The sequence below is a fragment of the Passer montanus genome, unplaced genomic scaffold (genome assembly GCF_014805655.1).
Source record: "Passer montanus isolate IOZ18808 unplaced genomic scaffold, ASM1480565v1 scaffold41, whole genome shotgun sequence".
Taxonomy (NCBI): Eukaryota; Metazoa; Chordata; class Aves; order Passeriformes; family Passeridae; genus Passer; species Passer montanus.
The window spans coordinates 2,545,506-2,617,227 of NW_024368930.1; the positions used below are offsets into that span (position 1 = coordinate 2,545,506).

Below are 71,722 nucleotides of genomic sequence, written 5' to 3' on the forward strand. Positions count from 1 at the left end.
TACCTGTGGGAATCCATTGGTGCCTGAAGGCAGCATTTCTGTGGCAGGGAAAATGTCAGGTGACTTCCAAGGTGCTTGGAATAACTCTGCTGACCCTGGTGGAAAGACCAGGGCCAAAAGGTGGAAGGACCTGATGCACCTCAGGCTGCTCTGACAAAGATTGGATCACAGCCCGTGTAAATAAAGGTCAGCACAGCTGGAAATTCTGCACAAATTTGAGCAGTTTGGGCAGATATTGCTCCAGCTCTGAGACAGGAGTGCCTGGGGAGGCTGGGACAGCCAGGACCACTCAGCTTCCCAAGGAAGATCCAAAGCCAGCACCTCCCTGGAGGCAAGGAGAGCTCTTTAAATGCAATTAGGACTTGGGTTACAGGCTGGCTTTGCCGTGTAATTATCAGCATTACCTCAGCATTATCAGCCCCGGGTTTCACTGCTGATCCCCAGGATAATCCTCACCCGTGTGACAGCAGAGGCTGCTGCTCCTCCCCAGCTCAGCCACCCCCTCCCACCCCACTGGTGTTTGCTGTGTGCTGAATTTTCTGCCTTGGTGGGCACAGGGTGTGAGAATGGGCAGAAGAGGAGCCCCTCAGTTCAGCCCCACCAGGGTAGAAGAATACTAGCAAAAATTAGCCAAAAATATTTGTCTTTCCTGCCAATCCCTCTCAGTGATTTTTTTTCTTTTTCCTCTTTTTCTCCCTCCAAGTTTCACACAAAGCTCTGTCTTTAGGATTAGCTGTCTACAGGCAGCTCTTTGTATTCAGCTGAATTTAAGATTATGGCTGAGCCATAAAAGGGGAGAAAGGTGACACTGGAGAGTTTTCTGCAGCTGTAAATCCTGAAATATTCAGGCCCATGACATTTTTGTAGCTGGCAAATGCTGAGTGAGGCATATCTGGTCAACACTGGGGCCCAAAACTGGCTGGATTTCACAGAAGAACCTGCTGTGAGTCTCAGGTTTGGGGGCATCAGATGCATTCAAAGAGATCTTTCAGGTCAGGTGATGAAATGCTGGTTTTATTTGCTGCTGTCTGCAGTGATTGCAGGAGGTTTCACCCTGGTTTCCAAACAGTCCTGAGCTGGTGATGGCTCTGGAGGGCTGGGATGTGCTTTGACTGAGCTGTAAGGACATGTGTGTGATGAGTTAAATCTGTCTGGAGAGGTTCAATGGGCTGGGGCTGTGCAAACCAGCCTGATTCAAGTTCCAGTTCATCACTGGATTGGTGTTAAATCAAATATTATTTACAGACACATGTACAATCCCTGCGTTTTGATTAACAGATCTTGAGGTGAAGGGGATCTTTGGGATTATTACCCTACCACAGGCCTCCCCCCTGGATTTTTTTGGGCTGGAAATCATATTTATGCAAGACAGCCTCATATAGGCAATGAATTCTAACTCCAAAGTTCATGTCTTTAGTGTTCAGAGACAGGAAGACAGCTTGAGATGTGGTTTCCCCCCATATCTAATGAGTGTTATTATGAGGAAATCTTCTACTGGATCAGATGCTTCCAATGAGTCTTTAAAAGGCTTTGGATGTATTTAACAGGGTACCAGAGCTCACCACAAACGGGAAGAGGAAAAAATTTATGAAGTCTGAGGCTTTGTCACCATGGTGACATCTATTTGAGTTTGGAAGCTGCATTAGTTTGAGCTCACAGATTTTTTCTTTTCCTGTCATTAAAGGCACGCCTCTTATCCTCTCTCAGTTCCCTCCTCCTTCTCTTCTTACCCCACAATGACTGCATTTAAAAACTAAATTTCCTTTCAGGGTGAAAAAAAATACACAGGATAAATGACCTCCATCCATTACTGCCTCCAGCAAGCTGCAGCTGCTGAGGTCCATTTCCAAGTGGACTTCATGTATAAAATGAGAGAAAAAAAATCTCTTTTCTCTTCCATGCAGTCGAGCAGCTATGATCAGATATGTCCAAGTGTCAGAAGCCTTTAATGACCACAGGGCTGACCACACTCACCCTGCAGTCACTCCCAGGAGTAGGTGGAGCTCACAGCAGAGGTGGATTGGACCCAGGAAAGAACACCAGTGGCCTTCTGGGCTTGCTTTGCAGAGCAGGCAAAGAAGCTCTTCAAAGGTTTGTGGTACAACGTAACCTTGGCTTCAACTCTGCTTTAATGGCTGCTTGGAAGATGACAACGACCACACTCTTTGGGAATCTGTCGTGGGGTGAGAAGCCTCAAAACCACAGGGCCCAAATGTGAGCAGAGATGAAGCCTGTGCAGCCCACACAGCTGCAGTGGCAGCTGTCAGGAGGATGCCAGAGCAAGCCCTGCCTGGCTGAGAGGCTGGAGCACAGCTTAGGGCAGCAAGGTTCCTTTGATGGGTGGCCAGGAGGGGTGGCTGCTTCCTTCCAGGACGAGCATGCTGTGCCTGGCAGGGGCTGATCAGCTCCCACAGCAGCCAGCATGGGTGGGTGGTGTGGCAGGAGCCCTGATCCATAGGCAGTGGCACTTAGGGAAGGGGGAATTGATGAATTTGGGTGATTGTTGGACTTGTCAGAGGGAGAAGCTAAGCTGTGGTTGATGGGTAGAGGAGGATTGGGCTCATTTAATTGCTAATGGTTTTCTGGGAGTCTTGGTCGTGAACAGCAGGAATTCTGTCCTGGCACTTGGCTTTAGCAGGAGTTTTCTCCCCTGCACTGACCAGCATCACACCCCATCCCTCCCTGCCTCCATCTGTGCTCACAGGCTAGTCCACTCTCAGTAACACGTATTTTATTAAATTTGGCTGTGAGAATGTCACCAATTATGGAGGGGAAAGCAAGAGTGAAGGTTAGGGGGGAAAGGTGAAGGTTAAATTCAGACATTCGTGAGTTTATGGGGCAGTTTGTCCTCAAATCAAAGCCAGGCATTCATGTCGAGCTACGTAAACAGGAATAAACACTCATGTGAAAGTCACTTAAGGAGCAAAAACCCATAAGAATGTTTGCTGCAAATATGTGCTTTCTTCTCTCTGCCTTCCCCTCCTCTTGGCCCCACGGAAGGAGATTGCTCAGAGTGTTTCCAGCATGGACAATGTGATGCCTCCAAAGATAAAGACAAAACCACCCCTGCCACAGACACTTTTCATGCTCTGAAGGCTGAGCCACTCCTGGCAGCTCAAAAAACAGCACAGGATTCCAGAGCCCTGGGGTTAGCACACATCCCAGTCCTTCCTGAGGTGCCCAGTGGTGTTTTTCCTCAATACCCTGTAAAGGTTTAGCTCAAAGTAAAGTTTTGGGAAGAAATGAGAAAACTGGTGAGTGAGAACAGTTTTTAAAAAGCAAATTAACCTCAGATCCTCAGCTACCTTTTATTTACCAAACAGAAGAAGTTTCTCTGTGTGATACATTTCTCAAATTATAGGTTTCCCATTTCCTGGCATCCCAATAAAGTCTAGATGAATGATGAGAGAGTCTGCTGGGAGAATGAGTAAACATCTCCTACTGTCTGGAATGCAAGACGACTACTGTCTTATCCTTTGTTACAGGTTGTTAAGATAAAATTACCCTATATATCAACAGCACTGTCAATGAAATTAGAAAGGGCATTCTACCTCCACACTGCCCCCGAGGGTCTGAGGAGGGAGGAGGGAAGGCTGTTGTTTCTTTGTTTATTTTGTTTTTTCTTCTGCAGTGAATGAAAGGAAGAAAAGGGGTTTGTTTTGAGTTGGGGGGAGAAGCTTTGTTTTGCTTCTTTTTAATGCAAATGAAAAAGAGGAGAAAAGCCAAGGAGAATGTGCGAGGCAGGTTTGGGTATTTCTGTGCGAGCAGGAGGGGGAAAAAATATGGTTTGGTGAGAAGTGCCCCAGGACAGGCTGGACTGCAGTGGCAGCAAAGCTCAGGTGCAAGGAGACCCTGGAGCTCCAAGCAGGGCAGAGCCCCCGAGCCAAGGACACCCCAGGGCTTTTGTCCCCATCAAGCGAGTGCTCTGAGCAAGGGCTGCTGCAAAATTAGTCAGCTGCAGTTTGGGGAGAACCCTCCTGTACATCCCTCGAATCCACTGAGCTGCCTGGGGTGTCTTCTATCAAATCTTGCTGCTGTTGCAGTTTTCCTGGTCTTTAGAGAAGATCTACTTCTGGATTTTCTGGAAATGTGAGTCTCATGAGTGTGCACTTGGTTGCCAGAATACCAGAAAACACTGCATACAACCTCCCTGTACTCAGAGAAATCCAGTTCTCCTTGCAATTAGGCTGTATCACCAAAGTAATTACCTGGTTTACATTTGTGACATTAATTGTGTCTTCAGCTGTCAGTGCTCTTGAACCCTAGAACCATGAGATCTAATGGGATCCAAAACATAAATCCCATTGCCTCTTTTCCATCAAAAAGATTGATTCTCTGTTCCAGACACCTCTCCCAGATGATCCCTGAGCTGCAGGAGGTGCTGGGCTGTGGTGGAGCTTGAGGGCTCTAGTGCAAGTCAAAGCCTCATCACTTCCATGTCCTCTCTTGTATCCATGTCAGCTCCTGTCACAATCTCATTCCTTTGCCTTTTCATTCTGTTTTTCTTGAGCACTTTGGATCGCTTCTTTTTCTTTAATTTTTAAACAAAGTTGTTTATTCATTTTTGAAAACTCAAACATTTCACACTTGAAATATTTTAATTTTGAAATCAGAAAAAAAAATTAACTGAAAACAATACTGGAGAAAAGCTGGGCATAAAATGTCGAACTTGGGTGAGAAATGCTCTTGGATTCACAGAGCATTCCTGAGTTCCCCCATCCCATCTTGTGGCATGTCAGAAACTTTACATGTCACTCTCCTGCACTTCCGTGTGTGTGCGCACACATACACAGGAGAATTTTCTCTGACAAGCTGTAGGGCTTTGCTACAGATTTTCCATCCCTTACCAAGTCAAGAAGAAAATATCTTAATGCTCTATTCACAAAACACTTTTGGCCTGTTTCCATTTCAACGTTATGCTTGTTTGCATAGGCAATTCAGAGGGGAGTTCATAAAACCTTGTTTTGCCTGAATTTGTGAATGTCTGCCCGCTGCACGGTCTTAAAATGAAATTAAGTTGGAAAAGGGGCTGTTTTGGGATGCATACGTCTTGCACATGTCCTTTAAATAACTCAGATGTGTTTTCTAAGGAGGATGATTTTCCTGTGCACTGAAGGCCATGTTTGTACCACCTACAAATTTCTTCAGCTTGAAAACAGCACTGAATAAACAGCTGAGGGCTTTGCCAACTCAGTGTTTCCAGCACTTGGATCTTCCTGTTGAAGAGATCCCTCAGCAAAGGACAACTTCTTGCTTTAATTCCTGCTGCTCAGTTCCAGCAGAAAATCCTTCTCCTGCCTCCGTTCCCAGCCTAAATCTGTGATGATGGGGACAAAGCCTCTTCTCTGCCCAGCCCTGCCAGGAGCAGCCAGCCCAAAACGGATGTTTGTCCGTGTTAATCAAACACACAAAATGTGCAACCTGAACTGTGTGCAGAAATGAGTGGAAAAAAGTGCAACCTGACCACAAAAGTATTATTTTATAAATAAGGTCCTTTAGTAGTAGTTAATTGGATACACATTTTGCTGGATTCATGGAACATTAAAAACTATCATATCCAAATTGACTGACTGAGTTCATGTTACATCTCCAAATTGCCAGTGACCATTCTGCCTCACAACATCAGACCTTGGGTTCAGCAATCTCGCTCCAGGGCCTTTTTTAAGTACATGGTGCTTTCCCCCCCCCACTAATAGAGATTGATTTAGTGTATGTTTAATGGCCCCATAAATCACTCAACATGCCCAACTCACATACAAATTCTGCCAAAAAAAAAAATTTTCAAGGAAGCAGATGCCTTGTTCGTGGAACCAATTTGCCTCGCTCTCTGCGTGTGCACGAACCCACCATTTCAGGAACCTCCTTATAAAACTGCTCTGCTCTCCCCAGTCTGCACACTGGTCATTTTCTCTGGGGCTGCTCGCTTTCCCTGCCAAGTCAAACTCGGGCGATTCCCCCGCTGTGCCCGTTCTGTTCGAGTGCCTTTTAGATCAGCAATAAATAAATTCATTGTGTGTTTCAACAAGGAGAAGGAGCTGGAGCTGGGGCAGCATTGTGCCTGCCCTTGTGAAGATCTATTGTGTGCAAAGCAGTGCGCTATCGGATGGCGTGGGTCATTTTTCATTACCCCACTGAGGATGCAGCTCAAAGCAGAGGATTATAGAAACTCATTTCCTTTGGTTAGGGGGGAAAAAAAAAGAGTTAACATTCAATAAACTCGAGGGCTATGACGCAATGTGGCCCTCAGAACCTTCCGAGCAGAGCTGTTAATAGCTTCCTTTCCCAGGACGCGGGTTTGCCCCGCTCACTTATCGACTTTGATGCATTAGCAAAAGAAAATATCAACCCCTCATAACTCTCAGAAATGATACAATACATCACTTAAAAGTAAGCTAGGATCAACACATTGTTAACTGTTTGATCTCTCGAGTCAAAATTAATGATAGGTGTTTTGCACACAAAAAAATGAATGTTAAAAGCCTATTTAAGCTAACTAAAGACATCCCTACAACATCAGGGTTGAATTGGAGGTGATTTCCTGCAATGCAGCTGTTATAAGTTTATCAGTCTGCGGGTGGCAGTAACCAGTAATCATAACCAGATTGCAGAGGGGTGGGATGGAACTTATCTTTAAATAGAAGATCTATCTAACTAACCAACTACAGAAAGCTGGTTGGGAACTGAGTCCACGTTATTATTCACTGGAACACCCAAGGGTCTGGGAGAAGCCAGCTTTCTGTATATTTTAAAGAAATGAAATGATTCTGAAGGTTTAACTGCTAGGCAGGGAGAAACCAAGGTTCATAATGATTAACAGCAGACCTCCTGCGCTCTTGTACTTGCAGCATTTGCACAATGATGATAGCTAATGAGAAATGGCATTAAGAAATGACTTCAACTTTCTCCACTGAGATGTTGCCATAGGCTGTTGATGAACTTTTAGCTCATTCTCTTGTGACATGGAAAGGAAAGATCTGAAATGCAGCATATACTTCAAGCAGAAAAGCGATTGAAAAAATTCCAAGAAATCTCTGGGAAGAGCCAAAGAGAAGTGTTGCACTGTGAGACAATGCCTCTGGACAATTACAGCCTGTTAGTTTTAATGCAGCTCCAATTGCTTCCGTCTGCAGCTAATCTGACCACTGGAAACAGGCACTTTTGCAATGCCCTTTAATTTTTCTGATTTGTGTGTGGGCAGTATCTGTTGGTATTAATACGACTCTTTTCCGGATTGAATTAGAGAAAACAAGATGAGCTTTCAAAGGAGCCTCGACCTTCTTTGGGAAACGTGAGCTGCAGAGGATCCACGTGGATGGGTCAGGTCTGCCCCGAGTGCCTGGTGTGCAAACACAGGAAGGAGGCACAGAGAAGTCCCATGGGTCCCCAGATGTCCCCAGCAGCACCCACAACCTCTTCAGCCATCCCTGCTCCTGATTTTGCCAGATACTCCAGCTCCATCCTCAGAGCTGTGCCCACAGCCAGCAGGGATCCCCACAATTCCCAACTTTCTGGGCCACATAGATCCACAGTTTTCTGTGGATTAATTAAACAGCTCATAAGTGAGCAAAAATCTTCTTCCGTCCCTACAGCCAGACAAATACACGTTTTGTTTTTAAACTGACTCTAATTTGCGAAAGCCTTTCCCAGATCCAGCTCCCTCCCCTTGTAGGGGTTGTCTAGTGCCTACACTTAAACCTGGCTTATGGAAACCACAGTTCCAGAGAAGCTCAAATTTGCTCTTTTTATGAGGAACAGGCTGAAAAATGGCAAACATAAAGTTCTAATAAAAATGAATGTATTTTTAAAAAATTCTTCACACAGCCTTCCTTCAAACTGTGCTGCAAGTTTAAACCTAAAATAATTCTTCCCCATGTCTGACATCTGTACGTTATTTATACAACACCTTTTTTCATAGAGGTTTTTTAATTATTATTCCAGAGGTGTTTTTCAGTCGAGAAAAAGGAAATTATTGATGAAACTGTAAATTTGAAATATATTTCAATTAAGACCCTTAGTCATTTCCACTTTTTGTTTTCCAAGCCTTACTCAACAAAACCTCTTAATTATTTCTCCATGGTGATGGGATCAGCTCACTCTGCTCCTCTCCCTGCGGGGCCCATAAAACCCTCAGCTGGCAGATCTGTGTGTGCAGCAGGCTGAGAGATGTGACACATCACAAATATCTGGAGAGGATAAATTTTCCATTGAACAAAACATCAGAGAGGCCCCTGCCTTGCCTGCATGAGGACAGGTGGATGGGGGCCAAACACTTCCCCATTTTTTGACCTCCTGTGTGATTTCCCAGCTCCTGCTTTGGAGGTGACCCATTCCAGGCAGTCTGGTTGCCCTCATTCCTGTGGTCACTCCACACTCCTCACCACAACCTCTGCCCCCTGCGTGCTGTACTTTCTGTCCTTTACAGCCCATCCCATCATAGCCATTCCTTCCAAAATCCTGCAAAATTAAATTGTTACAGACAGGGAAACTGTGGCACTGGTGGGTGAGGCCTCCTGCACAGAGTTATGCAGTGGGTGATGTGAAACAAAAATCAAGACTCCAGGTCCAGCCCCTTCCATGTCATACTGAGTTATGTCTTGTTATAGGACAGAAATGAGAGTGGAAATTATCAATATTCAGTATAGGAACTTTTGCCAGAGTAGGCTCTGAAATTCTCTGATGTGTAAACCAGTGAATTTATAGTAAGGGCTGTGTTAAGACATGGTGTGGTTTGCTGCAATCCTTGGACTCACAACCCCCTGTGCAGGTGTGGGAGGTGCTGCCATCCCTCTGAACTGGAGCAAGATCTCTCTGCAGAGAAGGGGGACTGGCAAACAACCAGTTAAGTGGCTGGGGCACTGTCACCCAATCCCTGCTGCACTGCAAAGTGCTGGATTCCTAAATGTGGGACCCAGATGCAGAGGGAACAAAGACCACATGAAAGTGGTGCTGATCACCCGAGCTGTGGCTCTGAGGAAGATGCAGAAGTGCTTGGGAGGCTGACACAGGGCTGGGGACAGGCAGCCCAGCCAGGAATGGCTTTTGCAAGGCACATGTGAGGGGGAAAAGGTTTCTGTGCCTCCACCAAACCTCCTTGTGTGCAGCCTTGGGCATCTGAGACCATGCTGCACACCCACACACGTGGGCAGGGCTCCCAACCCCTCTGCAGATGTGGGGCCCCCCAAACTTCTGCAGCAGCTTGGAGAGGACTGTTTTGGGAGCAATCCTTGCTAAAATGAGCCATGAGATGTGACAAATCTATCTGTGTTACCCCAGGCCTTCCAAGGAAGCAGTGATTTCACTAGGCACTCCTCACTGCCCAGCTGGACTTGTGGAACAGCCCAGAACCTGCTTGGACACCCAGATTCTCTGGGCAGGGAGAGGGAGGCAAGACAGAGGCAGGTTCTGCCAAGTCCCCACACTGATGTAGGGTAGAGGGTCCCCTTGCAGAGGGGCCAGGTGTGTGGGTGGCTTCTCGTGGCCAGCAGGGGACTCAGATGGGCTGTGTGACCAAATCCAGAGTGAAGGTGATCAGCAGCACGGGGGATTGACTAATTAGTGAGGTCCTGGGGACTGGAGCCTGGGAGAGGGGCACAGGGAGGCTTCTCCACACTTAACCCATAGCACATGAGGGAGAGACAACCCTGCCTCCTGACTGAAAAGCTGATGGGTAAATTATCACAAATGAGGTGAAAATCAGAAGTTCCCAGAAAGGACTGAGTTGAAGGGTTTTAAACCAGTCACTGAGGAGCTGAGCTGGGAGTTTGGTTCTGGGGCTTGGTTAGAGAGGCCAGAGTTTGTCCTAAGGAAGGGAAAGGTCTCGTGGCCTCTCTGGTATTTTGGTGACTTCAGAAAGGAGCAAGTTCTCTTTTCCCTGGAAGGACAAAATGCTGGTGCTACCTTGGTGTCACAGCCTACCTCTCTTGAGATGAGTGTGTGGAGGAAACAAAAAAGGTGACCCCCGGTACTGGAGAGGTAAGATTTATCTTTTGTTTCCTTAATGAAATGAGGCAGTGGTTAGCAATGTCTGAGAAACAGGTGTTTGGATTGATCACTGAACAGGCTGCAGCTTGAAACAGTGTGTGAATCTTGGTAGAGGAGATTCTGTGTCATGTTTTTAGAGTTATGTTATTTTAATTATTATTATTATTATTCCAATGGTTTATTTGCTCTGGCTTTGTCTTCTTTTTGGTCGTGACCAGGACTGGGGCTGGTTGTGACAGAAGCAATTTAGGCAGTGTCCTCACTTGTTGTAGCTGGCAAAATTTGGCTGCTGGCTCTGTGTGTTGTGCCCTGTTCTGCTGCTACCCCCCACACTGACAGGGTTGGGGGTGGTTCCTGCAAGTTCTTCATGCTCTGCAGACAAAATAATATTGAAATTGTGACTTTTGCTGCTGTAGCTTGATCTGTAGGGAAGAGTGGATGTTGCCCTATCCAGGTTGGGAACAAAAAGCCTTGCTTGGAACTAGGGGTGCAGAAACAAAGAATGCTCTGCCTTTGAAAGCTGGTTTGCTCTTGTCCTGAGGACAGCAGAGCTCAGCCTGCAGCTCCATCCCAGAGCAGGCTGATCCCAGCTTCCTGAGTGACTCTGGCTGGTTGGAATAAGCTGTTCTTTGATCTGGCAGACAGAAGCCACAGCAGCTGCAGTGCAGTGGATAAGGACAGGCACTTCCCAGGCTGATGGAGCTGGAGATTAGTGCCCAGGATGTTGTGCAACAGGCGAGCTCTCCCACCTGCAGCTGGGACAGGGGTGGGGAAGGGACCTGTCTGCTGTGTTCCAGGGCTCAGCTGGGATGGAAATGGATGAATTTCTGCCTTGTCCCTCTCTGCTGTGCACCCAGAATTCCCTCATTGGGCAGGGGCTGGGCAGAAAAGCTGTTCTTGCCAGTAAAATGTGTGAGCTGACTCTGGAAGTTGCTGTAAAGATTTTTGTTGGTTGGCTTTTCCCCTTCTTTAGTAAGAAACTACTTGGTTACAAACTCCTCTCTCACAGTTTTTTAGCAAAAAATTCCTAACATTTATTATTCCAAATAAACTCATTAGGATGCTTTTTTGACTTAAATGTTGGTTTGATCTTGCGAGAGAGGGTGATGTGGCTTGTGTGGCCCTCTGTGTGTCACACCTTTCTGGACACCTGGGCATGCTGTGAGCTGACAGCTCAGTCCCTGTCAGCGATGCCAGCTCTGTGAGCAGCAGCCCTTGGACCTGGGGGCTGCCAGAAGTGTGGGTGAGACTGGAAATAACCTTTGCCTGTAGTCCAAGGTAGCCAGGAGTGCTGGTGGACATGACTTCACCGTGCCCACTGCTCAGCATGAGTAACCAGTTCCATGCATTTCCATGCCAACCATTAATTTCCAGATGCAATGACTAGCACGGTATTTTCCATTTCCAGATCGTGTTTGTACTGGCATGACTTAAAATACTTTGTAATTACAGTGGTTCCTATAGTCAAACTTCTAGAGCAATGCAGGGTGCTTAGAAGTTCTTCAACCAGCAATTTTGGTAATGACAGTAATTCGCATAATCTATCTTTGTGGCCTTGTGGCTTTCAGAAGTATAGGCCTTTTTTTTTTTTTAATTTTTCAGAGATGTAGCCCTATCTCTATATATAGCTCAGTAGATATCTGGTATTCTGGTATGTGTTAGGTATTCTGGATGTGTTAAGACAAACTGCACTGAGGAATTCCAGCCCCATCACCACAAACTTTCTGATGTTGCTGCTGCTGTTAATGCAATTGAGTAAATGGCAGAAGAAAATGGAGTGGGGAGGGGGATATGGCAGTTTCCTCTCAAAGATGAGGAGGCCTCAACAAAAACAACTTCAGGCAGCAGTGGAGCTTCATTTTGGCTGACAACTCACAGCACAATGAGCAGTTTTGGCAGCCAAATGTGACAACATCCTACTGAACAGGGAAAACCCTTTAGTTTGGGGGAGATGGCTGAATCCCAAAGCTGCTCTCATTTACTGGTTTAGAGTAACAGAGACACTTCTAAATTACTTGAGGGAGAAGCTGCTCAGGCAGATCAGAGGCAGACATCTCCCTCCATGTGCAATTAGATGTGCTGCCTCCTTTGAGAAGGGGCCAAAGCAAATGGGAAGCAGCAATTAAGGCAGACACCAGCACTGGGGACCTGAAGTACAGGGCACAGTGTTTATCAGCTGTCACTGCACAAAAAAGGTCTTTAATTTGACTGAGGAGAGAAGAGCTGCAGCTCAGTATTTTTGTGAATTGATTAACTGTTGTTTTTCCCAGAAGATTCTCATATGTGCCGGGTGGGAGGGACAGATGTTGATTAAATGTAAACTTCTCTGCAAATGCGTGTGATCTCTGGCATGTTGTTCATTCACACTCCCTGCAGAGGCAGGAACAGAGCTGGGGAGGGTTTTCCATGCCTCTGCCCAATTAACCTGTGTGTTTTCAACCAGAGGCTGACAAAACTGGGGGATCCTGAGCCTAGAACAAACCCTTGAGATCCCTATTCTCATACTGGCAATAAATCAGCCCAAATAATTTGTTTTTTAAGCTGTAGGAGCAGTTAATGCAGTCTCTGGTATGCCAGGGTCTGACCTAGATGGTGGCAATGCTTGGGATCTGTCCCACCTCTCCATCTGCTGAGGGTTTCAAGGGAGGCAGGTGAAGGACAGGCTGGATCCTTCCCTGGTCTTCCACCTCTGTTGGTCAAGGGAAGGAGGACACTTGAGGAGACACCAGGGTATGTCTGACACGTGGGCTGGAAATGGAGCAAAAGCCACTCCAGCATCCTGCAGTGCCAGCAGAGATGTTTTTCTTTTCATTTTCTGAGAGGTGCTGCAGCAGAAAACCAGATCTGCTTCCTCAAAGACTGTCACTCCCATCTGGAGAACATAATATTTGACCCGTGGGCTTAATTTGCTGTCAATCTCCCCCAGCTCCCAGGAAGGAGCCTCCATCTCCTTTTAACTTGAGGCTGTTACCTCTTGCCCAAAAAACAGGTTTCTCAAGGCTTGTTCTTGAGCCAGATGAGAAACATGAAATAACTGAATGCAAAATACAAGCATCTTCCTTTTTAACTGTCATCAATAAGAACTCTTTGAAGAGGGAATGCTTAGCAAGTGTTAATTAATGGGACTGTCATTGTGACTCCTCATTGCCACTGCAAAGTGCACTGAGTCACTGGAGACACACATCTCTTTTTGGCTGTGATTTTTTATTTTATTGAGCATCTTGTTCTCAGCTGCTACTAGAAGCAGGAAATCTCTCAAAGCTGTGAAGAGCTGATGCACTTTGTGCCTTGAATTGGTTATGCTTTTCCACCTACTCCCATGAAGAAGTGCCTCCAGCAGCTCTTGGAGGGGGCTGCTGCCATTCCTGGCCAAAGAGGAAATTTCAGGGCTTTGGGACCCCCTGTCTCTGTCAAGTGTGGTCTAAGCACATCCCACTAATGTAGACTATGAGGAGCTTTGTTTTTTCCTGCAAACAAAAAAATATCAATTTTTTTTTTAAATATCTGGAAATAAACAGTTACATGATCCACTGAAATTCATAACAAAGAACAAATTGAATCCTTCATGCTGTGTAACAGCCATAAATAAAGGCTTTATGGCTGAGAAGTTGTAGGCAAAGCTCCAGCAAAATCAGATTTATTCCCTCCCCACCCCCTGCACTATAAGTCTCTGGAAATGGGGGTTCCAAGGGCTGTTCTGACACAACATTAACTGCAGCTTCTTAAACCAGACTCCCTGCCAGTATTTACAGTTCACATTCTGTGCATGGTATGTGTCTATGCAACTGCACCAGCTTTTACAGTTGATTTCTCAGTAGTCATGTGAAACCAAAACAACTCATGGGCTGAACTTGGAATCACTTGTGCATTTTTCTGATTTAGAATAAAAAAAGTCTGCCTTGGTGTTAGGGGAAAAAGATCTCCTGGTTCAAGTTGCTCCAAGTTGAAGGTGGCTCAGTCTCTGAGTGTTGTGTTCCTTCTCCCCAGAACCACTGGCTGAGTTTCCAGGGGAACCCTGCAAGATGGATTTCAGAACTTGGTTGTACAATTGAAAAGGCAGTAGCTGCACTTTTTCTTCTCACAAAGGCCAGACCCTACCTCTACTCAATGTCTCCTCTAAAACTTACCCCTGAGGTGTCACAAAATCCATCTTTGGAGTAATTAACCTTGGAGTAATCAACTCCTAAAACTGCAGTTCAGCCAGGTCATTCCCTGTTAAGGAAGAACAACTCATTTCAGTGGATTTAAGAGCTGGTTTCTCACTTCAGGAGCCAAATACAGGTCAGCAGTGGCAGTAGATCACTGTGAGAAATGCATAAACAAATCGGAAGCAAAGCTGCTCACATGTCAGCTTTGGATCAGCTGATGTGTTGGTTTGTTCTCCTTTCTTGTGTGCTTAGTACGTAGCTAAGATAAAGGCTAAAACGAGGAATTTGTTCCCATTAAGCAGCTGCCCAAATCTCTTTTTAAAGAGTCTGAGGTGGAAGATGTAGAGCCACTGACTGCTCTGCTCTTGTCTACAGCTTGTTTTAAACACTGAGCAAAATGACTTAAATTGTTGGGAGCTGAGAAACGATATCTTTGAGCTCTGACCCCTCATAACTGAATCCAGACACTCAATGTCTCCGCTTCCACATATTTTATATGAAGCACCTGACACAGCAGCAACAAATAGCATGGGAATAAATGCAGCAGCCTGCAACAGTTCTCCTTCATTAGCCAAGCCAGAGGTCACCTGGCTGGTGTCACCATCAGTGTCTGGCCACTCCTGGGGCTACTCTTCTGGACCTTCGTGGAGAGATCATGCAAGGGAAGGAAAAGTGGGGAGCCAGGTCAAAAAGCCTCTGTGGCCCTTTTTGCACTCCACAGCCACAGTGACATCCCAAACCTGTAGAGCTGCTCTGGAAATTGAGCAGAACCCCAACGTGCTGGGCTGGAGCCCCAGGTGCTGACACACTAAAGCACACCAGATCCACTGAGCCCCTGGCATCCCCTCCTTTCTTCTTAAGAGCTTCCTAAAATAAGCCCATTAGGGCCAAGTTATCAGCAGCACGGAGCTGCTCACTCAGGAGTCAGCTCAGCTCTGAGCGTGGTTTTAATTACGGGCATGGAGCGGCGCTGGGTGCAGCCACTCACCCAGACACAACTGCTCCCTCCCCAAAGCACTGCTGGCTGGCCTGGATTGGGTTTTACTGCAGACAAGCCAGCCAGTTCTTTGAGGGTGAGGTGAATTCAAGCAGCCCCAGGTAGAGCCTTAGCCTGGGTAATGCTTAACCATGCCTGCAAAGGCTGGTCAAGGGCAAAGTTGTCTTTCTAAGGGTTTGTGGGGCTGAGGCTCAGCCCTCTTTTTCCCCCCAACATTCCCCACTACCTTTCACTGGGGGGGGAAAAGTGTGAAGCTGATGAATCTGTCTATGGCTTGTCCTGTTTTCCTTTTAAATGCAAAGCCAAACTTAAGCTGTGTAAAGATTGTGCTGTCTTCATTTATGGAATCAATTCATACACGAGGATTCTGTTGGAGAAAACAGCAGATTTATGCCAAAGTGGTAAACCTCACAATACCAAGAAACAACTTTCCAAATTTTAAAACTAAAAAGTTCTGTTCACATTGCTTGGTAAATGGACCCTTGGAAAACCAGTTAGGAAACAAATCTGTGTTAAACTTGCTATCCTAAACTTCTGGTCTTTCTCAGCTGCTGATTTAGGCACACAGATTCCACAGCATTAAGCAGAAAAAGGGAACAGATATTTTTATTTAAAACAGAGTAACTCAAAGTGGCCATAATAACCCATTTCTGTTGCTTTTGTGCTTGGGTAATGAGTGACTGTAGTATAAAGTACTCCTAGTTTTTGCCTCGAGGTCTTGTCAATCATTACCTGATAAATAAAAACTTCAAACTGGTTCCTTTTAGCTTAATTGGGCAGAATTTCTCTCTGAAGGAAGGTTGGGTACTGAGAATAATGTGTTTGTGGCAGCAGTGGAAGTCAGCAGGCAGAGTATTTGGATGGAAGCATACAGAGGATGTGAACTCTGAACTCAAAAGATGACTCTGTGGGGATTTTTATCCAGAAGTATCTGTTCCCATTGCAGGCAGAGCTGAGGGACTGAATCCAGCAGCAGAGGGAATCCTGGCCATGCCCTGGGCTGTGCTTGTGCAAGCTCTGCTGTCCCTCTCTGGTTTTAGGCTTTACAGCTGACACTTCCATAACAATCAGGAATCTTAAAATTGCACCAAGGCTTACTTAAATCATTATTTTTTATTATATGAACACTGGCAGCAACAGAGGCAGTTTCCTGCATAGGGACAAAAGGATTTTTTTTGTCAGTACTGGAACAGATCTGAAACAGCTCAATTAAGCAAACATAACATCCTCAAAGTTTGGCCTGAAAGGAAGCTAAAATAACTGTTCTATAAAATGTTTTAAATGTGCTTTAAAATGTCATTACTCAGATAAATCTAGCTGTTTGGAAGCTTGTTCACCAGGGTTTTATGGCCCTGCCACTTTATGGCAGTGGATGTATTCATGTCAAGAATTCCTCTTCCAGAACAGTAGATGAGGAGACAAAGCCACAGGAGTGCTGCAGACCAAGGGGAGGCTGCAACCAGCTTGGGAATGGAGTTTTGGCTCCTAGGCTGGGAAAGCTGCTCCAGAGCACATCCAGCCAGTTGTGTGGATTTGTGGCAGAGCTGGAAACCAGCAGATATTTCATGGTTGGGCTTGTTGAACTCATGGTAAAGCTGCTGCTGGCAGCAGGACTGGCCCTGCAAGGCAAAAATATTTATTTTATTCTTTCTGCCCTTTGCTGGCACCACCTCTGCCTTACAACTAAATGAAGAGAATTGGGACCATAATGAGAAATAGCAGAGGATCCTCCTTGTAAATTTAGTCTAGGCCTACAGAAGCTGAGCAGGTCTCGGGTCTTTCCACTGATGCTTTCTTGGACTCTCAGAGCAGTGCACAAAGCAAATTTACTTATGAATTTGTAATTGTTCATGGAAGATAGCAGATTAACTCCCAAATGCTGATGATTTAATCCTTTGGCCTAGCAAAATATATCTATGTAAGCTGGCACAGCTCTGTTCCCAGTTCAAAGAAAACAAGAACCCCAAAATTGCTGTTGTGCCCTGAAGATATAATGCTCAGTTAATAGAGGGATTTAGACCATTATTTTTTTTAGCTGCCTCCATACCAATGCAGTGTGGTATCCACAGTAGGAAACCTCATGCCAGCAGCATCTCTCAAATATGCTAAAACAATCTAAATTAGAAAATGTCAGCTTCTTGGCTGATGTTTCTTTGGAGTTTCTTTCTTCCTTTCTTGTGCCTCTATAATTTTATTGGGATGACTAAATCTCTGAACTATGTTAGCAGTAAACAGAACTAATTTACCCCCTGCTTCTTTGAAACAGCTGCTGACAGCTGCACTATAATTCAATCATGGATCTTTGCAGCACAGACTGCAAAACACATCCATATTTTTGCTATTCTTCCCTCCCTGTTGTATTTGGACCGAAGGAGCTGCCCCAAATAATGACATGTGACAGTTTTGCCCGTACATAGAGACTCAGCTGCATGAAAACAGAGGCTCGGGATGAAACATTGTCCAGCCAAAAAGGTTCTTTGAATAAAAGGAGAATAACCACACAGATACACAATGTCGTCGGGATATCTTTTGTAAAGTTGCAATGATTTATTTTACTAGTTTGTACAAAAAGGCTTCTGACAACTGCTCTATGAAAAGAACCAGAAATGTGTATGCATTTTTGCCAACTGTTAATAAATATCTTCTTAAATAAGGAAACAAATGTGTTTAGGAACCCAGAATCATTTTTTTTCCTGCATGTGATTGAAAAGGAATTCAGAGATGGAAATAAATAATTCTTCTTCCGCTTGTGACAACTATTTACACAAAAATGTACAAACAGTGAAGCTGATGTTGAGCCTAGCAACAGAAATCCTGTTATTATGCTTAAAAACAACAACAAAAAACCAAAACAGAAACAATCCCCACATAATATTTAATATATGAGTCCTATACAGCAAGACACGTGGTCCAAGTTAAAAACGCAATACACCAACGCAGTGACCACCAACACTGAAACACCCGCAAGAGAAAACTAATCCTTGACTACTAAATAGGGGAAGTTCAGGCATTATTAGCTTTTGACTTTCTAGGCAGCGCCTTCACTTCCTTTAGGAGGTTTACAGAAGCCCTGGTGTGTAGATGTATGCAGTGTCAAAAGATGCTTCCTCTCTGAGTGATTTCAGTTCCTCACTCTAAGCAGGGATGCACTGAGGGCAGCTTTGCTGGTTGTGGTGGATGGTGCTGTCTGCAGGCTACACGAGAGGTGGATTTTTGGCTTCAGCTGTTGTCCTGCCCTGTGGCTGGCTGTGTTTGCCCAAAGTCTCCCCGTGGGGAGGTTTGCTGCAGTCCTGCCTGTGGCGTGTGCCTGCCTCGGCCAGGCTGCTCCTGCAGGTGTTGGAGAGCTCTAGGGGGACGTGGCAACTGCTCAACAAGGCCCCCATCCAAAACCTACCAATGTCATGGATGGGCTTCCCCTTTCCCATCAGCCTAATCCTGCTCCTGAGAGAACTGCTGGGAAAACACCAATTGACTGAAATGAGATGAGAATTAGGCCATCAGAAACAAGTTTCCAATTTATTTCATAGACAGTAGGGGGTTTTTCTTCCTTTGCTTATTCTTGTTAAAGTGAGGCATCTGGTCTGGATTTGATCTGTGACTTAAAGGGAGAAGAGCAGTGAGTGAAGTCCAGAATTTCATTTATCTTCTTTCTCTAACTCTCCTCTAAGGCAAGACTTGGAGCCAAGTCCCTACTGTGGCTGCATGGCCCCATCTGCTCACTGAGCAGAGACCCATCTCCAGGAATTTATGATGTCCTGGACCCATCTCTTGGAGGTTTAGCTTTCTGAGGTTTGGAGATTTAGAGCTGGGTGTGCTGGACATGGTGTTTTATTGGGCATTATTTTCTTTTTATCTCCCTGGTGAAATTTATACCAATACTACTTCGGTGCGTGCCAAAGCGGGGAATTGGTTTGTGATTCGTTACTGCAACTCTGTATTCTTCTTTGCAACAACTTTAATTGAGCCTTAATTACTTAAGTGTGATGTTTGTGTAACCTGTGACTTTAAAAGAAGGAAAAGGAAAACCCTGGAGGGGACATTTTCTTGCTTCTGGTTCCAGCTTCTTGGTGGCCCTGGAAGGGGATTGTTGTGGGTTTTTTGAGGTGAAGCCAAGGGAGCAGGGGGTTCATCAGAAGCACTGGCCCCAGGAAGGAAGGTTTCCCAGCTTGTTCCCAGTCTGTGTGGGGCTGCATCCCAACTCACAGCACCCTCTGACTCGAGTCTCCATGTTCTTGGAAAAGGGCTGGAACTTGTTCCCTCAGGGAAGTCAGTGGACATTTTCCACACAGCAGCAGGATCTTTAGTTACAGCTTTGCAGTAACTGCTTAGGACACCCCAGCTAAACGTCAGGTTTGATCCCTCTTTCTCAGCATTTTGCTGCTTTCCTGTTTCAAGTTCATAGCAAATTGAAATACCTTCTGGCTGCTAGAGGAAATTTCCTTCCTTGTTGACAGAAAAAAAGTACACCCCAAAATTCTCACTCTTTGAAGCACTTTTCTTCAGCTCTTTTGCTTGCTAATTGACTGTTTTTTCCTTAGCCTAATCTGTCCTTTGAATTTGTGTCAATCCACATCCAGCTTTTGCTACTGTAGTTTAAAACTGGAAGTTGAATGTAATTCATCCTTGGTTTTGCTTATGAAATTGAAGCAGAGAGATGGAAGCAATAATTTTCTAACAAAATACCTGTTCACTCCAGGTATATTTTGTTCACTTATTTTATTGCAAACCGTGTTACAGGAACTACACACACTTATTAGTCACAGCACAGTCTCACCTTGGCTAGATTATTACTGTTTTACTCACAATCAACACTGGTGAGTTTGCAATCTCCAGAAAGACTCATTTGCAAAAGTATGTACTGTAGGAGCCAATTTTGTAAGCAGATTTGGTTTTAAACGGTTTCTCTGGCTTGTTTCAGTTTACAAGCTCATTGTCTGTAATAAACTAAAACAAAATGTGTTCAAATGCCTCTTTAGATCCAGAAACTGTTCCATTGTCTGAACTTTCAGAGGCCTGGTCCTAAAATGGTTTGGGACTTTTTTAAACCCATGGCTGGAGCACCAACGTTTCCCCCAACCCCACACAGCCACACAAACCCACTCTTTACAAATAACTTCTTTTCTTTTCTCTGTCCTACAAATCTAGTGGCAGCCACATGCTCGTACCACCATGTTCCTGTATTTTTTTAAGATAACATTGGAGCTGTCATCAAAATAGAGCACTGAGATGGCGTTGAGTTGTGTAGGAGCACAGCAGGGTTTCGGCACAGTCTCTGGGTTTATAAAGTGAACCTGGGGAATGAAAATAGAGGAATGTTAAGATTTACTTCTCCCCTCTCCTCCTACCATACTCTTCTTTCCTGGGCAACCTTCTGCCTGTCCCATGCCCTCACTCAGACAGCTGAGCTGTGTAACTTTGGGTTTCTCTGATTCTCAGCCTGATCTCAATCCACTTTTGGTGGCAGCATGGAGTGGATCCTTACAGAGTTTCCCCATGAGATGCTGACAGTGGGTCTCGTGTCTTGCTCCTCCCTTCCCATGCATTGGGACTAAACCCCCTCTGCAATGTCTATCACAGGGCCCTTTAAACCAGAGAGAACCTGACACTGCCTGCAGCAAAGACAGGGCCATTTCTGGCCAGGTGCTAATTCAGGCCGGACATGGGCCAGGTGCTGCAGGTCCTTGAATGCTAAGGCAGATCCTTCTTCCCCCGTCAGCTCAGACACCCATTGTGCCTAAATTTATTTCTGAGTAGCAGCTGTCAGGTGTGAGCCTGTGCTGGGAGATAGGGCGCACCTACCAGTGTCTGTACAATGGCATGGTTGGTAGCATTCATGTAGGAGTTCAGGGGGAAAGCACATTCTCCTTCACAGTAATAGGCAGCGTAGCCCTCCGGAGCGATGATCCAGTCCTTGATCAGATTGGAGCCATTAGATTGTGGAGAAGGGCAGAAATGCAGAGAAACAAAAAGCCAACCAGCACATAAATCTAAACATTCCATGCACAGTCACAGTGGCCTGCAAATTAAGAATCTGGTCCCCTGGCCTTTCTAAAGCTGTCTTACAGGCCTCTGAAGTGCCTGCTCTTCCTGCAGGGACACACCCCACATTGCAAATGTGCCCACAGAGCAGCTGGACATCTGGGTTCAGTTGTTTATCCATTCAGCAGCGTCCTGGCTGCCCACGAGGATCACTTCACCCAGCAACACAATGCAGACACAAGCTTTCAGAGAGGAAAATAGCTTTAACCAGGTCTAAAAAAACCAGGTAGATGAAAACGGAGAGCCATTTGTGCCTTCAGCACTGCCAGAGGACCTGCAGGCCCACAGCCCCTCAAAAGGACCTGACTGTGTTGAGCTTCCAGCCAGCCTCACACTAAATATTTGTATACCCAGCTTAGCAGAAGCACTTAAGCATGCTAAAGGCTGTAAACAATATTTTTCCCCTTCAGGATTTAGAATAAAAAATCTGCTAGTGGCTGGATCTCACTGCTGCAGCTGATAAATGATGGCAAAAGGCACCCCAGTCCCAGCCTGGCCACCCCAGCCCTTACCTGCCACCCCAGGTCCCTGAAGCTGACGTAGAGCTCGTGTTTCTTGCAGGCCTGTCGCTGGTCACTGCTGCTGTTCTCTGTGAGGGGACAATGGTGGCCATGAGGCTGGGCAGCCCCAGCTCCCTCAGCAGGGAGTGAGGCATTGCTGCTCATCTGCTGCACTTACAGCTGGTTTTTTTAGCTGTTTTAGTCATATAATAATGGCTGGGTTCTACATGTATGAAATGCACTTCTGGCTTTTTAGTGCAAAGCCAATAAAGGCCTGGGAAAGTAGGCTTTTTATCTTTATTTTTTTTTCCCTGGACTTTCTCTGACCTCCTAATAGCAACACACAGCTCGCTTTATTGCCTATACATAAAAGGAGAATCAGTGCAGTTTTAAAGTTTTGTCCATCCTGGACCTCTAGCCTGAGCTGAAGGCCCAAGCAGAAAGAATGGCTCAGGAAGAATTTCATCACAGAAAGGGTGGTCAGGCACTGGAAGGAGCTGCCAGGAATGCAGTGGAGTCCCCATCTCTGGAGGTATTCAAGGGACTGCACGTGGCCCTCAGTGCTCTGGGCTGGTTGAGAAGGTGGGAGTTGGTCAAAGGTTGGACTTGATGATCTTAGAGGCCTTTTCCAGACTTAATGATTCTATAAAAATGTGATTGGAAGCTCTGTTTTCCTTTTCCTTCTGCTCCTCACAACCTCTCCTTCCACTCAGTGAGGAAGCAGCTGGAATTTGCTGCTGCCTCAGCAGAGCCAGCCCTGAGCTGTGGCTCCTGCTGGGATCCTCATCAAGGGCCCATTCCTCTGAGCTATCACATAATTAAGCCACATTTCTATTTCAAATGCCTGATGGAGTTTTCTTCCAAATTAGGAAGAACAGCTCCCCCCAGAATAGCCATGGTTATGCTGAGAATGAATGGGTTTTCCTCTTCTGTGCAAGAATTTTGGGACTACTATGCTTTTTAGGGGCTAAACTTAAAATCACAAGCCCTGAAAATGAACAGCATTTGGATTCAGATGCACTGATCACTTATCACTGATTACTGATTGTTTTAATGTAATTGTTTTTCATTTCAAAATGAGAATTTATTTCATATGGGAGAAAAGGAGGTTTTCTGGGTAGGTGCTTGGGGTATTTTTTAAAATTTGAGTTAAGAAAGTCTTCAAACAAACATTCCCCTGCCACTCTTGGAACAACCCTAACCCCACACCGTTTCAAACCAGGGGTGAACCAAAACAAATAACGCAGGAAAAAACCATTCCCCCCAATCAAGAAATCCCTCAATCCAACATGTCTTCAAACAAACATTCTTTCCCCTGCCACTTTTGGAACAACCCTAACCCCACACCGTTTCAAACCAGGGGTGAACCAAAACAAATAACGCAGGAAAAAACCATTCCCCCCACCATCCCAGAGGCAGAAACGCGGCCCCAGCCCGCCGCGCTGTACCTGCAATGTTGGAGACCCGGAATGCCTCCTGGTTCTTTGGTGTCTTGGACCTGTTCTGGCTCCTCTGCTTGCCCCCCGTGGAGCGGATGCTGCGCAGGTGCACCTCGGTGGCCTTGAAGAAGGCCACGGTGAAGGGCTGCTTGTTCTGGGGGCCGTGCCTCCCGATCAGCCCCGCCAGCTTGGGGTTGATGCTTTGCCCTGCAAGCACGGCACGCTGGTGAGAAGGCCTGCAGCAGCTCTGGCAGCAGCCAGGACAGCACAGGGCAGAGGTGCTGCCTGCTCAGGGCACTCCTGGGAATGCCATCCGCCCTCCAGGGAGCTGGGCTTCATGGGCAAAGCTGCTTCTGGCAAGAGCAGCTCAGCACAGCTAGCTTCATTTTATATCTCTGTGTTAAAGTTGCATTAATTTCTCCTACGTATAATTGTTTTGCCCCAAATCCGCTTAGCATTAGCTTTCCCTGCATTCTTTAGAGGGGTTTCTTCAAGTTCACCAACCTATAATTTGAAGTGATCCTATAAAAGGAACCGTAAAACTCAGCCCATAGGAACACTAAATTCCCACTGGAAGGTTATTAGCTTAAAATAAAAATGCCTTGTATGAAATGCTGACAGAGTTCCAGATATACCTCAGTTGAGAGAAACAAATGTTTAGAGACATTTTGCTTATTGCTGCATCTTGCCACCACCATAGCTGATAACTTTGTACAAAATTCTGATTATCATCCATGATAATCATGATTTCATCATCATCCTTCATCTTGGGCACCAAAATAATTTGATTTTTGGTAAAAGACATTTAGTAGGTTTCTCTGTAGAATTAAATCAATTACTTATAAAAAAAAGCAAGGAGAGGGTGGCAGTGGGAAATTTAATGTTTCTCCTTGTTGCTGCTGAGGGATGTCTGGATGCTGCTGTGCAATGCAGAGCTGATATCCAGGATTATTTTGTCCCAAGCTACTGCATGCTGCTGCTAAATCCAAGTTATGGTTTTGTGATCCTTTTGCTAAGGCCAGAGCTGTGCCTTGTCAGCCACAAATGAAGCAGCCAAAGGACAGCTGGCACTGTCCTGGAGAAGCCCTGCAAGGCTACCTGGCCAGGGAGAGTGGGAGAAGGGCTCTCAGTTCATTTATTTAGTATAATTTTTTTTAAGATAGACTGTATTTGCTTAATAATTACATATCATTTAATAGCAGATAAAAAGGAAGGTTGGGGGTTGATTTATTTTAGTATTTGACTTCAGTTAAAGCCTTGAGGACTGCCCAAGCATAAAGTGTTGCATCAAAATCCTGCTGTATTTCCATCAGATGATATTCAGTGCTTCCCCTGGCTGGGAATCCTGAACCAGAGTCCCTGATTTCTGCTGGGTGTGGCACTCACCATCAACGCCTTCCACGGAGAGCTGCAGGCCCAGGTTGTGCTGGGGATTCACCACCCAGTGGTTACTGGTCGCGGTGATGTCGAACACCAGCCACCCCTCCTCTGCAGCCCAGATCGTCCTGGAGTCCAGCAGGAACAAATCTGAATCCCTGAAATGAAAGGCAGAATTCCCAGTTTGCCAGGATTCCCACTGGAGTCTCCACAAACATCCTTTAAGAGCGCATGGGGTTGGGATTTCAGCGATAGTTGGAGCTGGGCTGGGCTGTGCTCCCCTCCAATCACCCTCCAATGAAACTTCAATTCTCTTCAAAAAAGGGAGAATGGGTTGAAGCAGAGCTGAGCTGGCTTGGGGTTACTTTGCTGTTAACCTTGAGCTCCTAATGCAACTTCAAAAAAAAAAACCAACGCTTGCCAGGCCCAGATCTGCAGAATTACTGTTTGCATATGCAAATCCCATAATTGGGATTTGCAAAAAACATAATTTGCAGTGCTGCTCATTAACCTTTCCACGCATAATTTCCTGACTTTTATGCATAACTGTAGTGTTGGTGCAAGCCAGCTGGAACACTGGTGTGCACACATTAACATATGTAATAGTTGGTTGTTTTTTTTTAATTGCTTATCTGAGGTTACAGATAACTGATTGAGCCAATAACCCTCTGCACAGTCACAGGTCTGCACTGCTGTGGGTCACAACCTTTTTCCAATTCATTGCTTGGGTGTTTTTTTAAAGGCCACTGTGGGGTTACTCTAGCTGAAGAAATAATACCAGAAAATGGAAAAGATCCTAAATAGAGAGATTCTGTTCTTTTGAAAAAAGGTGAAATTATTTCAGATTTGCAAGACATTTCTTGGCAAATTTCTGAAAAATTAAAATTTGAGAAAATCCAGGTTCTGTAAAGGAAGGAGTTTTCTCTTATCAGAAAAGAAGGAGATAAAACTCAGATTAAAAAATAGATGCTGTTGCAGTGCTTTTATAAAAATTACTTTAAAAGAAGAACAAAGACAGATGGTGGAAGTGTCTGGACAAGTCCTGTAAGAGCTGCTTTTGTACCTACAGTGAACAAACATGATAACTTGTTCAAGAGTAATTATATCCTTTTGAATGAAGAACTATCCTTGAAAAACCCTTTAATCACATCCTCAAAGCTTTAAAGGCCTTATGAATTTGGTCACTATAGATTTGTCAGTGCACATATATATATTCAGCTTGGTTTACACAGTGCCTCTTGTTTGCATGAAACATGAATTTATCAGAAATGAATCTGAGGAGAGCTGTTGGCATAAGGGCTTTTGACTCACAGCTTTTTCCCTTTGACATACCAATAAATTAGAAGCTTTTGTCCCACACAGAACAGGAATGGAGGGGTTTTTGCGATGCTTTTATTATTTATCTTTCCTTTCAGCCTTAATGGGGCAGAGTGTGTAAGAGATGATGCTTTCCTCTGTGAGCTAAGGGATGTCACCACCCACATCTGACTGTGCTGGCTTGCATGAAATTAAATTTCTGAAATGAGTTCCTGCAGAGCACGTGAGCACAGGGCTCAGGGTGTGCAGGAAGAGGATTCTGTGTTTCCTCCCTAAAGCAGGACAGATTTGGGTACCCCATCTGGGTACCCCATACGCAGCCAGCGCTGCTGAGGGTGCAATTAGAGCTTGCTTTTAAGCAAAGCCCTGGTTTGTGGAAGAAGCCCTGCAGAGCTGGACTTGCTGTGACAGCTCCTTGCCAAGGCAGAGGGGATCCTGTGGGAGTGTTCCAGTGGATGTTTGGGAGCCAAGGGGGTGGCTCAGGAAGGGCTGTGGTGCAGCAAAGCCGAGGCTCAAGGCAGGTGCTGGCAGCTCAGTCAGCTCTGCTCCCAGGAAATCTGAATTTAAACAGGATGGGTAACCCCTGTCACGTTAGTTACAGCAGTGCAAGAAGCTTGAACTCCAACCAGGGGACAAATCTCCTGGGGTTTCATCCCCACCCAGGAGCAGTGGCCCCGTTCCCACAGCGCAGGACACCTCCCACCCTTCCCTGTTTACAGCACACTGAACCAAACACGTCCCAGAGGAGCCAGGGACGAGGCAGTTGCATGGATTGGCCCGTTCCAGTGGCTGAGGCCAAGTTTCCAGGAGAAAAGGGTGTTTTATTCACATAGTCCATTATTTAAGCATGGCCCCTGACTGGAACTCATGATTCACACTAGGTTTAGTTAACAGGGACTTGGCTTGCTTGGTTTTCTCCCCTTGCAGTTTGCAGGTTGATGATAGTAGCAATCATTATAATATTTTTTTTTTGGTTTTAGCTGCTGCTCAACTGCAGTATTATTACTGAGAAAAACCAGCCTTTAAGCTTCCCATGCTGACATGATGCAATCGGGGTAAGCAGACTACAAGAGGCATCAAGTACCAGGGTGAGTCAGTCTGGGAAATTGTATAATGCGTTTGTTTTCCTGTAGTTACAGCAATGTGCAAACAATAGGCCTGGAGGGGAAGCCCGAAGTGAGAGAGATCAAAGGGACCCACTGAAGGGAAATGTCCTTCCCACACACACTTGGAACATTTGGACCCCAAAAAAGCCCAGTGTCAGATGCCTTTGGAGGAGTTTGAGCACCCCTGGGTCAGTGCTTTCTGCCCTGGCCCACCAGCAGTGGCCAGGGGTGGGATGCAGAACCTCACTGGTGTTGCAAGCAGAGGCTCCTGAGATGTGGCTCCTGTTCAGATGAAACCTCTTGTTCTTTTCAAAAAGAAAACCTCCTTTAAGTGGAATGTCCTGCTCTCCACAGACAGGCAAACAGCATTAAATCACCAGCTAATAGGCAGCCAGCCCTCGAGATATCCTTGTTGGACAAGACACAGTAAACACAGCAAAGAAATGTTGTTCTGCTAAGACTTAAACAACATTTATTCTGAGGGCTCCCATCTAATGACTTGTCACAGAAGGTAGTGCTGGTTAAGTCTAACTAATGTGGCTGCTTTGGGTTTTAGCTGAGAGATAAAGATCTGAGCCCAAAGAGAAAAGGTTTCTAGTGCACATCTCACTCCTGTACCTCACCTTCCAGCTGTGTACACACAGAGCATGTTCCTGGAGCAATGTGAGCGATGGCTCTGCAGCAAGGAGGCAAAAAACCCCTTTGGTTCCTTGGCCCTGCATTCATTTCCTTCATTTTAGAATTTCAGTGCATGCAAGAAACTGTACCGTGCCTTTTTCCAGAGCAAGAGATAGGAAAGGCACATGATCCTCCTTTTACAGGAAAATTAAGCTGGGACATGGAAATGTTAATGTCTAGATTAGAGTTACATAAATTACAAAGTCTGGATCCAGACCACAAGTATGTTCTGTTGAGACCACATCAAAATGGCTCAGCGTTCAAAGAACTGACATCAGCGGGAGTGTCAGAGCTTTTAGCAATGATAAAATTTGGGGCTTTCTGCTCGCTTGTCTCAAGCACCAGGCTCTCAATAGAGCCTGAGATGAAGACAGGAGGTTGGCATTTGCCTGCTGGTGTCTTTGGTAGTGTCTCACAGTGGATGCCAGACAGGAGAGTCACCTCCTGTTAGAAAGCACTCCCAAAAATTTGTCTACAGGTCATGTAAGTGCTGTGTGGTCTGTGAAACTTCCTGAGTGAACTTGTTTTCTGGGCTCAGGGGTGAGTAACAAGTACTGTAGCGTGAGGGTGGCTGGGCAGGATGCATGTGAGATCGTGTCTGGGAAGCAGCTGGAGCTATGGAGGTGGAAGGGCTGACCTGCCAAAGGGCTGATGGTGGTGAGGAAAGGGATCACAAATATTTAGTGAAGAGAAAAGGGCTGGAAGAAGTGAGGATTGTGGGACTGAGCGCAGAAATAAGAGAAAAAAAGTACAGATAAGGCAGGGAAGGGAAGGTGTGGGATAAAGGGAATTGTTGCAACATGGCAATTCTAAAATAAGAGAAAGAATTAACAGCCATGAAGCTTCATGAAAATGTGATGTACAGCTTCTTTGATTTTTGCTGGGGTGCTTTTTCAGTCCCTGGGATGCATCTTGGTTTGAAGCCATAAACACTAGAAACATACCCAAAAATGAGAGGTGCTGCAGCTGCCCCAATCACCTGCCTTGGTGAGCTGTGGCACGAGGAGAACATGGATGAAAACATGAGAGACAAAAACTCTGCATTGGCAAAGGAGCAGGAGATAAAACTCTGCATTTATAGACTATAATGCTGTAAGGTCCACACTATTTTAGGTCAGCCCTCCTGCCAAACAGTCCCTGCTTTTATGTCTGTTTTCTTCACTCACTGTCCCCATCCCAGCCCTGTTATTTCAAGCTGCTGGTTGACAAGTGGTAGTAAACACTAATGAGCACTTCCAAGTGGGATAAAAATAAATGGGAAAAGGGACAGGCAGCAGCAGTGAAGGTGACTCTTGGCAATTTCCATTGCACTATAAGACAAGGTGATTTCTGTGACCAGCCAGCAGTGTGTGCTGGGAGCAGCCCCCAGGCTCTGTCCTGACAGCAGCAGCTCCTGCTGCCCCTGCCTGCATCAGGGACAGGGAATCCTCACCCAAAGAGCAGCTGGGCTGCCCTGCTCCCTCCCTCTGCCTGCAGGAATTCCAATATCAGTGCTTTAACAGTAACCATACAGAGGCACCTTGCAACAGCCTCTGGATGGCTTTACAAATGTGGGTTAACCCTCCTGCTTCTGTCTAAAGTAGGGAACACCTGAGGCATGGATATGTTGAATTCTCATTGATTCAGCATGTAAAGCACAGTGTCTAAGGCAGGAGCACAATCCTCTCCTCTCAACTCACATTCTAACCCTAGAGGGGCTGTTTGGGTCACAGGCACAGGGCAAGTTTTCCAGCAGGCAGCCCAAGGACATTGGGGAAGGGGGTTTGTCACATCCAGGTTGGAGCAGGTGGAGGGAGGAGGAGGCAAAAAGGGCATCCTGGCAGGGTGAGAGGAGATGTGGGGTTAGAAGACATCTGTTTGGATTAAAAACCTGCCGTATCCAGATTCCAGTTTGCTTGGTGTCATTGCTTAAAGTCAGCTGCAGCTGTCCAAAGACAAGCTTAGGAAAATATTTTTCAGACTTTCCTACTTTGAGAGGGCCCCAGGATCTCCCTGGGCCTCTCCCTGGCACGTTTGCAACACCCTCTGTACACAGACCTGATGCAGCCCTCCTCCCACACCTTCCCTCCCCTGTACCTGGGATCCCCTGCTTATCCCTCCCTCTCCCTCCCCACTGATAAAAGCTCTCCCCACTGATAAAAGCTCTCCCCACTGATAAAAAGCTCTCCCCATGCCCCCAGGCAGGAGCCACCAGCCAAACACAGCCCCGGGGCTCTGCCAGGTAAAGGGATGTCCACAGCAGGAATTCAGTTTGCTAGAGGTGTTTTCCAAGGATTGGCCTGAAAACTGGCTGTACTGGTAGTGAAACAGATCTGTGTAAATTCTGCTGAATCTAGGGGAAAAATTAAATTCACTTTAAAATTGCAGTAGATTCTTAATTCTGCTTTGTGTGCTTCTAGTAGCTGTGTTGCCTTTCTTAGTGCTGGAGAAGGGTAAGATCTAGATCTCAAAGGCTGATTAAAAGTGGCAATGGGAGTTTGTTACTGAGATGCAACATGTTTCCTAAATGTGAAGCCTGTTGTAAAAACAGTGCTGGGAGAAATGAGGTTATACACACGTCTCTGACACTTTCTGTACAGCTGTTTCTGCTCAGCATTGAAGGTTGATCAGGGCATCACTTACCCAAGGACCCACTGGGGTATGCAAAATGCCTCCTGCAGCTCCTCAAGTGTCTGTGAAGAGCTGTGCCTTGCTAAGTTCAAGATTTGTCAAAGGTTTTGCAGGCTGCAGTGGCTTTTAGGAATGGTCTGAAGGAGAAAACCAGATACAGCTCTGTTCTTGGAGAGCTGCAGGATCTCTGTGCTCAAGTTCCCTTGCTACTTGCTGAGAGATAAATGTAGTTGTTGACTGAGTTGCAGGTAAGTCACCAAAAAATTATAATCGAAGTTATTGTCAGTATTTGTAGATACTGTCATGGTGCTGGGGCACATCATTAAATCCAACTGTGCTGTGCTCATCTCAGAACGATCACACTGGTACTTTAAAAAGCCCCAAAAAGAAGGCACATCTGCTTTATGGGTCGGGTGGGCCTAAGCCTTTCTTAGGTACTAGAATTACATGTTTCAATCCACAACATGGAAGCAAGACTCCAGTGAGTGGCAGAAAGGGGTCTGGAGAGGGGCTCAGGTTTGATCTGCTGCAGCAGTGGTGTAGTTTGAAGCTCAAGCTAAAGCGTTCCAGCTGCAAGTCAAACCCAGGAATGCATCCTGCAGGATCTGATTTTTCTGTAGGGCTGGTAACATGAGCATTCAAATCACTGCCTTTGAAGCCCGTGAAATCCATAATGGCCACAAAGTGAACATGTAACAACTACATTTCAATTACCAAAGGCTGGTCAAGTACCTGGTTTTATTCTCTCCAGTAAGAAAACTCCCATCGACTTCAAAGGGGTTGGGATTCACTCTGCAGTGCAAGAGCTGGGTCCAATGAAACAGGAGATGTAACTCTGGGATGAGGTATTTCAGCTTCAAAAGGTGCAGACAGAAAAGCAGGATCGAGCTCTGAGCTTTAGGGCTGCTCTACAGTTTGCATTTTTTCTGCAGCTGCAGGTTAATAAACTGAGGGGGATGCCCTGGCTGAGCACTGGGATTTGCTTTTGCTCTCCCTTCTTTTCCAGGGGGAGCAGACTTAAGCAGCCCCTGGCTCCCCATGGCCACCTTCAGCTCCCACTGAGGAGGGTTTGTCACCACAAACCCAGACTGGATGTCCTGCTGCTCTCACCCTGCTCAAGTCAGGCACTGGCTTTGTAGAACACCTTCCCAGGCTTTAGGAGACTGAGCCACGAAGTCCAAACAGAAGTTGGACATGAGTCACTGGACTTTGAGCTATGCACTTGAAAGCTTTGAGGCATGTTATACCACTTAAAACATCATCAGTGTTTGTGATATTTGGGACATTTTTGTTCATGAATGTACTTGTTTGCCTAAAGTGAATAACTGATGCTGTGTGCCTAAAGAATGCTGTGCACGCCTTTTTATCGAGGAGATGTTGCCAGTTTGAAGAGCTTGCCTTGCAAGGAAAGATTTGGAAAAGCCAGAAAGAGTATTTGATCATTTAGCCTGATTTCCTACAAACACCTGCAATAATATCTTCAGTCTGACAGAGATGTAATTTCTGGCAGTCCAAGGCAAAGTGACATCTCATCTGCTGCAAAGGAAGGGCTGGGCCCTCCTTTTTGCTGCCAGGGCTGTGAGGTTGAGCAGGTGGATGGGGGAGAGCTTCTACCCTGCAAACACTTGAGCTGTTGAGGGGCAGGATTTCAGGGATAGTCTGCTGGGGGTGCAGCTGTTGCTCTGGAAACACCTAAGCCTCTATTTTTCACTGACAATGAAGCGCACACAAGAGATGTTGCTGGTTAGATACCTCCGACCTGTCTGAACTCGTGAAGTCATTAACTGCTCATACCTCTGCTTTATGTGAGCTGAGGGCACCATCACACCCTCCGAACTGGAGGCCCTTGTGTGGTTTCACTGAAAATCCTGCCTCCAGCACATCTCACAGAGGAAAACCTCTCCAGTGCCCCTCAGCCTGAGCCTTCCAGCCCGCCCTGTGCTGTTGGTGGCTCCGGGAGCTGTCCTGCTCTCTGCTGTGTGTGAGAGGATGCTGAGCTGCCCCTGGCAGCAGCTGCCGTGCCTCGGGCACTGCACAGCCTGGAGAATCTCAGGTTCAGGTCTCAAAAGGCAATTGCAGCAGTGCTTCTGTGTCAGGAGAGCCCTGGGAGAAGGAAACCCGAAGGCAGCAGAGGTTTCCCTGCCTGCGTGGTGGGGAGGGTTTGGCTTTGTTTTGCTCTTGTTGCTAACAACGTCAGATGGGGCTGACTTTCCAGCAGCTCAGGATGAGACAAACAGCCAAGGAAGCATCAAAGTCAATGGGTGTTTTTTGATCAACACTGGAGAGAGTTTGTTTTCTTTCTCCACTTGCCCAATGACACACTGACTTGGATGACTGGGCTGTGACAGAGCCGGGTGGAAAATGTCAGTGGAAAAATGCAGAAAAAGAGCAAATATTTTTACAAATGGTAGTGACAATATTTTTACCTTTGGTCAATCCAAACCAACAGGAATATTTTTTCAGGACAAGCTGTTCAAAATTCACCATTGCCTGTGCCAAAATGTATGCAAAAGGGGAATATGCATGAAGACTCATTAAAAACAGTGTTGCTGTGGTGAATGTGATGCAGTAAAATTGCATCTAGTCTTGTGGCCGGAACATCTTATAATTAGCAAGATTCCTCACCTCTTGCAGACAGTGGTTGATGTACATGCCCACCCTTTGCATACTTTTTTTTTCCTTTAGGAATAGGAATTAGTGGAGGAGAGAGTTTGCAGAAGCATTTGCTGCTCCACACACAGCTCTCCCCAGCAGTACCTTCCCATCCTCTCTAAACAAAGTTGAAACAACCTTTTGGATGCACCACTGTAAAATTAAGATATCAGATCTCGTTCTGACTCTGTCAGTAAGATTCCTAATGGGCACCTCACTCATCAGGACCCGAGGGGAACTTCCCTGGCACCTGATGAGGAAGGTCATTCACTCCAGAGCAGGCTCCTGGCAGTTCCCCTGTGCCCTGGCACACAGGCTGGTGCCTCCTCCTCTGCCAGCACATCTACAGTTTCTGCTCTTCCCAAGACTGGAAAGTCATCCCTGCAGGCTGGTACCTAAACAACCCACTGGAGAAATGCAGCACAGGGAGGCTGCTGCCTCTGGAATGGCCTAGGAGGGAATGGAATGAAATGAAATGAAATGCTTAGGGTAAGCAGGACAGCTGATGGACCCTGTGCACAGCTCTGGCTTGTTGCCTTCTCCTTTAAGGAAGACCTGGTTAAAATGCACAGTTTGAATTACCACTGTTTGATACAAATAGATTCATTTTAGCACAGTTCCCAAACGCTGCAAATGATTGCATCATTAGAAGTGCCAGGAGAACCATGAGTTTTAAGCTATAAAATCAGAATTTCAGATGTAGAAGGAAACACACCAGTGGTTAAATATTTTTACCATCCAGCAAAGCCGGCAGAAATTCTCACCATTAAAAAAAAAGTTGACAAGGTTTCCTGATATATTTCAATTTTTTCTGCATTTTTATTAGCTCTTATAAAACTATAAAGCCAGAGTCCTGATTATACTTTTTTTTCTTACCCTTTTGGACTTTCCACTTTTTAAATCCCTAGTGTTTCTCTTTTCATAAACCTAAATTAGGACTGTAGTATTATTAGCCCATATTTAGTAGTCCTAAAGAATAACTTCTGATTAGAATGTGATTGTAAATTCTTTTCACATAAATAAATGCGATCTCACTTTTGGTAGGATTTGTATGTGAAAGAAGTATGTGCAAATGAAACTAAGTGCCTTTGATAAGTGGTTTGGGATTGCTGATTAATTGGAACTAAAACCAGATGAGAAAATTGAACATATGTTCTTATTCAAGTTCCCTGGAGGATTTGTCAGGGAGCTTGGCATACATTAATAATTGCTTGGAAGGGATTTAATAGCTCATCTTGTAGCTTTGCACATGCAAAACAATCAGTCAATATAAAAAGCACGGTGTCATCTGTCTTTGTTAATTAGGGAGCTCAAATGCTTTTGCTAATAAGGGCTAGTAATTAAGCTGCAATTCCAAAGGAAGCATTTGGGTTTGCCACCTCAGGATCCATCAGAAGCAGGAGGAAGAGGGGAGTGCTTCCAGAAATCTTGAAATATTCTGGTTTATGATACATTTTCTGCACTAGCACATGGCCAGGCTACTGAGTGCTCCCAGAGGCCAGAGCAGGAGTGCTGGGGATGCTCCCTGGGCCACAGGGAGGCTCCCAGGGCACCTGTGCCCATGTCACAACACACAGGAGCTGCTGCAGAGCATCGCTGGGGTCCCCTGCACGCCCCAATGCCAAACCCAGCCACTCGTGCTGGTGCCACCAGGACCTGTGAGAGCCCTGGCTGTAACTCCCGGCAGGAATAGAGAGTTGTGCCCTCAGCAGGGTCTTCCCGTGGGCCACTCACCTTCCCGGGTGCTCCTGCAGGACCTGGTAGACGCTGATCTGGAAGGTCTCGTTGTCGAAGCGCTCGCGGATGTAATCCTTGTAAATGCGGAACTCGGCCGCCGTCACCGCCTCCCCCTCCGGGATCCGCGAGAGATCAAACCTGAACTCTCGGTAGTGGCAGCGCTGGTGGTGAAACTCTCTGTCATGCTCCACTGAAACAGAAAACAGCCCATTAGGCACCTGCTTTGTTCCCTTCCCCTCGCCGTCGAACACGCTCAAGAGCCGCCACAAGAGAAAAGGGCGGGAATATCTGATGGGAGCGTCTCAGGGGCTGCTCAGGTCACGAAAGCACAGAGGAAATACCTGCCTCTATCTGGGCTATTATGGGCATACGTGTGTTTATCAGGCTCCCTTTGGAGCACTTTTACAGTTGGCTGGCACAGGGGGCCATTGTGTTTTAATGATTTTTGGCAGCTTTGTGCTTGACAAGTGACTCTGGACATTTGCCACCGATAACGACCGAGCTGCTGTGGGAAGGAGCTGAGACAAACAGATGGGGCTTTTCAGGAGTGCTGGTTCTTGGCCTGGCTCTGCTCCTGACAATCACACACACACATACCCACACACTATAGACACAAATTCCAGCCCTTGAGGCTTTTCATGCCAGTGACCCACATTTGGTGCCAGCTGAACTCATGGCTCCGCTCTGTAGGGTCGAAGCTTTCGTTTAAAGGATCTGTCCAAAGTGAGGACTTTCTTCCACCTCCCAACCCTAACTGTGAAATAACAAGTGCCAGGTCCTCCCAGGCTGGTGTTGGGGTGTGTGACATCCCACGGGGTGACAGGCCTGCCTGTCCCCTGATGGACAGCTGGTGGTCCCGTGTAACCCTGCTCGTGGGACGGAAGCAGGGGTCAGTGCTGGGAGCAAACAAAGACTTCAAGCCACTCCTCCAGCAAGGGGGAGGAGAGGTGTCAGTGCCCCAGCCCAACACATGAGGCAAGGCACCCTTCTTGGAACAAATTCCAAATTAAACAGACAAGTCAGACAAAGGAAAAGGGGGGAAATGGAGGTATAAGGGGCTGAACTGACTCGCCCGAGGTCACAACGCATGACATTTTAAGAGCTGAGGTTTGAACCAGGGACTTCCTATATGTCCCAGTCCTGTCGTCTGTCCACTTGACCCCTCTGCAGCTTGACTGCACAATTCAAGTAGTTAGCTCTGAGATTTCCTTGGCGAAGAATGTGTGTCTTTCTACAGGCCTGATTTTCTTCTGGCAGCAGCAAATCCATTGTGTAAATCCATTGACTTAAAGGGAATTACTCCTGGAAAAGAGGAGTTTCAAGCCCGGGTCTGGAAAGTGCTGTTTAAATTCACAGCTCCGCATGGTACAAGCACAGGTCAGGCCTGGGCAGGGTGTCCCCATGGCAGGGACAGAGCGTGGGCAGGCTCTGGGAGCAGGGCTGTGTCCAAGCACGGAGCAGGTTCAGGGCTGCTTTGCTGGCCGAGGCTCAGCAGCTGGCCATGGACTCTTCCTCCTCTCTCACATCCCTTCTGTGAGGAGTCCAGTTTGCCACTGTGTGATTGCTGCTCAGGGAAATGCTTCAGAGCTCTTACTCATGGCTGGGATTCATCCTAGAGGAGTTTTTTAGGTATGAAACCTCTAAGCTTTCCAAGACAAAGGTGGTTAAGTTTAGCGAATGGTTTTATGTGTTGAGCAGTCTCTGTTGCACCTCTACTAAAACATCTCAGGGGCAACATTCAGTGCCTCATACCCTGATGAGGAGGAATATTGTGAATATTCACCAGCATTTGTGAAAGACTTGGCAGGCTACAACTGCCCTGGACGTGCTAGCAACACTATTAAATGAGCCTCAATCCCTTTCCTCCAAAGTACTCCTAACAGAATAAGATATAAAGAGCATAATTTCAGTTTTAAAGGAATTTATCTGCAAGTAAATTAAAATGGAATGAAAAATACTTTAATATGGAATCCCTCCTTTAACCACAAATGTAGAAGAATGAGTATAATGCTGTGTGGGTTTAGTTGCAGCTGTTAGCAGTAGGATGTACAAACATGATTTGCTTCCAAAGACATGGGAAGGCTGAATTTCCAGAGGAAGGTGGGTGCAGTTTTTCAGTACGTGTGTGATGACAACCACATCAACCAACACTGGCCTTTAGCTGCACTTTATACACAAGGTCTGACAACAAGCACATGAAGATGAAACTTTTTGGGGTGCTGCTAAAGTTCACAGCAATTCCCACTGCTGAGCCCTAGGAAAAATGTGTCATGTTAGTATGAAAAATTAACAGCCAGGGTCATAAAATAAAGAGCCCCAAAGTTTGAACTTTCCCATGCTTTGCAGATGTTTGGATATAGGGTTTTGGCCTGAGCCATCTTTAGTGTTAAAGCAAACATTCCTGTGGCTATAGTCATTAAGATCATGAAAATATGTGGATATGTAACTGAAGAAAGAATCCCAAGAAACCCTTCAACTCAGTGTTTATTGTTTTTCCCCTTTTTCTTTGCACTCTGGACCTATCTGCTGACCCAGAAGTAACAAATCCTTTCAGAACTAATTTATGAGAAACACTGACCCTGAATCAACATCTGTTAGATGACTGCAGTAAATCTTATTACATAATTAAACACCAAAATCTATGTTAAAATAACGTTAAGGGTATGACTCGAGCTCATAAAAGCAAGACTCTTCATTATGAAGGCTGAAATCCTATCCCCAAGTCATGCTGCTGTGTGTTGGTGTTTGGGAACATGTGGTACAGTATATCTGATCAAGCACTTTTTGCAGACCCCTGTAATACCTTCAGCACAACAGCACGGGGTAAGCAGGGGAGCATTCAAGGAGCCTGAGTTTCCTGGGTTTGATGGGTGTTAGACCTTTGACAATGCTGCAACTGGGTCGTTTCCAGTTAATTACCTGAGGGGTTGGAAGGGGGAGAGTAGGGGGGAGAGCTTGGAAAAAAGGCAAGGGGGAATAGTGGTATTTTAAGTGTTCACTGAAACAGTCAAGAGAATTGCTGCAGCTCTTTGGATGTGACTGTAGTTCCTCCACTGGATTTATAAAATCCATGATCCCTATTGACACAATGACCATAAGAAGAACTTTTTGGTCATCCTTGAAGGACTTAATCTCAGCTGTTTGTTTGCCATTAATGTTGCTTTAATGTTAAATGCTCCCTTAAAACACATCAAGCATTTTGGAGATTTGCTGGATATGAGGACAACTCATCTTTGTCCCAGGCTCATAGTTCTCACAAATCTACTACCCAAAGTCTTTGGTGAATGATTTTAGCCCAGATACTAATTTCAAACATTGGAAATTCCAGCTCACAATTCAAATGCCTTGGCAAGGCAGCTGCTTTGGAGAGGAAGCCAAAGCTCTGGATGTGCAATCAAAGGTTGTAAAATAGGAAAAGGAAGAACACCCTTGAAAAATAATTCTGCTATGAAACAGACTGTGTGCCTTGACTGTGGGAAAACAGGGCATTTCCTCTCCTTAAACAACAATCCAAAGTCACTCACAGGTGACGCCTGTGTGAACATGAGCCTCTCCTCAGAAGCAGTGTTGCATTTTGGAGGTACAACCACTGCAGACAAATTCTAGCTTAATTTGGCCTAATTTAACACAAATCTTAATCTGGCCTAAGAAGGCTCAAAAATTGCTGGTGTAAAACAACCCTTGGCATGGTGAGAGGAGCAGTTAATTGGAGCTATGGTGGATGAGGATCATCAGACACTCCCTCTGGCATAGTCCTTGGGAAAGGTGGAGACAACGGGAGCTGGGAGCTGTGGGATGGAGGAGGACATCAGATGCATGAGAAAATACACCAGACACCAAAAACCATGGGGGAACAATTCAGGTGATGCAGCCAAAACAAGGAATATCTCGGGCTGGTGGTTATCAGTGGCTTGGCCACACCTGTCACAAATATGCAAGGCAGATCAGCACCTTGGAAAGTCTGGCCTTGCCTATCTGAGCAGGATCTGAGTGCTGCTCTATCTGACACAGAGGGCTCCCAGCTCTCTGAAGTGCTTTGTCTCTCCAAGCCTCTGTTGTGGCCTGATGGTGATGCAAGAGGGGGCAGGACACAGTTGTGCAACTGGCAGGGATGGTTAAAAGCAAACAGGATGGGTACATGTGCTCAGGTGTGAAGCAGCCAGATATCAGATCCAAAAATATGGGAAAGCTGGAGATAAAATGTCAACAAACACTGGGTGCTTGTTCTGGCGTGTGCTGAAGATAGAGAACTTAAAAACATTAGGGATGAAACAGTGTGGCTGGTGATATTTAGAACTTGCAGCAATGCAGTTAAAGCCAGTACCAAAAAAATAATGTTGGACTGAAAACCTTGAGGTCCTGGTTTAACACCCCAGGTGCCCAAACTTCCAAAGCAAATGACACATCAGCATAAAGCTGGAAAGTTCAATTGATCCCACATTTGGTCATTTTCACAGCAAAGTATGTTGAGGTTAGAAATAAACTAACTCCAACTCTTTGCAGCTCCTTTGTAAATCTCTGCTGGCCAGTGCAAAGCCAGCCTGAGCTAATTCTGCAAGCCCTGGTTGGACATTTGGGTTGGTGTCAGGGGCTGCTGGTAGCCAGGCCTGGCTCGTGACACAAGGATTGTGGTGGGGCACAGCTTGCAGGGGTTTTAATTTCTCCCCACACATCCCAGCTCAGCCCTGGGAGCCAGCACAGCAGCCCCAGGTGCTGAGCAAAGGACTGGGGAATCACAGCAAGACTCTTTTCCAAGAATGGCTGTGTTAAAAATAATTATTATTGAAGCATTAAAGAGCTTATCTAAATGCCAGGGAAGTCAATAGAAATCTTTTCACTAATTTCAATGCATTTCACAGGAGGCCAATCTCCCTGCTTAGGTATTTTTACTCTCTTGTTTTCTGAAGATGCAAAAAAACTGCTTTGCAGAAAGAAACTCAGCATCAGATGAATAGACTCTGTTCTCAGGTTGCCAAACTGGGAAAGCGTTGGTAATTCCACACCTCTTCCTCCCTGGCACATTTGGGTGATGCACTTAGAATATACTTTGAATATATAAACAAGTAAAAACTTAAATTTTCTTGTTAACGCTTTCACCTGATAATATGTTAATTGTTTTTATAAGGCACTTTGAGAGCAGTTGTCTCATTTATTGTAGTGCTTACAACAATTAGAGCTACTTGTTTCTCATTTACAATGGAAAAAGGCACCAGAAGGAATGTGCAGTAGGGTGTCTGTAACTTCTTCACTCCCAAAAAAGGCCAGAAGGGATTTGTAAAGGACTTTAATCTCAAATAGATTAAAGGTCCTGAATTCCTGAGACTGAAAGATAAGTCAAAGGAAAATAGATTGCAAAAGACAACACCCCCTTGCCTCAGCCAGGCTGCTGCCTGAGAAACCCCTCAGAGATTCAGATGCCAAAAAAAAAGTCTGCCACGCTCTGGCATTAAGGTCTAGCAGGTTTTCAGAGTCCACCTGTGTGGTGAGTTTAGAGGGTAGGAGAGTCTTTATGTGCCTTCTCCCCAGCAGCTGCAGAGTACAGAAAATGGGCACTGTTCCTTCAGAGGTGGCCGAGGGCCGCCTGGGCTGTCCTGAGATCCAGCAGAGTCTTATTTCAATTCTCCAAGAAAATTTACCTTTCCTTCCCTCTGAAATCACCCCCTGAGACTGAAGCCAAAGCTCCAGAAGCTCTTGCATCATTTCAGTGCAGAGATTCCCAGAAACCAGCTGTCCTGGGACCAGCTCCACCTGAGCCCCACCAGCCCGTGGCTCAAAGGGAAGCTCCACTCCTGTCTCCTGCCTCACCCTCCTGTCTCCCTTGGGAAGTGTATTCAACTGGAAACAAATTTCCCCTTTCCCAGATGGCCTTTAGGGTGGATCCTGACCTGTCCCAGCTCCCCACACGCCCCAGAGCAGGGTGGCAGGAGGACCAGGGACCTCCCAGCACGGCGGGAGGGAGGCCAGGGCCACCCCTTGGGCTCGGGGCTTGTGAAATTGAGCTGTAAATTTTCGGCATGCCAAATTCGAGCCCTCTTGATGGGCTTCTAATTAACAGGCATTAAATGTTCCCTCTATAAATTGCGCTTCTTTGTCTCTAAATTGGTGGATAAAACCATGGCATTTATGAAATATAGGCCTTTTCTCCTTATGTTGCTGAGGTTCAAGAAGGAGGAAACCAATTAGGGGAAGGATCCAGTGGTCTCTGCAGCTGAAAGAGCCTACTGGGCTCAGCAGGACGCCTGATTGAGCAAGAAATGCGAGGTCAGTCCTTATATTTTCCTGAGGAAAAGGGGGACTATAATAAAGATTATTGCAATAATGTCATGCCAGGCCACAGTCTGCGAAGGCACATGTTTCCCTCCTCATTGTGCTTGACAGCAAGAGTTACAGGGGCAGTGGCAGGAAATTTATAATGGCAAGAATTTGGGAATGCAAAGTTCTGTGATTGGTTTTCATCTGTTTCATTCTCTTGGCTTCATGATTTACATGCTGACATTAGGCAGCTAAAGCAGCAGTTACAGAAATAATTGAAGAAATAGTTGAAGAATATAAATTGGGAGTTCTATAAATGGAGTAGAGCAAATGTCCTGGGGTGTGTGATGGGATATATTTTTAAATTTTTTTTAAAGAGTGATAAAAACAGTATTTGGCAGGCCTTTTACATGGAATAGTTGCAGCTCTCCAAGTCATCTAGAAGCTAGTGCAGGTTTTTGGAGAAACCTAAGGAAAAACAAATACAGCCAATTTTCTGATCTGTGACATAAGCTTACTAGAAAAATAGCCTGTGGTTTTTCTACAACTCATTAATGGATCCCATCATGGGGGATTGCTGCCATCCTGCCCCTTCTGAAAACACTGCCTGTCCCAGATATTTGGGGGCTGGCTCTGGGCTCATCTGCCCAAGCCCTGCCCTGACTCCTTGTCCCCGTGTGCCCTTTGCTGAAGGGGCTGCTGTGAGCCAGGGCAGAGCTCAGCAGAAGGGAACCTGCACCCAGCTGCTCCCTGCTCAGGGACCCATTTTACAGCCAGGTACAGGGAGGAGAAGGTGATAAACTGTGTCTTGCATGGTAAATTCAGCATGTGCCAGGGCAAAGTCCTGCCCCATCCATGGGTGGAGAGCAGGATTAATGCACTAATTTCAAAGAAGATGAAAACCAGGCTCCATAAATCCCTATCCCCAAACTCAGAGGTTGGAAATTCTTTAGTGCTCACTCTGCAAAGTGATCTGGGGTAAGCATTTTTGCTTCGAAAGGGAAAAAAAAACCCCTCTGGAGTTAATATTCTCCCTTTAGCCATCACTTCATTTTTTCAGCTTTCAGCATGGAGCTGGTATTGCCAGCAAGACCACCTAGCCACAAACCCAGCAGGGAGCTTCCAAAATTCTTCTGAACACTGACTCCTTGTTATAAATTGAAAAGTGGTAATAGCAACAGTGCATATCACATCTGTGCCAGGCTTCAGGCCTGGGAAGCAGCAGCCTCCCTACTGCAGAACACAACTTGGAAAGATCCTTTCAGTCCACACATGTATCAGCATTAGCCATTTCTTTGTCAACAAATCCCTTAATACGTAGCCTTTCTATCATGTACAGATGTCCAAAAAATAATGGAATACTGTAGTACAAGATTAAACACTTTAATGTCAGCATATGTGTTGCATGACTCTGAACAATGGTATCATTGTGCGTGTGCAAACAGCCGGGCGAGGGAAGATGGGTTTAATTATCTCCCAAACAGCAGCAAGTTCTTCCTGACTAAGTCAAACTTCAGCTAGCAAGGGCTGCTCAGGACAGAAGTTGGTGTTTCTCCCTTCCTGGTGTTCCTAAGTTGGTGTTCTCCCCGTGCTGGGTTAGTGTTGTACCCAGGGCTTCAAGCGCGGTGCGGGAGCCACCTGCTTCCCCAGGAGCCACATGCCACCATGGAATGTGGTGTGGGGACCACCGGATGCTGTGAGTCACCACATCCTCTCGCCCCATGTGTCACCCAGGAGTCCTTCAAGTTAAAATTCCCAAGTATGGTCGATGGCAAAGGGGGAAGCAGTCACTGGGAAGGAAGGGACAGAGAGAATCGTGCATGCTGCCAGATTCAGAGACATTCCCTGCTGGGATTTCTCTGCAGACACTCCAAGGCAATGCTGGATGGTAAAACCATTTCTTTTTAAAGCCCATGCATGAAGTATCTGGGCAGGTTAAGCACAGGTAATCCATTTTCCTTCCCGAGTGTACCCTGATGGGTGCCCGCTCAGGCTGCGGTTTCTCTGCTGAAAGCAGAGCCAGACGAGATGAAAGGTATTGTGAAAAATTTACACGTGGGACTTCTCTGAGAACACCAAACCCTCCTAATAGTAAACAGACCGATGGTGGTGTGACTCCTGGTGCTGTTTGCTGTGTCTGCATGTGTATCTGGGGAAAGCAAAGTTAAATAAGCAGGGAAGAGTTGTGTTTTTACAGAATACCTTATTCACAGCCCTGTCACGTGAAACACAGCAGCACATGGAGCTGCAATCCATCTGCAGCTGCTGTAATGCACTGAGGGTTGCTGTGGGATTTGAGTGGTGTGAGGGAATGGAGAATTCAGGGAGGGGTGACAGGGAAAAGTAAAAAAATGGGAGTTCATGAAGTTGTTCCTTTTGACAGACTCCCTCTATTTCTACCTTCATCCTCTTGGAATCCACTATAAGGAAATCTCCTGCAGGGCCTCCCTCTCCAGGCTCTCAGATCCTGTTTCTCTTCCTCCTTTCACAGCAAAGGGGGGAACCCAGGACAGTGCTGACATGGGGATTCACCCCTCCAGCTCTCCCATTCCCAAAACTTGTGGGTGGCTGTTTTCCAGAGAGACAAGCTGGGGACTGTGGTGATGCTGCAAATCCTGTGTCCCCCCAGTGTTGTGGCCATCACAGATGTCTCATGCTGGCTCTGGGAGCTGGTGTTCACCCCTGTCAGAGCAGGGCTGTTGTGTCTCTGTGAACCTGGAAGAGGGGATGGGTGCACCAGGCCAGCAGCTCCTGCAGGGACCTGGGTGCACAGGGCAGGCTGGGGTGAGTGCACCCAAAGGCAGCCTCAGCCCTGCTCCACACCCTGCCCTGGAAATGTCCCTGCAGCCAAACTGAGCAGTGAGCAAAAGGACAGGCAGAAGCTCATCATTGCTCCCGCTTTCTTTTCTCTGTCTGCACAACGTGGAATGGCACAGCCTGGGAGCAGAGGCATGCTGCTGCCTCACACATCCCCCAGATCCTCTGGGAGGTATGTGAAGATGCAGGAGTACGTTTTTCTTTCCCCCCTTAGAGCAGAGATGATGGCTGCATCACACTGCTCACTGGCTTTGTGATTCAGGGGACAGCAAGGCTGCTTCCCTGGCGCTGTGGAATCAGGGAGCTGCATCCGGCCAGGCCAACTTCCCAGGAGAGCTGTGCCAGCCTGAGGTGTGAATTGCAAGTCACACATTTTGCCAGGGCATCCAAGGGTTACGGAGATAGTGAGTGGCAGTCTGGGGAGGATTCCTGATGGGGATCAAGCTGAGGTGGCAGCCACAGCACACAAAAGGGAGGAGGAGAAAGCAGGAGGGTGATGGGTGTCTCAAGGGGGAAGAGGCTGCAGAGCACAAAGAGGGAGAAAAGTTAAGTGGCAATAAGGTTTATTGAGAAAAATAATCCCCCAGTCCAGACTCTTACAAATGGGGCCCAAGGTGCTTCCTGCAACCTGCTCTGAGAATGAGCAGGTCTCAGAATATCCCTGATGCAAAAACCAGCAGCCTGCCCTGACTGCTTGTACACAGATTGAGCAAACAGAAACATCCCCAGGCCCGAGGAAGGAGAGACAGAGCTGAGAAATCTGGTAGAAATGAAGTGTATTCAGCCAGGGGAGATAAGAGGCAGTGTGAGACACTGCTACAGGCAAACCTGAAATGGGGAAAAAAGCCCTCAGGGGAAGGACTTGAAGGAAAATGAGAGCCTGCTGGGGGCACAGGCACCTCAATCTGGCATGTGCAGAGGACGTGCAAATTAAAACCAAATCTTGTTATGCTAATTCTTCAATGCAATGATTTGATCATGCAGAGATGTAACAGGATCAATTTTCCCCCTTGCATTCCAGTACCTACACTGGGATAAATAAGTTTTATTTGATAAATTAGCTACTATTCACAATAAGCAGCCTGAGTCAGTAATTTTGGGAAGGTCACTGCCTGAGCATCTCTGATGTGTTTATACAAAACAGACAGAAATGGCTAAAGGTACCTCTGGTGTCTGGAGAGTGAGCTCCAAATCTTCCCTCCAGGGCCAAAAGGACTTTAGGAAACTTTTGTACTCATAATGTGGTACTTTTAAGTTAAGATACTTATACATTAATTATCTTCTACTACATTATTCTACACTAATTTTTTCCAAGCTGCTCTCTGTTTTTTATTACTATTGCAGTATCATTATGTAGCATAAAGTTGCTTAAGACAGCAAAAGATTCAACACTTGTAAAAGTGATAGAGAAAGAAGGACTGGATTCTGGACTGGTACAGCTGGTTTAAGGTATTTTAGAAGTAAATGAAATCAAATGAGAATTTATAATCCTTCCTGAGGTCTGGATTCCATCAGACTAAACTCATTAGGCATTAAGGTGCAGGTGCAGCTAAATAAAGGATTGTTCTGCTTTTCTTAATGCCATAGATTCACATCTTGAGTTCAAAATAAAAGTCTTCTAAAAGCACATGTATACGTTGTGCATCTACTGGCAACACTTGAAAGGGAAAGCTCAGCTGATGGAATCTTCAAATGCCTCATTTTTGCCAAAAGAATGTGCCCATTTCTGCACCAGCTGTGCTGAGGGACGCGAGTGGGAAGTGACTGGACATTGGCCTCTTAAGGCTTATTCATTTCATTTGCATTAGACTTCCTTTCATCTACTGAACAGCTGCCCAAATAAATAGCATAAATCTAATTAATCCTCCTTTAATACTGTATTGCCACAACAGCTCCAGCATGGCCCCAAATGCTCAGGAGTGTGGGCCTACACCTGCACAGGCTGCCTGGGAGGAGCAGGGCAGGAGTTGCAGGGAATCCAGCCTTTCTTGTGGTTTACTGGGATAAAAGGAAAATAATTAAAAACCAGTTTCCCAGGTCTGAAGCCATACAACTCGCTGGATTTCTCAGCTGAAATTCCCAGATTCTGGTGCTGTTGAGAGAGCAGTTTGTGGGATATTACAAAATAAGCAGCAGATATCAGGCACGAGGACATCAGATAAGGATCTCAGCCTTTGCTTGTGATCAGCAAAATCTCAGCTTGGAATGTACACACAGAGCTGTGCCCCAAGACCACGACCAGCTGGGCCTTTCGAGCTTGTCTGTGCACTGGCAAACATCTGCAGCTCTGGGCCAGGAGAGCTGAGAGATTAGGGGACAACAAACCATTGAGGGGAAAGGTCCTGCTGCCCAGAGGGGAAATCCCTGCCAGAGCAGTGCTCTCCTTGCACCCCGGCTCTTGCAGCCACTGCCTCTTCCTCAGGTGTTCTGTATGTGGGAGGTCCAGTGGTATTAACGCAGTTTATAATTATTAAACAGAAACAAAGTATTTGGAGGCATGTTTTGGAAAATAACCATTAGAAACTTCAGTTTCTGCTTACAAAGACACTGTGGAGTGCCCTTCCTCATGCAAGTGTGACTTCATGACCTAGTTCACATTTTTCTTTGAGATCATCATGTTTCCTCTGTGCTGCCAAGAGAGGCGAGCTCAGGTGGGGCACTGGGTTTGGGACACGGGACCTGGAGAGGAGGTCACTGCCTGGAATGACCCTCCCTGCAGCACCACACACCCTCTCACTGTCCTTTAGCCTGTGATGGGACTCATAGCTCATGCACAGGAGCTTTTTGCTTTCTAGGAACATTTGCTGTGCAACACATTTATTTTATTGAGAAATAAGCAGGCGGCTGTTTGCTTTTTATTAACTCTATACAGCCCTGACAGCTATGAATATTGAAAACCTGGGGGTTGCTGACATCCACATACGCTCCTGCTTGCAGATGTAAAATGCTGGTTTCTCAGAGAGATGGCAAGTTTAAACTGTTATTTCAGGCATGTCCTCAGGAAGATAAACATGATAAATCCACGTGTAGGGCATGGGCACGTGTCTGTCCCCTTTACACTCTAAACGTTGGTGGCCCATGCCCCAGGCATAACGGCATCTAAGGGTGAGGCAAAGATTTATTTGCAGTTTAATTCCCACCCACGATCCCTTTTATACAAGAGGAATTTTCTTTTGGTACAAGATAAGCCCATCAGTGACATCAGCAGCACCTAGCCCTGCATACCACAGCCCTGCTGGATTCCTGACACCGAGCCTCTCACCAGGGCTGGGCCACGCAGCCTCCTGAGTCAGCCCCTAACAACAGCATTTTCTGTTTTGTTTTGGTTTTTGCGTGTCTTCAAAGGCAATTTTGCAACTGCAGTTCTGGGGTAAAAGATCAGCTGTTGAAATACACCCTGGTGTCCCCGCACGGTCTGGCGTGAATGGAGGCAGCACAGCTCACGTCCCATTGCGTGCAAGGGGCAAAAATAGCACAGGAGTGAGTGTGTGGGGCTTGTGAAAGCATCTCTGAAGGAGATGAGCACAGAGCACTGCTTCCAGCTCGCTGTCCTGCCTGCCAGGCTCTGCTCACTGCTTGGGCTACCCAGGGAGGAGAGGCTCTCAGGGTATCACACACTGGAGGGATTCACCTCCCTCCTCTGCAGGATTCCCAGTGAGGCAGCTCTCATCTCACAGCTGTGGACTAATGAGCAAAATGACAGTTACTGTTTGCTGGAGAAATATTTGGGGTGTGCTTGGATGCGTTTCTGCCTCGTCCTGGAATCTTTTGTGTGTTTCTGTATTCCTGTGTCAGGCTTTAATGCAGCAGAACAGTCAGAGATTTCTGTGGATATGGACTCCAATATTCTGGTAATTTGATTACAGTGCATGCCATGGATGGCAGGAACTGTTGTATTCAGAGGTCAAAGTTGTGTCCACACCAGTGAGAGAAGTTTTACACCACATGTCTGATTTGCTTCTCCTTTTCACCTGTCTCAGGAGACAAATGATTCATCACATAGTGCTGAAATATCTTCATCTCCTGGTTTGGGCCAAGATTTAAGAGTAGTTACCCAAAAGTTTCTTTTTGAGCTGAGGGGAAAGATCTGTGATGAATGATTCTTTTTCAGTTCTTCTCTCCTGCAGTTTATTACAAGATTATTTGTGTAATTAGGGGGCTCAGTAGTAATGTTGTTAAAATACAAGTGGGCACATTTATTGTTTCCTCCAAAAGGAAACAACCAGTCTCTAGCAGTTCTGGTTTTCCCCTGCCTCAACTGAACATTTACTGTTTTATGTAGCTAGCAGATTGAGGATAAAGTTACTTTTTTTTTTCCCCCTTTTATTTCTTTTTGTTTAAAAGAAAAGAAAAAAAATCCCCTCCATTCTCTTAACAAATGCTGAATTTTTAAAGGATATGGTCAGAAAGGGGAACTTAAGCTCAGCATAATGTTTATAGTGCCACACAAGCTTCAGGAAAAGTGATGTGCAGTACTCTTTATTAACATCTAAAAAGTCCCTGTGGGATTATAATGACTGCAGAGTAATAAACAAATAAAAGTAGCAAGATTAAATTGTTCAGAATATTTTTAGTGATGGAAAAAGCAATAAGTTTCAACCTTGAGAACCAAGGGAAGAGCAGCTTGTGGGTAGAACAAATACAATTAGGAATGGATTCCCCTTAGTGATGACTGTTTATCATTCATGGCATTACAGATAATTGTCTTATATAAATAAATATTTAAAATATGGATACAAAAGAACAGTACTCACATGTAAGCACCAGAATTCAGAATTTCTAAATTACAGTAATTTTTAACCTTCTGTTTAAATGGGTGTTCCAGGCACTGACACAGAAACAGAACCAGCCCCATCCCCAGTCCTCACCCAGGCAGAAACCCTTCTCTCCATCAGAACTAAAACTGCCAGCTACTAATGCTGCATTATTTTATGAGCATTTTTTAGTACTACTCCCAGAGCTCTTCTGGTCTCTTTTAAAATGTTTTACAGCCACTGAGCTGTGGGAAGAACAATTGGTGAAGCCGAGGGGGCCCCCCCAGTGCCAAGGCAGTGGCCAAAGGCAGGATTTGGCCCAGGGGCTCCAGGCCCAGAGGCTGATTCACAGCCCCAGGCTCAGGCTGATTCACAGCCCCAGGCTGGGCACAGGACACCGTGCCAGCTCCTCGGGGGTGGCAGGGCTGGTGACTTCACTGCCAGGGTGGCCTGGGGCCAGGCTGCTGCAGCTCAGTGAGGAGCTGAAGTGACATCAGTAGGGCTGGGGTGACATCAGTGGGGCTGTGAGGATGCTGGAGTGACATCAGTGGAGCTGTGGTGACATCAGTGGGGCTGTGCTGACACCAGTGGGGCTGTGAGGAGCTGTGATTCAGCCCAGCATTGCCCATCACAGAGAGGCTGTGGCAGCAGCACAGGAGCTCTGTTCTCCTTTGAGGAGCTCTGGTGTGCAGCAGGAAAACCTTCCAGGATGCTCTGCTGATTATCAGCTCATCTGCTGCTGCCCCAGCACTGAGAGCTCCTGCTCGCTTTAATTATTGCTCAGGGGGAACTGCCTTCCCTCTGCCCTCCTTTTCCTTGTTTTTTGGTTTGTTTTTTTTTTAAGGAAGGTAGCTTTTAAGAGCTTGCCATGAAGATCTAAGTTAAGGGATTTTCTCCACTACAAAGCCTGCATAGTTTCCCAGGCCAGGTGGACCCGATAGCACTGACTGCATGCTGAAAAATCTCATCCCCACCCTTCAGGCACTTTAATTGTAAGCCTTTCCAGATACACTGGATAAACACTGTCAAAATGAACCTGAAAGGGTTGTTGTTGTTGGTTTAGCCCTTAAATAATTATGAGTTTGTCTGTCTAATTACAACATAATCTTGTTTAAACTTGGATGGCTATTTGCAGTATCTCTTCAATGAGGTGGAAGCAGAAATACTGGGGAAAAAAAAAAAAGAAAATTCACAGTTCTTCCACTTTAAGAGAAGGAAAAAATGAGTTTTTACTCCTGTACAATTTAATTCAACCTGACAACAAAATACTCTAACTTGGAAGCTACTGTGGTAGGATAAGGATGATAAAGAATAGTGTGGAACCTCCAGGATGCAACAGAAACTTAATCCTCCACGGATATATTTTTCAAACAGTTTAGAAATAGTTTAAGGTAATTTACGGGAAGACTTGAGTGACAAAGCACATTACTTGAAGTGCCTTTCCTTCACTAGGCACTTTCTAAATTCTTTCTCTTTCATTTCTTTACTCTCAGGAGACTTTTAAATCCAGTGAACCAAAACAACACTTTGTTTGTTGGTATAGCACGGGGCTGGCACCGATGGCAGACTCTGCACCTGTTCCAATAAACTGGGGAAATGCAGAGATAAACCATAGCACTCATTAAGGGGAATCTACTGAAACTGAACAAGTTGTATTTTGAATATCTTCCAGGAATAAAAGGAGAAATACATAAACAGACTTTGTTTTTACCATTATCAGTTTAAAATAAACTTTGTTTAAAGGCAGCTTCACATTTGGTTTATGTACAAAGGCAGACATACCTCTAAAGAAGTTATGATTATGCTCGATTTTCTTTAAGAAAGGCAAGTGATTTTATCTAACTGCTACTATTCTGCTAAAGAAAAATTACCTGTTGGCAGTTAAACTAGAATCAGTTAATTCCCCTGTTCCTTAGTAGTGGCAGCTTTTTTTGCTTTTGCATTTTCTCACGTTGAGTAATATCACATTCTTACAATCTACTTCAGAATGATCAGAGGAACAACATAAACTAAAGTCCATCTGCTCATCTATTAATAAATAACTAAAATTATTGGGGGATGTGGGGGGAAATTGTTTGGATCGTTAGCAATGAAGTCCTCTGCAAAACAGCTTTTTGCTGGGCACAAGGAATATGCTGTGTAATATCTGACAGATTATTAAAAAATCCTAAATAAGAAGAAACATTAAGTAACAGTTCCTCAAAGGATAAATTTCTTCAAACATTTGCCTTGATCATCAGAGCTTGTGCTGTTCAACATGCCATACATCTCCCTCAATTTCTCTCTCTCACACACACAGCATTAAATACAAAATGTCATGAAAATTCCTAAGTATCATTTAATGCTGGCAGCCCTGCACTGTAAAGCCATTTATATGAAACTGTGGTTGGCAGCTCTCACTCTTCCATGGGAACAAATTAACATTGGCATTCCAAACACAGGAAAGTAAGGAAATTAGAAACACAGTTTATATTTGGCCAGTGCTTTGAAATACTGTACCATGCTACTGATGTCAATTAATGAAAAGCAGAATTTTGCGGAGAGGGTCTGGTTTTGAAACACATTAACACACGTTAAACATGTTTGCACAGGAACTGGATTGTAAGCATCTTGGTTCCAAAACAATAAAGCAATTACACTAAAACTTGCAGTCTCAAAGTTGCCATTGATTCAGTCCACTCACTCTGGATCACTGAAGGATTTTCACTGACTCTGAGATGTAGATGGCACAAATGTTTAAAAAAGGGGTAAGGCACAGTGTGGTGGGGATTACACCCACGATGGCTTCTCTGTTACCTACTGTAAATCAGGTATATTTATGTATAAATAATGGAATTGTAGAACATACACCCAAATACAGGGTGGGGCTCAGCAAACTTCGTGGTCCTCATCAATGAAACAAGGATTTCCAAAAGGGCTTTTTGAATTAGAATCAGTTCTATCTTTGCTACCTGCAACCTCTTTTGCAGCAAAGATTTTTACTGACAAAATATCCAACACCAAAAAAATCTAGATGGCAGTTTATCTCCTGGCACAATTCCACTAGCTTCAGTGGAATTACTCCAGCACGGAATTTGGCCCCGCAGCCTTTACAAGGCGCTGTTTATTTGTACTGTGATTCAGATATTTTGATACCAGGAATCTTTCAGCACTGAAGTTTCTCCATATGAAATATGTCTTGTATTAAGAAATATCAGTTTCACATTTTTGTCAAACATTATTTGCTAAATTCTGTTTGTTGCAAGGATGGGAATTCAGCTGTAGTTCAACAACATGGATCGGGCTAATAATAATAATAATGATAAGCAGTGACTAATAGGAGCTGGTTCATGTTTTGATTGTTTGCAGCAAAGGAAACTTCCCTCAGAAACAATTTCAAGATTAGGAGAGAAAACTCTGTGAAGCTCAAGCAGAAACTACTGCATGCTCATTATTTCAACACAGGGGCACTTCTTTGGCCCAATTCTGCTCTCAGTGGTGCTCATGTAAATCAAGAGGGAGTTTATGGGAATTACTTTGGACGCAGAGTTGTATAAATGAGACCACAGGGCCAGCTTCAGTAGAAATTTGACAATTTACACCAATGAAGACCTAGCCAAGAATTTTCTCTTGGGTTTCCATTTTCCCAAACTTAAGCATGTGCAGAACTTTATCCATGTGATTAGTCCTTGTGTGTAGTCTCGTTTATTTCAAACAGTTGAGAAGGAAACTCTTCATCCTGAAACTAATTTAAACAACTCTCTCATTTCTTTAGAAGTTTCTTCCATTTAGACAAGAAATACACATATATAAAATAGCATCTTTTATTTATATATAGTAATGGTACATATTTTTGAGATATAGATGTAGTTAATTCATAAAAGTACTTTGATGTAGGCCCTAGAGAGGAGGACTGGAAAGGGTTTAAAATATCATGGTCTCTTAATGCTGTATATCAACAGGTAGTCTCCTTATCTGGCATGCTATCAAAATTTGCTTACTTGTGTTCTTGCTCAGATGACTTCATCCATCATTGCAACTTCTCACTGGTATTCATCCAGTTAGGACAATTTAGAGGCATAAAACTAAATGTGTTATCATTTTAACCACAAATTAACAGTTTCCACATAAATATTAGCATTTCCTCACTTGGTTCAAGGATAGCAGCCCTAATGGCACTAACCGTATATTTGATTTAAACTAATTAAAAACAGGGGCTCTGGCAATTTAATATATTGATTTTACCAGTGGGACTTAAATCTTTTATAATAAGTGTACACAGCTGCAGCACTCACCCACCGCCACTCTCAAACCTAATCCCTGCATTCCTCCTGACAATAACATGACAGGATCCACACATCCCAGTATTAGCCTTAACCCCAGTGACACTGCCAGAATGTATTAAACTAAAACATCACAGTGTCCTGTTTAAAAGGAGCCTGTCAACGGCTCTGACTGGGCTTTAATAGTTATAATCTTTTTTTTAATTAATGTTTCCAACCACTTGTGTAACCTTCTCTCACACATCTCTCCCCGCCGACCCGAAAATGTGTTTCAGGCTTATTTCCAGGGAATGCAGTGCCTGGTTTTGTGCTGCCTGTCCAGAGGCCATTAAAGCTCCTTTGCAGGGGGAGTGCTGGGACACACACAGAGACACAGGCATGGCACGACTGGGGGCACTGGGAGCAGGTCCTGCACGCTCCACTGGTGCCCAGCTCCTGTTACCAGCATCACAAGACCTGGCCATCAAGGCTTGTCTCCTTCAAAGCCCTTTAAGGGCTGCTGTGTTTTGGCTTCTAAAGTGCAGCTCACAGAGGGGGATTCACCCCCCCAGGACAGCCTGTGTGGGAACAGAGCAAAGACCCTGCTCTGGGATAAATCTGCTGTGTGCCAGCGGATGGGGACAATTTCCAGGTCCTTTTTCCTTGCATAAGGACATCCGTCCTTGGCTGCTCTTTGCTCTGCTAGCAGCACACCCCCTGGCAGAGGTAAATAGTTCCTGTCCTGCTCTGTTCTTTCACACCTGGAAATTAGAAAATTAATTAAATTCTCTCTGGGGTGGGTCTGCACATTCAGGGAATACCTGCCGGTCACTTGCTGCACGGTCACACCTTGACTTGGCTGTGAGCTTTCTGCCTTAGCCAGTCTTACACCACCAAGGGATATCCAGCTGCCCAAAACAATTATGGGATGTACCTGTCCAGGCTTGAGAGCTTTTAACAGAGTTAGGTGGAAGAGAAGAAACAAAAAGAGCTGAGGGCTTGGCCTAATGTATGGACACACCATGTGATCGGGACCAGGCATCCAGGGCTAACTTTTAATCTGCTTTGTTTCAAGTGGGAAATATGTGAAGATCAAATAAGTTCAAATCCAGGTCAAATATCCTTGAAAATCTTTGATTTATACAAGCAGGAAAATGAGGTTTAAAAGAAGTGATTATGAAAGGGTTACTAAAAACACAGCTGTACTCGTACTCTTATATCTGAGGCTCTCCAAAGAAAAACTGTGTGACATCTATATTAACCTTTGGCTGTACACCAATGAAGGCCTGTAGTGAGCTGGAATGCAAGGCAGCCCCTTCCAAATTTTAACACAAGCCAGGTTACAGCTGCAAATGCCTGCAGCCCGTGCTCACTTTATAAAGTATTCCCCGAAGGAAATTTTTTAACTGTTATAGAATCTTTTTCTAATACCCTACAGTGTTAAAGCCTGTTATTAAAGGGCAAAGAGATGGTTCTCTATGCCAAACACTTGTCAACAAAAAGGATAGCCAGATGGTATGAAATAAAAGGAAACTTGGGGGCTCTTCAGCTTCTTGATTTATATTAACAAAAGCCACTTTCAAGTGCTCCTTCCAAGAATGACTAATTCTCCCCCCACCTCTTTTTTGCCAGGATTAAACAACGTTGTTCATTTTATAATCAACCACGAGACAAATTAACAAATTGCCTATCACTTGTGCCGACTCTTTTAAAAATATTCTAAGCAAGTCTGTTTACCAAGGCAAGTTTACCAGCATAAGGACAACGCAATTATTTTTAGAAGAGAAGGCCTAAGTCATCTAGAGGATGTTTACTCCTCAGCTGCTGTTTATAAACTTGAAATTAAACTTGTGCAGAAAATGCTTTGCGTTTTTTCAGTTCCTAAAATGGATCCGTTTGTAAACTGTACTGGACAGGATCTGAAATTAAATTCCAAATGCTAAAATTACAGTAATAAATTTTACAAAATTAGCCAGTAATTAACTGGCTAACTTAGTCAGACCACTGTGGCTAAATTCTCTTTTAATTTACAAATAACTTCATTCTTGACACAACTCCATTCCCCATTCCTCTTAGCACAGGTGTAAGCTAAGACAAAATGTAGCCTGTAAATTAACTGGTTATAAATCTAAATCTAATTAGTTGTCAGGAATTTACAGTAAGTAAAATTTTGCTTAGTACAAAGCTCCCTAAAACTGAGCACCTGTATTCTGGTTCCTCCCTACCAATACCCAGCGTAAATTTTCTGGACTAAATATACACAGTATCTCCATAGAAATCAATGTGTGTGGGGTTTGTCGTTGGGATTTTTACTATGTAGCCCAGTAAATCTTGCAATGTAGTTTTTTAAAAAATACTATTCCCTCTAAAATTGTACAACTCGATGGATGAAAAATATAAATAAGGCAAAAAAAGTGCTTTTGTAGATTAGCATTTGGAAGCCTGGAATTACCGTTTTTTATTGACTGAAATTTCAAAGTATTATTTCTTTACTCTCTTTTACTTCCTCCATTCTAAAATGAAACTTTATTATGCTGTGACACTTCCTCATTGTGATGGCTCTGGTATAGTAATAAAAGCCTACCTGTGAAATGCAATGCTCACAGAGTATCTCTTACAAAAGTAGGACACAGTTTACTACAGTCTGCGTTTAGGAATTCAGCTCTGCTTTAAAAGGGATCATTGTAGAAAGTCTCCACAAAAATTCAGTTCTACAATAGATCTTCTAATTTTCCCTGAATGTCACAGAAAACTGTACGTCTCAAAGCAGGTGTTGTGTTTGATTATATATGGAGTGAGTGGCTGCTCTAATTCATTAAAACCTCCATAAACAAGCCTGTCTTTGTCCTATAAAGATGAAAGAGCAATGACTATAATGGGATGAAAGGTGTGCACAGCGATGAAGAAAGCTATTATAGATCTGTGTCCTTTTTAAACTCGTCCTGGCATGCACTGTTGACAAGGGAACAAAACAGCACAGATAAACCTCCAAAAAGTGCCTTGCTGGTCGTAATTCCACCTGTCCTTAAAACTCCTTTTAGTAGTTTGGTAGCTTTGCTTGTGCTTTTAGGAGCTTTGCTTGTGCTCTTACTACTCCCTGACCGTGCTGACAGCAATTCAATAAAATAATCATTTAGGAGTTTGCATAAAGAACGCTCTTGCATTTCTAAGCTAACAACAAACCCTGGCGGGTGGAAATGAATGAATAAATCCACTGCAGGCACCAAACTGCATCAGGATGTTGATTATCGGGGGTTATGGCTTACACAGGTGAAACCTGCTCCATACAAAGTTCTCACGTAGACACAGACATATCCAAAATGTAACTTTTATTTCACATTTGTGGATCGATTCCATTCCTTTGTATTCAAACCCATCAGTGGCCTAAATATTAATTCTTTCTTATAACTCTTACACGAGCTGACAAGGAGACTCTTCCTTACATCGGCAGTGTGGGACAGGAGCGCTGCAGTTTCACTGATGATTCAGTAAATTACTACACCTGAGGAGCAGAGCTAAACTCCCTCCCATTATGTACTTACATGTTTCATAAGGTTCTTTCCTCTCTACTGAAATGGAAAGCAAAGAGCGAATTTCGCTATTGTTATTTGAACATCTTTGTCTTCTGCTCAGGACTTTCCTTGCACTCGGTGTAGGACCCAAGAACAGTGTTAGCAAGGTCACCCTTATCTTTAAAGTCAAATATTTGACTGCTATTGGTACTTTTGACTGCTCAAATATTTGATTTTAAATGTATCATTGCTCATCGGCTTAAGTATCCAGCAGTGACTAGACAAACACTGTAATTCCAAATGGAAAGCAGCAGAGTACAGCCCCCGGGCCAGATGTAATTCCGAGCTTCCCACTGTGCAGCTTATGGCAGTTAATAAGGAGGCGCAGCTCATGCAAACTAGAGCTCTCCCACAGCGTCCCGTGGCTCCTTATCATGCAAGAATTGTGCCGGGATGGCTACCGTGTCTAATAATTATTAACGTGTGGCACAGAGCCCTTACAGCTGCTGAGCTTTTCAAGTTAGTTAAAGTGCTGGGATTAGAGAGGTGCTGGTTTAGGTGGTGGTTTCATCTTTGCTGCCTCTGAAGTTCCAGACAGTGGAAGTGTCCAGAACAGGGACATCCATAAATGTGAAAATGGATTTATTGGAGATCTCAGGGGTCTGTAATTCCTGGCAGGTTATGTGCCAGAGGTGTGCTCCTCTTGCACTTTGCGTTTCCCTTTGTTTGGGACAAAGTCTGAGCTGATCTTGTTTTGGAAATACAATTCAGGTTCTGCCTTGAACTTGCAGGCACCAATCTGTACGTGTGTGGTTTGAGAGCCGCGCATGATGAGGTCTAAAAACGGATAGAGCAGCCAGGTCTGTAATTATATATTTAAAATAGAATGCGCACCCTGACAATGTTTTACTCAAATCCGGCCCAGTCAGTCCACACGGCTGTGCAATCTACAGCGAGCAAATAGAAATCAGATTGGGCCGTGGCATCCAATTAGAGAGGCCTAGTGAGCCGCATACAAAGCGTGCCAGCTCTCGTATCGTTTGCATAAACCCATCCACATGTGCTTGTGAAAAGAGGCGAGTTAGCGGCATAAACCGGGGTCAACAGGAAAAGCTGCAGGAGTAAATAAGGATTTACTGTGGAATCCCTCCCAAGCCATTAGGAAAACATGTGCGAGCGGCTCAGCCGCTCCGGGCGCTGGGATGCCGCAGGGAAGCGTCCCAGCCATCCGTCCCCGCGGCCCCGGGGCTCCGCATCCCGCGGGAGCCCCAGCCCGGCACCGGGAGCTGTGCGGGACGCTGCTCCCGCCGGGGTTTCGCGTCTTCCGTGGCGGTGCGGGATGTGGAGCAGACCTGCTAATGGTCCTGTTTAACTCCTACCTGCAAATCCCATTTCTGTCGCGCAGCAACTATCGAAGGGAGCAGACGACAAAGACCTCAGTGTGGAGAGAGGGGAGAGCTCGTGGCTGTCCAAATGCTGTGAGGGGAGCTCAGAGCCCTCTCCCCGTCGATGCCGCTCAGTCACCGCCTGGCAAGGCGGCCGAGGGCCGCTACCTGCCCTTCCTTGCCCAGGTGGGCTGTCAGCCACCTGACCCGCTGGGAAACAGCTCCCAGCCGGGGCCACCTGCGCCACCAGCCCCTGTCCCCCCGCCGGTGGCCAGGTCCCCGCTCCAGCCTCCCCCTGGCACTGCTCCCTGCCCGGTTGCCCCGGACCCAGCCCCGCCAGACCGGCACTCACCCAAGTTGACGAAGCTCATGACCATGTCAGCTTCGGTGAGGAAGTTGCTGTCCTGCAGGCTGGCCAGAGGCGGCCCCTGGGTGCTGAAGATGGGCTTGTAGGGGTAAGAGAAGCCCTCGCCGTCCTCGGCGGCGGCCCCCGCCGCCCCCTCCTCCACGGACATGGCATTGTAAAGGTCCAGCATGAACATGGGGGCCGAGTTGTGCTTGCCGTGGAGGTGCGGCCGCGGGCGGTGCGGCAGGCCGAGGATGGAGAGGATCTCCCGCTGCATCTCGCGGCGCTCGGGGCCGCGCAGCCGCCGGTGGATGAAGCTGGAGTGCACCTCGTTGTCCACCGTGAAGTCGGCCAGCACGCAGGAGGCGGCGGCGGCGGGCCGAGGCGCTTTCCCGGCAGCGGGAGCGGAGCGCTGTGCCCGCGTCCCGCACGCCGCGGCGGAGCCGTGTGAGCGGCGCGGCTCGGCGGGGAGCGGCGGGAGGGTGTCTCTGGTGGGAGGAGCAGGCGGCTGAGCCCAGGCGCTCTCTCTGGCTCGCCCGCTGCAAGCCGCTCGGGAGGGAAAAATCCCTGGAACTGCCTCGAGGAGGGACGTCTGCTCAGGTTGCTTTTCAGGATGTTTGTGGAGGCTGCGGGCTCGGCGAGAGGCTGAGCCGGTCCCCAGCGCCTAAATTGCCGTGAACGTCATGAAGGAGAAGACAGCCCAGGAGAGAGGGCGGTTTATGCATAAGGAAGGGGCCCAAACTCCCACAGACTTTATAGATGCGAGTGCATCGGCTGCCTGCACAAGCACGCGTACACACTTCTTTTTCCTGCCTACTCTTTTTTTCTTTAAGAAGTTCAGATTAGAAGAGACCGCCCTGACAAAACAAACTCCATTAAATAATTTAAGAAGTGATGATTATAAATTCACCTACACAGACACGAATGTGTGTCAGTGCACAGAGCCCCGGGTCACTTTTTCCAGCTGGCGGTGGGCAGAGTTAATGGAGAAGCGTTAGAAATCCGAAGGGGGAGATATTCTCTATGAATGGTAAAACCGGGAACATTCGCTTGAAATGAAACTATCAACCTGTGCACACGGGTGGTTAATGCCATTCCATCACCCCGCACCTTTGCCTTCCCATCTCCTTCTGCTCGTGGGGATATTGCCTTGAAATAGATTGTCAACTTCTTAAAGCAATGACTTTTTTATCTCGGTGGATGCAACATCTACAGTAATGCAGCTCCAGTCCCAATTAGCCCAGGTAGCTGTCTGCTACAACAGTAATTAATAATAATAATAATATCAGATGACAAATGTAAACTAATGCTTCCCAAATCTTACTTGGAAAGAAGGGGAAGCCAGGATGGTGTATTTGGGTCACTGAATCGAGCCTGAGGTAACCCCAGAAATCATACATATATACATTAAGTTTAATTAATTCCTTGGGCAAAGGAGAAAGAAGAGGGGTGGAGGCTAAAGCAGGTCAGTGTTTTCGGGGGTGTTTTTTGATAGATTGTTCTGTTAATATTTTCAGACAAGCAACATCTGGTAGTATCCAGCACCAGATCCTGCAACTCCTTTGGAAACTAATATTCAGCACTTCTTTTAGTTCTTTATGCTTCAAATCCTGGTGTGAACAGCAGGTAGCCAGTCAAAAAACTGCATGGGAATCAAGATGAATGAAATAATGTGTTTGTATGCATGCATGTGCACCTCTTAATAACAGGGAAACTGAGGCATCACATAGAAATGACTCACTCATGGCACTATTGAAATAGAGGTGGAACCAGCATTAAACCCTCAGCTCAGACCTAACACATGGTTAGGAATGGCTCAAGCTCGGGAGGATGGAGGGGGCAGGCAGGTTGTGGAGCTACATCCCCTTTAGGTAACAAGAAACACTTTGCCACGCTCATTGGTGCTGCTCAGAAATCCCCCCTGTAGCTGCATTCCCAGTGCTCCCCACGATGGAAACACCAGGACCCATTTTGGCTGCCCAGTTAAGATCAAACTCTCCAGCATCTTTTCCACTTCCTGAGGAGCAGCACCAACCTGCTCTTCACCACCAGCATGTATTTGCCTACATTTCTCGGAAACACCAGGACCCAGCAGCTGAATTTCGGCTGCCCAGTTAAGATCAAACTCTCCAGCATCTTTTCTACTTCCTGAGGAGCAGCACCAACCTGCTCTTCACCACCAGCATGTATTTGCCTACATTTCTTCCTTGCCGAGGGTGTGGTTTCTAGATCAATTTAAGCTGATTTAAAGCCAGGCTCCCCCTGAGAAAGACTTTTGTTTTCTCATCCCACCCCAGCCCAGACCTTCAGATGTGCAGCCCCACCCCTCTGCAGTGCTGGTACCAACACACACAGGTCAGAAAGCTGATTCTGTTTTTAAAATTATTTCTTTTTTAACCATTTGTGGATTTGCTTTTGCTGAAGTAATTTTCTGCTGGGTCAGCCTCTTGTTCTGACTGACTCCATGTTGTGGAAGGAGGGAGGCCACAGGAATGCACAGCTGGGGGCAAGGAGAGGGTGTCTGGGTCAGGCTGCTGTAGGGAGGGCAGACAGATGATTTGGGATATCTCTGCTCTCCCTTTCAGCTGCAGACAACTTGATTTCTCTTCCTTTTGTGTTCCTTGTAGACTGTTTTTCCAGAGTTGTGAGTGTTGGCCTTTCATCAAGCAGCAGTAGGACAAGGAGCCTTGCCTTTGGCATGGATATGAGGTGAAAAAGTCTGCAAGGATGGAACAGTGGGCTGGAGAGCAGGTGTCTCTGCTGCCTAAATTACTTGCACTGGAATTGCTTGTTGCTCTCATTTAAAATCTGACTAAACTTCAGGTCAGTGTTGTGCTCTGAAAGAAAGAAAAGGAAAAGTGTGGGAGGTTTCTCTGCTCACTTGTTAACACCTTAGGTAACTGCTCTTGGAGCTGTAGGTGTCACTGGAGAAAGAGCAGAGAACAAAAACTAAACCTTGAAACTCTTGATTTGACAAATTTCTTGGAAAAGTGATGTTTGACACTATTTCCTTCTTGTTTTATCTAAGTGGTCTGGGTTAGGCCATATTAGCTATATTCTGATTAAATGCAGGATATGCTCTTAAAAGAGGGGCAATGTTGCAACTGTATGCTGTGCTTTTATAGCAACAGTTGGGAAAGTTTTGTACAGTATTTTCTATGATCCTGCTGCACCAGTACATATTTTAATAATTGCATGATAGTTTGCAATGGGGGTACTTTAAAAACCATTACAAAACCATGCCAGCAGCATGGGATGAGAAAATGAGTTTGTTAAAGAATAAGTTTTTGATGTGAAGTCCCCAGCTCTTGCCTTCATCTTGCTTTGGGACACAAAGGGCAGCATTTATTCTGCTGGATACAATAAAGGATGATGCAGCTCAAACTGCAGTGGTTCAGCCCTCAGATCTGAGCTTGAATTTCAAATACCTTTCAAACAGAAAGGCAATCCAGTTTGTACCTTTTTTCATGGACTACGTCTTTCTCTTCCCTCCTTTCCTGCCTGCTGTGTAAACCCTATCCTGCTTCCTGTAGGATCAGTTCCACACAGGTTGCTGAAATATTGGCACCTTCATGTCACTGTCTTTTTCCTCCTCCTTCCTGGATCAATTAAGGAACCAGTTTTTCCTCTTAGCCTTCTCTACTTCTTTTGTGTAGCCTCCTCTTCTTGAGACGAAAACTAAATGCTTGTGATGAAGTAATCCCTGTTTGGTGGCACTTGCTGCTTCAGATGATTTCTATAAAATCAGACTTCCAATGTTTCTGGGGTTCTGCACAAGCCAAATTACCAACTGAGTAACTTTTTGATCTCTGTGAGCTTTGTGTGCACGCTCTTACCCGAGTTTGGTACCAACTACTGCCAATTTTTGTTTGTGTGTAAGAGAGAATATTTGGAAGTGTGTATTTAGGAGAGAAATAAAGGGGCTGATTTAAAAACACGAAATGCACCAAAATGTGCACGTTTCTGCTTGGTGAATTTGTCGTCCTCATGAACCCATGTGAGGCATATGCCAGGGGCAGAATTTGGCCATTTGCATTCAGTTTTACCAAACGGGCAGTAAAAAGTGTGGGTTCTGCTCAGAAACTCATTTAATGACTTTTCAAAAATTAGACACAAAGCATTTTGTCCTCTTTTTTGCTGATTCAGTCTCAAGCTCCTTGTCTTCCTACTTTGATGTCCTCTTTTTAACTTTAACCATGGTTCTTTTCCATTCTGTTTTGCATCTTCTCTCATTTGTCTTGAACAAAGTGCAACTCCTAAATTATAGCAAACTTTTTTCTCCTTCCAAATAGTCCCACTAAACTAGCATGTGTTTGGGGAACTTTGAACTCCTTGTCCATGCCCTTTGCATGAAAAACATTAATACAGCAAAAATAATAGCGCTATTATTTGTATAAGAATGCATAATTAGCTCACGTATTTTTTTAAGCCGTGTTGGATCATTTTTATCAAAGTTTTCTAGTCATCTCTCCAGCATTATTACTGAGAACATATTCAGCAACATGGAGTTAATCACATTATGGATAAAGCTTTTATATTAGCTCTAATCCAGGAATTTGAACAGATTTGGGCTGAGCTGTGCTCTGTTGGACAATACTGATCACGTTATAAAAATTAAGTGTTGATTCTCAATGCTACTGATCAGAGGAGAGTCAGAAATGAATTCTGTGTTTTGGGCTGTGAAAAAGGCGTTATTACTTCTGAGGATGTGAAAGCTAAAATAGAATTTTGGGATTTATGAAATGGGGCTATGGCACTGAATTTAACATTCATCAGCTGGGGAAGGTGGACAGAGTTCAGTCCTTCACAGTTCAGCCCTTCACTTCCTAAAACTGGATCACCACGGGGATCCTTTTATTGCTATTTACTTCAGAGAACATTAGAAATTACTTCATGTTACCAAAACTTTTGCAGTGTTACATTAATTATGAATTGATCTACAATTTCAATACTGGCATGTGCTATACTTTCTATATATGTTTATATATTGGTATAACCATACATGCATACATATAGAAATGTACTTCTATAATCTCTTTAAACTTTATGCAACTAATCTATTTCTGCAGTGTAGATACAGCCATGGGAGTATTGTTTAATGTAGACTCCAATGTTGCCAAAGCAGCTCGAAGAAAACTGAATTTACTTTTGCACTATTAAATTATTGTGTGCACACTTGATCTGGTTGACGCTTTTGGCACAAGCCCAGGTATTTCCTTGGTTGGTAACATTGTAATCTGAACGTCTGAGATCTCAGGCTTGTATTTGTGAGAAGCTAAGCTGGGCACGAGCTCGGACGTCACTGTTGGGAGCGGATTTGAGTTGTGCTGCAGCACCTTGGAAATGCACCTCTGAAAATCTGCTTAGCTGTTACATTTTCTTACAATACATGGTGATCTTTGCTCCTACAGACATTCAGGATTCTTCTTATTAACATATATTTATGCTTTTTTCAGTTTGCTGCTGTTTGCATTCACTAAAGGCGGGGATGTTTGCTATTTTTTATACTGAACAAAAAGCACGTAAAACATACTCATTTTTTTCAAAGGGAACAAAAGAACTGATCCCAGCCTGTGAATGCAATGGGATGAATTTGGATGGCTTTACTTTTCCTCTCCAGGCAGGTGCAGAGTAATACCTCAAAAGAACCATTATTTTGTGCCTTTATTCCAATGTGTACATAAATGCTTGCATAACCCTTGCACAGCTGCTGTACAAACTACTCATGCCACAAGTATTAGTAATCCTAACAGGGGAGGTTGCATGGAAAATTGGGGTGTGTATGCTAAACCATATGTACCATGCCCCTGAATCATAAAACTCGTGTTGCTGGAGCAGAGAGATCTTTGGAGACTGCTGGTTTTACAGGTCTGAAGGAAGCAGGATTATACACAACAGCTGCACCCCACAGCTTCTCTCCTGTTGAGGCTTATCTTGTGCGTTTCAATAAGCAGGAAACAGAATTTGCTCCAACATTATCTTATATGGTCTCAGCTCCTACTTTTATTTATATTTCATTTCCATAGGAACAATTCTTTTCACACTTTATTTTGAATACACATTAGAGCCACCCCAATTGGAAGTTTTGAGCTGCCAATTCCAAGCTGCATGGGGCTGCAGAGACACAATGTGCATTTTTTTGTTTCTGGTTCTGCCTCTAAAATAACTTTATATCTGCGGTGATTTATAGCAGCGTTTCTGAACCGGTCTGGAGGAAGATGGAAGCTGGAGACTGATTCTCCAAAGCCCTGGCCGCAGCAATCCCAAGCCCTGGGCTTGGCCCAGCTCTGCAGGGCTGGGGGAAGGTTCCAGCTCCCGAGGGAGGAGGTTTGCCACATTACAAGTGCCTGCGTGAAGCAATCTCCCAGACCTTTAGCAGCACAAAATCATGAATCGGGAGGATTTTAAAATAATCAGCAGAGGCAGTTTGCTCTGCTGGCGTGTGTGGGGCAGCACGGTGTGAGCAGATGGAGGTGCGGTGTCTGCCGCAGCCGGGGGCTCCGCGGGGCTGCGGGTGGAGCGCTCGGTGTCCCCGCTGTCCCTTTGGCGGAGGGTGCTCCGGCTCTAAGTGCTGCAGCACTTTATCTTTCCGAGACTGGCGCTTCTAAGTTTTCAGCCAGAACAAACGCGCTTCCTAAATGGTGCTCAGCGTGCACTGAGTTGGCTTTGTCAAGTGCATCTTTTCAGCATTCATCCAAAGCCCTTTCTGCAGTTGTCTGAGCCCCATAGGCGAATATATACTGTTAGACTATTAAGATAATTTTTCAGTTAAGACATCGTCAAACTGCAAGCGGGACAATAGAAACAAAACCCCTTTTGTTCTGACTAAACTGTTCCTAATGACCCCCTCTATAAACAGTGGCACCAGCGGAGGTCTCAACAAGGCTCTTCATTGAGCCCCCTTTCAAAAGGACAAGCAGAGCAGAACATGGGGCAGAAACTCTCCGAGTTACTGCACTTTACTCCGCTCTGGTGGTCTGACCGCAAGAGAGAATCTGTTGTTTTTGTTGTTCAAGGCACCCAAAAAGCATAATTTAAAAGCATGGGTTTCCACAGTTAGCATCCTATAAAGAGTACTAAATATTTGGGTTGTCGGGAAAAGAGCAGAAGGAAGCAGTTTGTATGTTTGTTTTTTTGTTTATTTAAATCAAGAAGCTACAAAATAGACTATTTAGAGTTGCATATAAAATTTTAACTTCTTTCCTTGGGATAAGCTGCTGTCTGTTAAACTCATGAAAATGTAAAATCCAGAGAAGTGAAGATTTGTACATTCCAGGAAGATCCTCACATTTGTTTTGGGGGTAAAAACCCTCTTCGTGAAGAACATGTTTATCATGAGCAGGGGAAAGGCTTCGGTTGTTTAATGTGTCCAGAAATTGAAGTTATGATGATAAACTGAAACCACCCAGGACCAAACTCCTGTTCTTCCAGCTGAGTAACTGCAGGATACGTGCAGCACAGGCAGTGTCCTCACACAGATGAGGGCTATGGAGATTTTGAATCACTTCCTGATTATTCCTGTCCCTATTTCCATGTCCTGAATACATGAGGAGAGCAGTGCAGGAGACCTTCCATTTCAACAAAAACCTGTTTACAGAGCATCTTACTGTCTGTAATTGGGAAATGATGACAAGTCAGACAGCAAACATCCCTAATTTGGGCGGTTTGGGAATTTACACTGGCTACTTTTGCAAGTAGAAATGCCAGTTTCTTTTGAAAGAAGTTGGGGGTTGTGTTTTAATATCAGATTTAATAAGGGTATTTCTAACTTGAAGCATAGGTTACTGCTTTATTTGGAAGCAGGAAGAAATTGAGGAAGGAGAAGAGAGAAGAACATCCATTAAGACAGAAAGTACATATTGAATAAAGGCTAAATTATGGAGAAAAGTAAGAATATTCAGAACATCTTAAAAATTCCATGGTGTGATGTGGGTGTGAGGGTGCTCTGCCATTTTTGGGAGGAGTTCAGCAGTTCACAGCTCCAAGGTTTTGGTTTTTTGGTGAGGGATAATGCCTACACTCTTCCTTTGTAAAGTGTGGGATGGAAGGTTTTAGTGTGTCCTGGAAAAAGGAAGGATTTGGGTAAGTCCCAGGATGAAGGTCCACTGCCCTGTGACAGGATACTCAGAGAAAGAGAAATGTCAAAGAAATCTCTAAGACATTTTCAGTAGAAACAAAAGAATCTTTGTGAAAGATGCTGTTAGCAAGTCTAATGGAAGGAATGGGGACGCGAGGAGAATTGAGAGGATTTGCAAGTTGTTTCTGAGCCTTGAGGCAAGAACAAAAAGCTGAACATTTACTGTTTACTATATTTGGTAGGTATGGAAGAGCACTTTGGCCATGGAGGGAGCTCATAAACTGCAGAGCCTCATTGTCTCCCGACTGGCTGTTGGGCTGGGGGTAGAGAAAATGCTCCTGTTAAAGGACAGTGCTGAGGAGGAGCAGCCGAGACAAGACCCTGCCTTTTGTGAAAATGCTGTTCTCACAGCAGCACGGCCAAGATCCACGAGCACCTTGCCGTGTTTCCATGAATCTGATTTCATTTTTCTTGTTTGTATGCATGTAGGCATGATCCAGAATGTGGTAGCTCTGGTTCTCAGGATTAAATTGGTATCTGCAGCATGATAGCATGAAGGGACAGTATTCATTTTGTCATATCTTTTCTCAAAAATACACATTTGAAGACAGTTCTTACTGAAAATTTCTAGGAACAAGATATTAACTGTATCTGACTAAAATTTGCTGCCTCAGAGAAGTCAAAGTGGATAGACAAAAGAAAAAATGTATTTTTAAAATCTAGCAAATAAGTTTATGGGAATTAATAGATCAATCAGGAAAAAAATACATGGATTTTTAACTGTTTAATGCCACATAAAGCAGATTTTAATTGGCATTTGATTAGCTACTCACATGCTTAGGGATCACATTAGAGATGGGATAGCTTTTAATAATGAAAAACAAGTGTGTCAAAATGATAATTTTGTCTGGTTTTCATATGGGTACAAGAGGCAAAAGTAACAACATGAACTTTATATTAACTTTGACTGTTTTAAAATTGCTTTCTCTTGAAAGTGATGGATCTGGTTATACATGCATCTCCTGAGCCAAAGTATTCTTCTTACTCTCTTCCAAAAAATGTTGTGATTCACTTAGTTTTTAATAATGTTAATAGTTTTTTTATCCCAGTGCAAATAAAAGCTTATTTCAAGCTTTCAACCTATACTAACAGCAGTAGGACACAGGTACATCTGTGTAAAGCAGTGATCTTTAATGTTTTCTAATTTGCAGACTTTGGTGGCAGCCAATTCTTTATGTCATGCCAAAGCAATGTGTCTTATTTACCTTTTTGGATCCCTGTAAAAGCAGCTTATGGGCCCCAAAGGCCTGTGAAGTAATTTTAAAAATCAGTGATATAGGACAATACAGAATGCACAAATCAAATTAATTTTCCCTATGCAAGAGCTAAGTAGGTCTCACTCTTCTAAAGGCCAGCAAGTTGGACCAAGTTAGAAGAGAAGAAATGAAGAGTTAAGGGTGGTGCACTGAGAATTAGAGTTGACCAGAAACAGAAAAAAAATCTAGTGTATAAAAAATTAATGGTTTTGGCATTTGTTTTAGATTTGTCACAGAATGATTTAAAAAACAAAACATGAATAGAAAGAATGAGACATCCCAGAATAGCCAACATCCAGTGGCTAGGGTATTTACTTGGGCCCTGTCCAAGGAGTGCTTTATGGGATTTGGAGCAGACATTTGACATAATGTTTTCAACATTATTTTTGTCAGACTGAAATCTGGGCTCTGTAGTGGGTTGAAAAAGAGCTTGCTTGGAGTCCTGTGCTTTGTAGGTGAGACTTAGTCACCAGCTGTTTCATCAGGCAGTTTCTCTTCAGCCTGGGGAATTTTATTTATTTATTTAAAAAAATAAAATAAAATAGCTGCATGGAGAACAGACAGTTATTCTGTTGTGTTTGGTAGGGTGCTAGCACCTAGTACTTCTGGCTTTGGGAATCTTATAAATCACCCCTCACATTTCTACTCCATTCTCATTCAGAACAGATTTTTCTCATGGAAATGTCTGAACCTACCTAACTGTATTTCCGTGAAAATCAGCAAAAATATACACTTTTTTTTTTTTTTTTTTGCAAGTTAGCATTTTCTGATAGAAAAAAGCACTTTGTCTAAAATTCTCAACCAGGTTTTCTGAGGTGAAAAATTTCTCTGTATTTGACAAACGTGAGGTGTTTACCTTCAGGTTGAAGGAGAGATCATAAGTGAAGTGGGCTCTGGGGTGATGAAATCTGGTGGGTAAATTTGTGGAAACTTTGTAAGGAATATCTAGAACGAAATACAAGAAGATGGTGGTGGTTGTCTCAGCTCTTACTGAAATTAGGTTAAATTCAACATGTGAGGGGGTGAATCAGAAAATGTGTTGAAAGGTGTAAATTTCAACCCTTCTCCTTTGCTTTGCAAACGGGGATCTTTCAATCCAATCCTTTCATCCTTGTTCCCACTCTGAATCTCATCAAGCCACTGGACACACACGTTCAGCTTCTCTTTCTGGTTTAGCCTGTGCTCCTGCCAGCCTCCCACTGGTTTGTATTCCTTCCTTCCTTCCTTCCTTCTGTCTGACACCCAGGCCTGATCCTCCCACAAAGGCTCTTCCCCAGGGCTAGCACCCCTGGGCATTCTTGACTAAGAACTGAGACTTGCAAGTGTCCCAGGGGACCCTAAAGGAGTTTGCAGAGGTGGGGAGCATGAGTTTCACCAGGCACAGCTCCACAGCTCAGCACCCTCTGTTCGTCAATCAGCAGAGCTCATCTGAAAGATGTTTGCCAGTGTGAGGCAGGTTTTTGGATTACTGGGCTAGAAATGGGATAACTGCTTGGAAAAAGTTATCCCATTTCTGTAGATGAGGCTGGTGCAGTGCAGGACACTTTGTAATAAGGCCTGGTCACAGATCATGAATGCAGTCAGTGCCTTCTTTCCTAGAAGAATCAATATTTGTCACCAGACATTAAATGTTGCTTGCCCAACTCCCCAGACAGTTAGAAGGTGTTGAACAGTACTGGGGGCAGCTGTGTTTGATGTCACATGTGTCCCTCAGCTCCATTCCCCTGGCCAGATTAAGTATCTGTAGTGTTTCACAACTGAACTATCTTTAAGTGAAAATTCATGCCATGCAGGGACAACAAATCCATCTCAGTCATCTCCAGCCCAGAATTTGGTGTAGCTGTGCTAATTCGCTGACTGAGAAATAAACCAGGGTAATTATCTACTGAGAGGCAGAATTTATTAGGTCTGATGCAAGTGTCTTGTTGTGCTCCTAGAACCTGGTCCAGCTTGTTTTTGAGACCATGCAGGTAGTCTGGACAGGTGCTGCACACACTATAAACAAGATTCTACTGACTTCTGGTCAGTGCAGATCCTATCACACCTCTTAGTCTGGTTCCCTAGGGAAATCACTTACACAATCTAATTATTTGTCTGACCCAGTTTCCAAGATGCTGACACATTTGTCACAGGTTATGTAGATGATTTGGAGACACTTACCAGTTGTCCTTACCAGTTTTGCAAGAATTAGCATCTAAGGAGAGGAAGGAATCCTTACTAATTCTCCCACTGAGGGAGAAGGGAGAGTTCAGCAATTGTTCATTGTGTTTGACAGCAGCAAGGCTCTCGACTGATTTGCACATTGCTCTGATATTCCTTGGTGAAAACACTGCTTCATTCAGCTGCCAAATCAAAAACAAAAGTCAAGGAATGGCTGGGAGAAGATGCCAAGGCATGCTGGGGTATTCCCCAGGGAATAAGGGAGCCTGCTTATGTTCTTGCAGGGGGGAGGTGAGGGATGAAGGGGGCTGGAGGGATTGGAGTGGGATATGGTGGAGGACACCTGGGGTTATTCCAATAGGGAGATGTAAAAGCAGCAACATAAATCCATGAGTAAACAAGCTTCATTAGCTCCACTTTCAAGGAATAATTTGTTAGGAAAATACTGAAGACTTAATTTTGCTGTTTTGGATGCATTTACACGCTGATTTAACCCTCCTACAATTCCTGTAGCAGGGCTGGTACACCACCTTGCTGTTACACAGCAGGCATCTGCTGTTATTCTTTAACCCTCCTACAATTCCTGTAGCAGCCAGGGCTGGTACACCACCTTGCTGTTACACAGCAGGCATCTGCTGTTATTTGACCTGAAAAGATCATTATAGGAGCTTTATTTGCTGTGCATTTAATAAAGCTGTGGCTGTTGTGACTATAACTCATGGCTCCCATGTCATTCCGCAGTGGTGCAACCAGCGATTCAGCATTCCAGGCCCATCAGTTCAAAGGGAAGCGAGAGGGACGCCAATGTATGCCAGAGCATTGCGACTTTTATTGCTCCTCTCCCCTGTTAGGAAGATACATTCTCGAGGAATTGAGAAGTACAAAGCATCCTCAGACCTTGTAGTGCAAAATGTAAAAAGTGATGTTATCTGCAGAAAGTGGACTTTAGATTCTATCAGCGCACATTTAGCATAAAGCATTTCCTATGGTAATGCCTCTCACTTTCCCAGACTTTTAAAGGCTCCAAGTGGCACACAGGCTGCAGACCTCTTTGTAATGTTAATGAATCATCTTAATGGACTGTTTTAGCAGAAACATTCATCACCTTTTGTCCCACAATGATTTTTTTTTGTTATACTTAAATGGTTAAGTAGGCAATAAATGCCTATCAGACCAACCACTATGCTCTAGTAATCCACCTCACTATAAATCACCAGTGGATTATTATTGTCCTGTTTAATTAACACTCTTAAGGGATTCTATCATTGGCTAGACTTTCACCTTGCACTAAGAAGGCATTAACATTTGAAATAAGAAGTGTGTTTATGTGAAAAGCATTAATCAGCATGACCTGGAACTGGTACTGGTGGGTTGGATGAAATATGTGCCTGTGTCCATGGGTGAGGGTTACTTACACCGGTTTTCAATGGAAGCTATGGAATACTTACCTAAGCCATAGCAAATGAGAGTTCCAGAGCAATCTTTAATTAGATCTAAAAGACATTTGGCTATATTTGGTTGAAAACAGCAGGTTTAACAATTTTTATTCCGGTACTTAGGAAGGTAATGGTTTTGTGAGTGTAATGAGCTTGTTTGTGGTCCAGTTCAGTTTTTAGAGGACTGGATCAAAACATTTTTCTTTTTCTGAGGTGAGAGGGGAATTCTGATCCTGGTGCTCCTATGTGAACTCTTTTCAGACTTCTCAGCCACAAAGAGTAAGCCAAGCAGCCAGAGTTCCTGGGAAGGGCAGGCGTGTCCGGAGGCTTGGATGCTCTTTGCAGAACAATCCCAGCAGCTCTTTTGCAAACGAAATTCCCACACTGAGACACGAACTCGGCACAGGATCACTCTCAATATACAAACATTTTTGTACCTAGTAAAGCTTGATGGTGGTTTTCTCCTCCTGGCAGAATATAAAGGTGGCAGCTTGGTTTTTTTCCCCCTCATATAATATAATTTAATGCATTTACAAGTAATTTCCTCATCTTTTGTCAGGAGAGGAAGACATTTGAAAAAGGCTCTTGTTAAGGCACTATTTCCCATCCATGAAATCTTATCCTGCTCTCTTTGATTTTGTTACATTGGTAATACCAGTAGTGCATTTACCAACTGCTCCTTCTTTGGATTCCAGCACTAACCGCAGCCTTGTGAGATAACCCACTGCTGAATTTCATTTTACTGACAGAGAACTGACATGTGCAGAGATTTTCAGAGGCCTTTAAAAGTCAAAACTAGTAGCAGAGCTCAAGAGATCCTGGTTCTTGTCTGCACACAGACCTGG

The 71,722-nt window shown here is 45.0% G+C and overlaps 1 protein-coding gene across 1 annotated transcript; it reads right to left on the reverse strand.

Moving 5' to 3' along the window:
* Positions 1-17,654: 17,654 nt before the first annotated feature.
* BMP7 (bone morphogenetic protein 7) lies at positions 17,655-59,012 on the reverse strand. Its single transcript, XM_039719119.1, has 8 exons — positions 58,999-59,012; positions 57,895-58,376; positions 34,579-34,771; positions 24,491-24,639; positions 23,114-23,311; positions 21,678-21,754; positions 20,926-21,036; positions 17,655-20,417 (listed from the first exon to the last, which is right to left on the reverse strand). The coding sequence occupies exons 1-8, from the start codon at positions 59,010-59,012 to the stop codon at positions 20,268-20,270; spliced, it is 1,374 nt and encodes a 457-aa protein (XP_039575053.1). The 3' UTR covers positions 17,655-20,267.
* Positions 59,013-71,722: the final 12,710 nt, after the last annotated feature.

Coding starts and splice junctions, on each gene's coding strand:
- BMP7 (XM_039719119.1), bottom strand. Junction 24,640..34,578: donor CTGCAGGAGCACCCGGGAAG/GTGAGTGGCCCA, acceptor CTTTCATTTCAG/GGATTCAGATTTGTTCCTGC. Junction 21,755..23,113: donor CCGGGTCTCCAACATTGCAG/GTACAGCGCGGC, acceptor GTCCCCTCACAG/AGAACAGCAGCAGTGACCAG.